At 42.6% G+C, this 67279-nt stretch overlaps 1 protein-coding gene across 1 annotated transcript; it reads left to right on the plus strand.

Moving 5' to 3' along the window:
* Positions 1 to 36457: 36457 nt before the first annotated feature.
* ST8SIA3 (ST8 alpha-N-acetyl-neuraminide alpha-2,8-sialyltransferase 3) lies at positions 36458 to 51169 on the plus strand. The gene is made up of 4 exons (XM_005296831.5): positions 36458 to 37081; positions 38466 to 38588; positions 40882 to 41439; positions 42369 to 51169. Exons 1-4 carry the CDS (start codon positions 36903 to 36905, stop codon positions 42649 to 42651), a joined length of 1143 nt encoding a protein of 380 aa, XP_005296888.1. The 5' UTR covers positions 36458 to 36902; the 3' UTR covers positions 42652 to 51169.
* The last annotated feature ends 16110 nt before the right edge of the window (positions 51170 to 67279 follow it).

A 67279-nucleotide genomic window follows, 5' to 3' on the forward strand; every position in this document is an offset into this window, starting at 1 on the left:
CCCCCTCATGTGAGCTGAAAACTCCTAACATTAAATAGACCAAAGATTTCTTTTTTGTCTTTTCCTTCCTTCTGTATAAACCGTCAGGAATGCTGGTCTCATTCCGTAACGGCGGATAGCAATCGATTTATCCGGGATCGATATATCGCGTCTCGTTAAGACACGATATATCAATCCCCGAAAGCACTCACCGTCGACTCCGGAACTCCACCAGAGTGAGCGGCGGTAGCGCAGTTGACGGGGGAGCCGCGGCCATCAATCCCGCGCCGTCTGGACCCCAGGTAATTCGATCCAAGATACTTCGACTTCAGCTACGCTATTCGCGTAGCTGAAGTTGCGTATCTTGGATCGATCCCCCCCCCAATGTAGACCAGCCCTCTTCTGCCATTGGAACTACTCCAGGCTGGCAGCGGAGTAACTAACAGCAACATTTAGTCCGTTTATGGTTATTCATTTTCATTTTTCAGTTATAATACACGAGGCATTTGTCGCTATAGCTTTTCAGGTCAAACATAAAAGCTCATTACTATACTATGCAATAGTAGGTAATGGAATTATTATTTGTATTATGGTAGTGTGTAAAAGCTCTAACCAAGATCAGGGCCCCATTGTTCTAGGAGCTGTGTATATACATAGGTTTCAGAATAGCAGCCGTGTTAGTCTGTATCCGCAAAAAGAAGAACAGGAGGACTTGTTCCATTCTATATGCATCCGAAGAAGTGGGCTGTAGTCCACGAAAGCTTATGCTCTAATAAATTTGTTAGTCTCTAAGGTGCCACAAGTCCTCCTGTTCTTCTTTTTGTATATACATAGTAAAAGACAGTCCCTACACAATTTAAATAGGCAAGATAGACAAAGGGTAAGAGGAAGGGAGTATTACAGATGGGGATCTGAACCACAGAGCAATTAAGTGACTTGCCCAAGGAAATCTGAAGCTGACCCATGTACTGATCCTTGATTGCCTGCAACCTAGTCCAGAGCATTGGCTTTTTCAATTATATATAATAATTATTAACAGCAGCATGTAGCAATACAAATGTTTTACATGTGGTCCAAGATGGACATAAGTCTGGTGGTATCTATAATGGGGACTCTGATGGGGAGAGACTTACAGCGGTTTGAGGATGCATCCAAGGTAATAAGATATGTTGATACTGGCCTGGCACAAGCCAAGTGATTCTACTCATAGACTGTAAGGCCAGAACGGACCATCATGATCATCTACAGCCCACAAATCACATCACAGCCCACAAAATCTCACTCACCCATTTCTATACTAAGCCCGTAAATTCTGGTTGAGTTACTGAAGTCCTCAAAATCTTAAATTAAATACTTCAAGTTACAGAGAATCCATCATTTACTCTAGTTCAAACCAGCTAGTGATCTGTGTCCCATGCTGCAGAGACAGACAAAAACCCCAAAGATCTTTGCCAGTCTGACCTGGGGAAAATCCCTTCCCAACCCCAAATATGGCAATCAGACCCAAAGCATGTGGGCAAGGCCCACTAGTCAGACAGCTGGGAAAGAATTCTCTGTAGTAACTCAAAGCCCACCCAATTTAGTGTCCCAACTCCGGCCATTGGAGCTATTTGCTAATAGTAGTCACAGATAGGCCATAAGTCATTGTAGGCAATCTCATCATACCATCCCCTGCATAAATTTACTAAGCTCAGTCTCGAAACAAGTCACGTTTTTGCCCCCCTGACTCCCCTTGGAGGGCTATTCCAGAAGCTCACTCCTCTGATGGTTAGGAACCATTGTCTACTCATCTCACTGCTGGAGAAAAATATTTGATCTATTCGCTATCCATATGAGAAGGCAAATGACAAGGTGACCACATCCTTAGTCCGAAGCAGACAGCTGATGCTGAAGTCACTCATGTGTAACTGAGATAGGTAACAAGCACTTCAGTATGTAGTGTCCATGTTCTTGTGTTCATGGTTCAAAAACATAATTACCTTCATATTTGTAGGAGAAATTGACCTAATCAACACAAATGACATTTGACTGACAGGGTTGGTTAGTACATCAAGAACGGGCTCTTCCCACCCACCAGTCATTAAGATCGGTTAGAAGCAGTGGCAACAAGGAGGAAAGGATTTCAACAGTGACGGTGAACCTGGCAACTACAGTACTCATGGTGGAGAAACCTTTTGGGACATCTGCACGGGCTAAGGTATACAAAGATCCCTCTTTTGCTTTTGTAGTGAAGCAACAATAACCATGTGCAAATGTGGGCCTGTGGCGGGCAGTTGAGCAAGGTAGAAAATGAAAGCAGGAGGTTGGAACAGACATCCTGGGTATCTAAATAAAATGCTTTCCCCTAAGTTCATGCTTTAGAGAAGGGAACGGATGAAATGTAAGATCAATTCTGAGCCACCAGCAACTCGGACATCCTGGAGAGTGTCATAGTGGAAGTGGAAGTTAAATTGAGAGCAGGTGGCCTTAGGAGAGAATAGAGTTTTAAAGAATCGGTATGAAGGCCAAAGGAAAAGAGCAGGGAGGTGGGTGAGAAAACTAAGAGCAGCAGAGTCAAGACTAAGGAAGAAGGTTAGATTAAGGAGGGAAGATGAGAGGTTAGAAGAGAGAAGATGAGGATAGAGAGGAGGTGACATTGACGAGACAATAAATATACAGGGTCTGATTCTTGTTTACACTAAGGCCTCTTTGCATTGCTCTGGCAGTGAAAAGGAGCCTTAAAGGGAGTGACCCCCGGGCAGTGAAAAGGAGCCTTTGTTTACCTACCCTTCAGTGTAAACGACTCCGATTCAGACAACAATTGACCAGTGCAAATGAGACTCAGGTTCAGATGGCTTAATTATGAGAACTGAGTGAAAATTGGAATTTCTGTCCCATACAAAATCCTGATATTTCCACAAAATCAAACTTTTCCAGAAACTGCGTTTTCCATCAAAACACCATGTTGGAATCAGACATTTCCAGCAATGGAAAAGGCTACCACCAGTGTGAGTGCTTGGAGAATTCTGTTTTGGTAACATTTTGCATCCACTTTGCACAGTTTGCAAAATGGGCAAGACAGTAAGGATCAGGTCTATATTTATTATTTTTATGCCATACGGGTGAAATCCTGTCCCCGTTGAAGTCAATGGGAATTTTGCCATTGACTTAAATGGGGAGTGGATTTCATCCTAGCGGTCCAAAATTGCAAATGATTCAAACTCCCACTGCCCTCCATAAGAGTTCTGCATGTAGAACAAGGGCAGGAGTGGGGTCTTTGTTTTCCAGAAAATATGGTAATCCCAGAAGAGCAGAATGAAATAGAATTATGAAAAGCACAGTAAGCTTCTTCTGTTTTATTTAAATTCCTATTTGAAGCTATTGTAAAAACTCTTGGTACGGTGGCACTTTAAAGTGATTACAGTAATGGATTTTTGCATTCTACAGCACAATAGAATTAGGGGAAGGGTTTAGTAAATGTATTAAATCTGTTAAGGGAGAAGTAGGGAAGCTGACCATGTCTTCAATTAATGGTATTTGATTTTAACTGCACTGCAAAGCTGTACCTTAATAATCCAGCCATTGTTGGTTTTGGTATATTGCATGACATGCATGTTTTAATGGTTAACCAAATAAAAGTAAAATATACAACTAGAATAATATGACAAAGGTAAATTTCTTTGTTGCAGTGCAGTGCCTCTCACACAGAATTTGTGCTATCATATATCACCATTGAATCCTGTGCTATACCTGACAACAAATATGATATTAGGTGTCATGCATTTAATTATTGGAGACATGGGCTTAATGGTATTTGTGTCGCAGGAACGAACAGTACAGATGTATCTTGACTCAAGGAAACTGAAATGCTTGCTTCAAACCAACCTCTCTTGATAATAGGTAATTTTACAAAAATGGTTAAATGAATCAGATTCAAACAAGATCTGTGTTTGTTTGTTTGTTTTGTCATCTGATCAATAGATCTGAAAGAAACAATGCCAAATATCATGAATTATTGCGCAGTGCCAATGTCGGTGATCCTAGTGTGATATAGAAAAGACCAATATACCCTTTTCCCTCTACCACTGCTTTAAACGCTCTGTGTGTGCTTGTGCGTGCAGTCTGAGAGATTAAAAATTCTGTTAATCAAAACAAAGAGCTAATCAGATGAAGTAAATTCTGTTCCTTAACTTTTCTGGGGGCACTTTAAGATGAGCATTCTGTTTGGGATTTCTTTTATAAATACAAAGGCTTGTGTGCAAAATTACTCCTTGTGCACATTTAAAGCCTGAAGTTGAGCTCGTCTGAGTAATAAGCAAACATGGAAAAATCCACTACCATGTGGGCACAAACAGAGATTAAAGAAGCGGTACATTTTATACTTGTTCTAAGCAAAATAAAAATCTTTCCTGTAAGTAATGTATTATTCATTACACAAATACCTCATTATCTGGAACTAGGATTTAAAAACACAGTTTAATTAAAAAGTAATGTAAGCAAAAAAAATCCTTAATTTAGTCTTTAAAAAAATGGGTCTCCAAGACAGTGAACATTGTGTGTCTCTTCTATCCGTCTGAGAACTGCTGAACTCTGAACAGGGAGTACTTAGAAATTTAAAGGTACAGTGCACACAAAACAAAAGGTATTGCAATGCAAAAGAACCCCTGAGCAGATATTACAAGCTTTTCATGGATTTGGCTCCCTAGCCTTACATGGATTAGAGAAGTGGAGAGCTGAGACTTGTGCTTTTCAATTACACTCTATTCTATTGTTACCTCATCCTTCCAACCAATGCCTGTCCTGTTTCTGTGTTTCATCCACCAATTGCATTCTGACTGAAATTTAGGTTGGGAGCTCTTTGGGTGGACTGTCCTCTTTGCTGTTAACTTGTACAATCCCTAGCACAATGGGGCTCTGATTCTTGTTTGTGGTTCATAGGTGCAACTGTAACAGAAGTAATAAATACCAACACACATGAGTTCTATCCAGTAGCTGTGTAAGTAGTATCTTGTTCAGGGACAGATGGTATCAAGTTTGATGCATCATGCTATGAAGTTCATATGGAGTACATAGTAAAATCTGTGCATGGAAATTGACTATGGTCATGGAGCTGGTATTTTCTAAAACAACCAAATGTATTTTTAAATAACAGTGTTAAATTTAATTATGGGTCAAAACCATGATCCAAACTCTGTATGTATCCAAGTCCCCTCTTTATAAATAAGCTAAACTAAAACTCCAGATCCAAGCATCACTGAACTTTGTGGAATTTCCAATTCAGAACCAAACTTGGCCACATTGGGGTCTATCCCTAGTTTAATCGCAGTTTTAAAGGGGCCTGATCTAAAACAGCAAAGGAGTCTAATGAGCACGTTTCCAAAGATCATTAAAAGCTGTTTTGAGAATGCTGTAAACTTAACAGGATTCTGTAAACAGAAAAATATTTCAGCTCTTATCTCTTGACATCTGAATCGGTATCAAAAAATCAGTGAGTAAGGTGAAAGATAGCGTTCTTTCCATTCATGCTTGAACTTGCACACATTCTAGACATAATGGATAACATATAAAAACAGATATAATAATTACTTAGAAACTAATGACAGTTGAGACAATGAGAAGGCTTAGTTCCAAAGTTCCTTGAACTGTGATGTTTGGTATGACTCACTGCCATTAAAACTGTAAGCATTTACTTTTGTGTCACCTTTGCACTTACTGGTACTATAAAAGTACAATAAATAATTGGTTCAAATTTACGTTTAGCAATTTGTAAAGTTTTCATGTTATTAGATGTTTTCTAGTTGGTTGAAATTTGGCCTCAGGTTTGTACATATAATTCAAAAGGTGTGGGACAATAAAAAAAGCATTTTTAAAAGCCCATAACCCCGATATACACTTACCCTGTCAAATATTTGTGCAGTACTTTGCATATGCAAAATCCCTTTGGCGTGCTCTGTTAATAAATAGCACTGATGTTTGGTTAGTTAATTATGAGATCATGGTTTCCTCAAAGCGTTTGGCAGGCTTGGCTAAAAGCAGCAGGTATCAGTAAGGACGTGACAGAGGAGGTCTCAAAGGCTAGTTATGTTTTCATAGTAGTAATTCTATTGTTGCAATTTTTTTGGCAGGAGTTCAGTGTGAATGCGGTGCATTAGCCAAAACAGGGCCTGGAGTGAGCTTAGCCAGGTCCTGCAGTGAGGATTAGGAGGAGAGCATTGAGTTTCAACACTGAGCACAGAAGGAGGGGCTCCTTGTCAGTGCCCAAAGTCTTTGCACCAGGAAAGGGAGTTGGGGGAAGAGGGGGAGATGCTGGCTCTTGAGGCTTTGTTGGGATGGGTTTCAGGCCATGGGTGGTGTGCCTAATGTTGGTTAGGTCTTTTCAGGCCAGCTGATAAACATGGAGTACCACAGTACTGTTAACCTCAAGGATTAAAAAATCATGATATTGGCTTAAAAATCTTGAGATTTTAAATAATAAATTAGAGGTTCTCTTTAATTGCCTATTGGTTTCTGAGCTCTAAGGGTACATGTGAGTCACATTTTCAAGCTTTTTTCGTGCAGCCATGAGGACAAGAAACTGACTGGTATTTTTAATATGAAACCTGAGATTATCATGCAGTCCCAGTATTCAGAAGGTGGGGCTTTAAGAAGAACACCAACTGTCACAAGACACAATAAAATTGTGAACGTTTGCAGCACCAAGTACCACTCTGGACAGGGTAGCTGACAAGGAGGAGATGTAACAGTTAACCTTTCTTACCATGAGAGGAGATGTAACAGTTAACAGTTCACAGTTAAAGTCTGTTCACTTGAAACCTTCATTCAAACCATAACCTTTTGTGTAACGTGTGATTGCTGCACTTGATGTGGCTATGACAGGTGAGCCTTGGCAAAAACCAGCAGAAGTCCCCCTGACCAGACAGCAAGTGTGAAATATCGGGGCAGGGAGTGGGGAGCCTATATAAGAAAAAGACCTAAAAATCAGGACTGTCCCTATAAAATCGGGACAGCTGGTCACCCTACCCTGAAGTCAATGGGAGCTGTGCCACTTATGTCCAGACTGAATTTGGCCCCATGAAAGAATCTACTCCGTGTCTCGTAATTGACTGTGACCAGAAACTATATGCAGCCTGCATTCCAGACGCCAAGGAACAGTGTTCTCCTGTGCAAATTGCCTTGTTTTATTTTCCATTAAAAGGGCTTTCTGGCTTTTAATAAATAATTTTTGCACACACACACACGCTACAACTAAACCAGAAGGAGATGGTCTTTAGTGGACTTTGTTGTTAATGACAATGATACAGGAAATAAACATTGATTGATTTTTCACCAGTACCTTTCTCTCCCTCCCATAACAATTACAGAGCTGTCTTTGAGTATAAAATGTAAGAGTCACGTGATAAATAAGCTTCACCTACAGGCTTGGTGACTAAACAGCATGACAGTGAGAAGCATTGTTCTACCGTTCTTATCCCAAAGGCGTGCAACCCACATACAGCACTGTGTGGTGCTGATTCCACCCACCAGGATTGCTATGGAAAAAAGGCCTCCCACCATCACAGGAGTATTGTTCTATGTGGGCCAGATCATCCACTGATTTCAGTGGAGCTATGCTGATTTACACCAGTTGGAGATCTGGCCCTATATGTTCCCAGCATGTTGTAGAAAGGGGGGTGGCTGTATAGCTCTAGCTAGGTACTTATAGCCCCTGTGTCTGAGTGCTTCACAATCGTCAATGTATTTATTGATCACCCTTGTGAGGTAGGGAAGTGTTAACCCTTTGGAGAGGTGAGAGGGGAAGGGCCAGCTTTTTAAAGGTATTTAAGCAGCTACGGATGCAGATAGACGCCTAGTGGGATAGTCATAACACCTATTGATTTTGAAAAGCTGGCCCTTACTCACTTGCCCAAGATCTCTCTCTCTCTCTCTCTCACTCTCACTCTCTCTCTCTCACACACACACACACACACTGCTGGGGAAGCTAATGATCCAGCCAGTGGACCAAATTCGGTGATGAATCCTGGTCACGTGCCACCTGAGGCACATTGTGCATATTCTAAGAAGAAGAACTTGCCAATGCCAGTGAAATAAATGTTTCCTCTGACGTTCATATCATAGGAAATAATTTCCCTGTATCTCTCTGCCTCATCAATTCTCTGTTTTGTTATGAACCTTAGCTGAAAATGTATTTCCCCTGCCCTTGCTTTTTAATTTCTTCCTCCCTATGCAATTATTTTAATTTTAACTTTGGAACTGTATTATTGAACTCCCTAAAGCTTTCTGTGAATCATTTTGTTATGTAGGCCAGGGGTCTCAAACATGCGGCCCACGGGGTTATTTTCTGTGGCCCGCAAGCTCCTCGCGGCCCCACCCCCCGCCCTCCTCCAGCGTTTACCTAAAGCGTCTCCGGCCCGACGCGCACCGGGGGCAGGGCAGGCTCCCTGCCTGCCTGCCCTGCCCCCGTGCCACTCCGGGAAGCCGACGGAACCTGGGGAAGGAGGGGCACAGGGGTGTGTGTGACTGTTGCTTCAGGCACCGCCCCCCAGCAGCTCCCATTGGCTGGACGGGGTTGGAATGGGGGCAGGGAAGGGGTGGGAAGAGGTGGGGCGGGGGCGGGGCCTCATGGAAGGGGTGGAGTGGGGGCAGGGCCGAGGGCGGCAGGGGGGAGGTGTCAGTAAATGCGGCCCTCAGGCCAATGTACTAGTCCTCATGTGGTCCTCGTGGTCATTTGAGTTTGAGACCCCTGATGTAGACCCTCTACAAAAATTAAGTTTTGCTGTATGATGATAGCTACTTAATTACTAAATCCAGGCACGGAGTTAGGAAAAGAGGGAACATTGATAGCACAGACTACAATCAGCAACCCAGTCATCAGGCATCTTTCTCCCAAAAGGATAGTCTTTAACTCTGAGTATGTGGAGCAGGGTGTTTAGCAGGACTGTAACTTAATTCATGCAAGAAGGTAACAAGGGATCTAGGTATGGTAGATAGGGAAAAGTAAAGTCTGGGTAAAATAAAGGCCTCTGATTTTCCACTGCCTTGTCTTTTCATTTACATGCAGGCAAAGTGAATGCAAAATGGTTGTAAAATGCTACCACCCCAGAATGATAGTAATTTACAGCCACTTTGCACAGGCGCAGATAATGACAGGTGGTTGGAAGCAGTGGGGAATCAGGCCCAGGAATTGTAAGAACTGCCTAACAGACATAGTTGCTTTTAGCTGCAGTTCTCTGCTATGTTTCATGAAATGTTGGTATTTATGCCCATTTTAATTTAATCACGTCCTGTCTAAATTGAGATGGATCATAAGAATTAAGATGATGTCAACCCAAGGCACAGAGAGAGGCACCATACCACCCTTATGTTCACTTCTTCCGTTAGGAATATAGCAAACTGGAATTGCATGGAATGTGAGTAACTTTTACAAGCAGCATCCCGTCATGACTAATTGTTTTTTCATACAGTACTCAGTGCCGTGAGCTGAACTCACCCTGGAGCCCCAGGTGCTTTCCAAGGAAAGGAGCAGCTCTGCACTGCCCATACTGTGGGCACACAACTGACCCTTTGTACTGACAACTGATGTAACGCAGAGCACCTCTGAAGAGCCAGTACCCAACGCTTTGTCTAATATCCTGGCACTTCTCTTTTTAGGAAAAGTTCATTGGAGGCAATTCTCAATAGGAGTCCCGATAACTATAATGAATCACCAAACGTCCAGAATTTTTGGATGGCGTCTTTGCATTATGAAACCTTTGGACTGAGGACCACACTCCACGGTTAGGTTTGGGTCTCCTGTGTGCCCCAGCTGTTCCCACCAATCTCGGGAACATGCCTCCTGTTTCTCCAAGCAGCTGGATGTGCTAAGGAAAGGCAGCTACCGTGGAACTGTACATAAGTATAACAAGATCCAATGGCTGGAAGCGGGAAGATAGGCAAATTCTGACTATAAATCAGGCATCATGTTTTAACAGTGAGGAAAATTAACCATTGGAACCACATATCTATGGCTGCAGTAGATTCTCCATCACTGGCAATTTTTAAATCAAGATTAGATATTTTTCTAAAAGATACGCTCTAGTTCAAACAGGAATTAATTCAGGGAAGTCCTATGGCGTGTGCTATACAGGAGATCAGACTTGATGATCACAGTGGTCCCTTCTGCCCTTATACTCTTTTGGTCTTTTGCACAAAAAGTTAGCTAACTTTGAATGGATAACTGTGCCTGATGTTGTATTGCAGAGGCAGTTCATCCTGAGCATAATTCCAGCATCTTCAGCACTGTTGTAATTCTCCTACAGTCAGAGAACAATATAAACAGTCACTTGTGCATGATGCAACGGCTGTATGTTCCTAAAGGCTGTACTCAACTACTGTAGAGCCTACTGGTTAAACTGTCTTCTTCCATTTTCGAAAGGGAACATGCTAAAGGACGCAGATGGTTGGGTGGTACTTTTATTTACATTTCTGTTCATTCTTTTCTATTAATGGGATTAAAGCTGAGGGGAGGTTTGTGTTGTTTTTTGGCTTTTGAAAATCATCTGATCCAAAACATTTCACATGATGTTTAAAAAACAAGCGTATTGTTCAAAAATATACACCCCAGCCATCAAGTCAACAATCTAGTTAAATAAGACAAAATTAAAATGAATTAGAGGAGGCTAAATAGCAGTAGCGCCTGGTGACAGGCCATAGTGTCTTTCCACTTGAAGTCACTAGTTTGAATCTACCTCCAGTGTGGTAGCGATCAAAGGTTGTTAACATCTGGTGGCTGTTTTATGTCCTGTGAGTTAACAGTCCAAGTCCAGTTCATAGTGAAGTAAATGTAGTTGCATTCTCTTACACCTACCCTAAATTTGAGCATTTAAGATTACATAAAGCAATGTTTTAGAAGAGATGAACAGCATTTTCCACACTCCTGTTTGCAGTTGAAACGATTTGTGTCTCTTCCTGGGTTTGAAGGTTTTCGGCATACATAGGCCCAAGAGACAGCATCTGGGTCTGGATTTCAAAACTGTCAAAGTTCGAGAGGGCTTTGTCACATATGCAGGGTCCCATATACTCCGTCATTCCACAGCCATGGAATTTTCAGCAGAATTTAGCGTTTTGCCAAGCTGCCACAGAATTCCCTGCTTGTACTGTGGAATCTGCCATTTTGCTACAGCCAAGCATCACGCATTTGGTTCCCTCTGTTCCACTGGATTCTGTCTGTGGCTTTCCCTTTCCATATTGCTTTCACATGTACATTACACAATAAGCACATCCTCCGACCCTGTTCCCCACCAAGTAGGGAGTCAGAAAGCTGGGCAAGAATATATCAGGACTGGCCTCCCCTATCTTTGAAGTTTGCCCTCAGGGGAGAATGGCTCAGCTCTTGGCTGCAAAATGAACCTTGGGCTGCAGGCTAAGCTCTATCATGCCTAGGTCTACGAAGTGTGCAGGCTGGATTAAGGCAATCAGTGTTTCATTCGCAAAGTGTGATGCTGAATACGGGTTAAGTTGAACAAGTGGAACTTTATTAAACCCTGTGAACTGCTCTATCCATGAGGCTGAGTTGCTTCCAGCCTAACTCACTGTGTTTCATGTTCCACTGGTGTCCCTAACAGTCCTTGCTGGGAAGATGGGCCTTCTGACTTCAGTTCCATTCATCATGATTCATCTTCCCTGTTTTACAACCATTTCAATATAATCATTACAAACAAATAATTGACACCCAGACCCTCACCCTCTAGCCAGAGATTGCTAGCCCATAGCTGAGTTGGAGTCGCATCTTTACCTCAGACTTGACTGGTTACATAGTCTATGAGGTCGTTTGGTCTCCTCAATGGATGACCAATCTCTGTTTCCCTGTCAGCTGTCTCCCACTCTAGCAAACTCTCTCTCTGTGTGGCATCTCCTCCCTCCCTGTGGGGTTGGCCTGCAGATGGTTCTCTGTCTCTCCATTTTGTGAGAGTCTCCGTAGGCTCTCTCTGGATGTCTAGCTGCTAGCTCATATGTGTCTCCTGTTCCTTTGGATCACGTGTCCCTCTTGCATAGTCCTATTGTACAATTTGGGTACCACTGCACCCCTCACAACTCTTCAATTTCTGGCATGTCGCTAATGGCTGGATCCTCACAGAAGGGCCTGTGTCCAGCGCCAGTAGGTCCTTGGCTGACCAGTCATATTCTAGTACCTGCCTTCTCTGATTGTTGACCATCTCTTCTCAGCAGTGTCTGATGTGAGGGATTCTGGATCTTGAAACTGGGTTTGCAGGTTCTCAGGTAGTTCACAGATTGCAGCCACCACCCAGCAGCTTGCTGGTACCAGGAGGGAGTGTGGGCTGGTGGACCCTAGCTCACCAAGGGAACCAGCCCAAAACTCCTCTTTGGAGGAAACATCCGGTGTCACTGATGGTCTTAGACTCATTATTTAAGCCAGAAGGAGACAGGAAGTTGTCTGAGCAACCAGGTGAGTCCCTGGCTTGCTGCTACATTGGACTGTGCCATCTTGCCTGACTCTGATTCCTGCCTTGTTCCTGCCCTCCTGCCTTGTTCCAGATCCCTGCTTCTGTACCCCACCCCTGGCTTCTGATTCCAGCTCTGACTTTTGGCTTGATTCTGACTCTGGCTCCAGCTCTGACCCCTGCTTCAGTTCCTGGTCCAGATTCCTGCTCTGACCACTAGGTCTGACTGCCTATGTCCCGGTCCAAGACAATTTGCTCAGACCACAACCCCTATGAATAGGCCCAGCTTGGTATAGACCCAGCAGAGCTCGCCCTACCCCAGAGCACCAGCGCTGCATGAGCAGGCGTCCCACCTCCAAATGGACAACCAAGTTGTGTGGCCTTGGATCACGCAGCTGATTGTGAGAATCAGGCACTGCAGAAGCAAATCCATCAACTTTGTGTGGAGAACAATGTGCTCTGAGCCTGACCTGCTCCATCACCCCCTGAGCCAGGACCAGCCATCCCCCTCCCAGAGTACATCAATAGGGATCATTCCAAATTTTGAGGTTCCGTGAACCAGTGCCACCTATAGGTCTTGCTTCACCCTAAAAACTTACTTGTCCAACCAGGCCAAGGATGGGGCAGCACTGGAGTGGGACTCCTCCCTGCTGAAGGCCAGCAGTCCAGTACTGACTAACTGGGATGCTCTCCAGCAGGTAATATCAACCATCTTAGGTGACCTCTGCTGAGGCTGGCTTGTGGAAAATCCAACAGGGTCAGGTGCAGCATGCTTCTGCCATCTCACATCGGACATGGAATAGAATGAGTCAGCCCAACTGTTCCAGTTCTGATGGGATGGGATCAAGCAGGATGAGATCAAGGATGAGTTGGCTAGAGTTGAGACCTGGACGGACCTGAGCGCCTTTATCTATCTTAGATAGATAAGGTGGGTGAGGTAATATTATTGGCCCAGCTTCTGTTGGTGAGAGAGACAAGCTTTCGAGCTACACAGAGCTCTTTCTCAGGTCTGAGAAAGGTACTCAGAGTATTACAGCCAAATGCAAGGTCAAACAGATAGTTTAGCATAAGTAATTAGCATGTTCTAAAGGACCATTCAAGATGAAGAGGCCCATTAACGCTCCCATAGACATAGGACAAAAAGGGGAGTTAGCAGGTTACAGATTGTTGTAATAAGCCATAAATCCAGTGTCTTTATTAAGACCATGATATTTAGCGTCTAGCAAAGTTATGGATTTAATTTATCTATCTTGTCATCCAGATCGACAATCAGCAGCATTTATGGCAGGAACAAAGAAGATGGGGGTGTTGCAGCCGTAACTCCCTTTATCAGGTCTCACTCTACAAGTGGAGCCAATGCAGGTCAACGAGGCCCACCAGCCACTCACCCCCAAGGAAAGAAAGCACTGGCGACACTGTGTGTCTACTGCAGCAAACTGGATCACGCTATCTCTGGTTGCCCCACACGGAACCCAGTCCAAAGAGACATGACACAATAAGCCAACCCAGGGCCAGTGAAGAGGACTGGCCTGAGCACCATGACAAGACAGTCCCCGAGTCTCGAGCCCTTGTCCTATCTGAAATGCATGCTGAAATCCATTGGCCAACACTGCATTTGCAAGCACTGTTTGAGCTATGTGTGCCGGAGCACTCTCTTCCAATCTGTCTACAGCAGACACGCACTGACTCGAGTGCAGTGATAACTTTATCAGCCTGGATGTGGTCTGGACCCTGCAGACTCCCCTAAGGCCCAAGCCCATTCTGGATCTAGAAGGAACCTCTCGGATGGTGGCCATGGAGACTGTGCCCTGAAGGTTACCACCCAAGGACACCAAGGCCTTGTCTACACTACAGGGGAAATTCAATCTAAGCTACACAATTTGAGTTAAGTGAACAGCGTCACTCAAATAAACATAGCTTAGATCTACTTACTGTGGGGTCCACACTACAAGATGTCGATGGGAGATACTCTCCCATTGACTCCCCCTACTCTTCTCGATCCGGTGGAGTATAGGAGTCGATGGGAGAGCAATTTGCGGTCGATTTAGTGGCTCTTCTCTAGACCCACTAAATCGACCACCAATGCATCAATCACCATTCATCGATCCCCCAGTAAGTGTAGACAAGCCCCAAGAGACACTACAATTCAGTGCCATTCACTCCTTACATTCTCTTCTGATCCTGGTTTTTCTTGGATCACCGAAGTATCTCTAATGACTAGAGGTGGGACACTAGATGGGGAGGGCTCTGAGTCACCACAGAGAATTCTTTCCCAGGTGTCTGGCTGGTGGGCCTTAACCACATGCTCAGGATCCAACCGATCACCATATTTGGGGTCAGGAAAGAGTTTTGGCAGAGACCCTGGCTTTTTCTGACTTCCTCTGCAGTGTGGGGCATGGGTCACTTGCTGGCTTGAACTAGAGTAAATGGTGGATTCTCTGTAACTTGCAATCTTTAAATCAAGATTTAAGGACTTCAGTAACTCAGCCAGGAGTGGGTGTGTGAGGTTCTTTAGGCTGCAATGTGCAAGAGGTCAGACTAGATGATCAGGATGGTCCCTTCTGGCCTTAAATTCTATTAGTCTAATCTGGAATCTGTATCCTGAGCTGCAGCCCGTAGATGGTCATGTAAGCCATTTTTATCTGAATGGGTAGAATTGCTAGTATTGGGATTAAGGCACTGGAACAGGATTTAGGAGAACTAGTTTCAATTCCTAGCTCTGCCACAGACTTTCTGTTTATCCTTGGGCAAATCATGTTAATCTCTCTGTGCCTCAGTTCCCCAGCACCAAAAGGGAGCTGATAATATTCTCTACCTCACGGGGTGTTGTGAGAAAAAAAAAAATTGTCTTTTTGGAGCCAAAAATTGATCAAGCCTTCCTGTTATCTAAAAACAAAAGAAAGAGAAAGAGAGAAGAGAGAGAGAATTCTCCTGCTGACTTGTTGCTAAGCAACCATAGTCTTTGCTGTAGCTGTCTTTCACTGGCTCCATGCACAGACTCATGCTTTCAGTTGCTGCTGATTGTCACTCCATCTATAATATGTACCAAGATATTTAGCCTCTTGTAAGTACCCACTGTTTAAAAGTGATAACATCCTCTGACTAACATTATCCAGATGCTAAATGCTTCCTTCGTCACCCGTGGCATGATTGACAATCCGGGTCTCTAAGGCTCTGCTTACATAGTGCTTTTGTGTTAAAAGAATCACAGAAGGAGCTTTTAAATACGGTATCCAGCTATTAGATCATAATTACAGTTGAGGCCTCTTCTGTTTGCATTCACTTATAGCTTTCTCCAGAAATTAACTATTGGGCTAGTATTTCTCATAATATTGCTTTTGAAAGTTAATGCCTGGATATGTTATAGTTATCTGATGTGAAGGTGGAAAGCATTTTATAGCTGTGAAGAAGGTACTGACAATCTTCCCAACAGGAATAATTCAACACCTTCCTGCCATGAAGGGCAAGGGTCTTACTGGCCGGCAGCAGATCAAAGCTCCCCGGCACAATTAGAACCTCGGTGAATTAAATTGACTGAAACTCAACCTGAGAAGGCACTGCATTTTCCCCTACCAGCATAGATCCACTGCCACAGACTAAGTAGTAAATTCTTCACAGTGAGCAGTAGTCAATTCTTCTTCCAGGCAAAGGCAGTGCAGATTCATTAGGCTTTGTACCACCTGGAACAGTTCCACTGACTGGTACTTCACAGGCAATGCCCCCTCCAGAGCACACCATTCTAAGCACCGGGGCAAATTGCAGCTCCCCCCTGTGTGAATGTGCAGGCGAGGGGGGATGTCAGCAGGAATTATCCTCCTGCTTTGTATCCTTCTGACAGGAGCTGGCCACATTTGCACTCCCAAGTCCTGCTCACTGCAGTCTCCATGCCAAAGAGGACAGGGAGCGGTGAGGAGGCGATAGCCCCATACATCCTTTCTACACCAGCCAGCGGAGTTGGTCAGCCCCACAGAGGCTACAAGATCTTTAAGGGATACAGCTGCAGACATGCTCCCCCTGCCAGCGAGGAAGTCCAAGAAGAGGCACAAGGCCTCCCAAGTGCAGTTACTCAGGCCCCTACTCGGGACTCTGGTCATAAGCTATAATAGAGCTCATTCTAACCAACCTTTTACATTTGTTTACAATATTGCCACTCCCATTTGAGTCTCCATTCTTACAGTTTAAAGTCAAGAGTAAACACAACAATATTTCAGCCTCATCAGTCCTTCATCAGTGACTCCTTAATGAGCAGTAAGACTTCGGCTGTGTCATGCTGTTCAGACATGCTGCATGCGATTAATATTGCAAAACAGCCTTCTGCATCTTGAACTATGTATTTCTTCTTTTCAGCATCATATACTTTTACATGCCGTTAATTATTTTCCATTGTTCTGCCTTTGGCAATAATCCTCTCAATTAACTGGGCCAAGATCTGCTCTTATTTACACTCCAGCATCTAAAATGAAGTCGATAGAGTTGTACAGTGTAAACAAAACAAGAATTTTATCCGCTCTATGTAAAAATAAAATGTTCCACTGCCTTAATGATTAACGAATCAATTAACACAAGATGTAATATTAAACAATCAACTAAGTGTCTCATTAAATGACTGGGAGATATTCATTTTAAGTGGCTTTTAGATGCACAGTTAAAATATGACTTGCTGGTATTAATTTAATAGCTGGTACAATACTACCTGGTAATGAATGTAATTCTGGAGGAACTAAGACCTTGGGTGAAATCCAGGTTCTATGGAATTCAATGGGAGTTTTGCCATTGACTTCAATGGGTTCAGGATGTCACCTCTTGCTTTTTTTGGTTACAGAAAGAAGAGGTCTCAATTACCTGCTTAGACCAGTTGCATCCTTTCCCCGTGTTCTCACTCCCTTTTCTAAGCTAATTTTCTCTCTCTTACTCACCCCTCCCCCAGTACAAATCAAGGTACCGTTGAGGATTAGGCCCAAATTCAGCAAACAGATTAAACACATACATTGCCAATGGAACTGCTCACATGCTCAATGTTGTGCTCAAGTGCCTTGTTGAATCAGGGCCCTAACAATGAGAGAAATAGTTTTGCTTGCATGCTGGTGGGATGGGGTACCGACACCTGTACTGGCTATGCTGAATCTGTGGCTACACATAGGATTTCAGTCTAACCCAAAACCTCTCACCAGGCCTAACTTCACTTGTGAAATGTTTCCAAAAACAGAAGTGGGGACCTTTGAGAGGGGAGGCAGCAATGCCGGAATGCATTACAGCTGGCATATCTCTATCTGTCCGGGTATCTATATTACGCCCATCACAATGGAGCCTGAGTGCCCAGCTATTCAAGATGACTAAGTCCCTGCTTTGGATTGTCACCAAGTGCTTCTTTCTTTCTCAAAAGTATCCTTGACAATAGGCTCTGAGGAAAGAGCCATTTAGTTCAGTATTCTGCAATATCATATAGAAATGAGTTTCCTTTACTTTCTTTTCGGCAAGCTGATGTGTGGTTGTCTGGAGAATTTCTTTCTCTGCATTTTGCGATTGCTTAGCATATTTGTTTTCTTCTATGTCCTTGTTTTTCCTGCTGCCCCATTCTTGCTTTGGAATCATAGTCTGAAAAGACCAGGGATGCAGCATTCTGAAACTTGTTTTTCCTTTTCCCCTTCCAGAAGCTTCTCTGTCACACACAGCTGAAGCAATCAAGCAAACTACATCAGCAGCACAAAGGAGTGAGGAGAGACAGACATGAGCCTAATTCCGTAGCTTTGGAAGGGCTTGTTTACTAGTGATTTGAACCTCTCTGACCAACAGCTTACTGCAGCTCTGTTTCCAAACTGATCTCATCCCCAGAGATTAATTTTTACACAATCATCGTAGAGTCTGTGATAATCACTCCATAAAAAAATGAGGAGATTTGTTTTTTGAATGCAAAGGATTAGGCTTAAATACAAGTAATCTGTGGGAAGCCCTGCTGCATACATGCTACTAATCTCTCCTTTACTGTTTCCTTCTTTAGCCCTTTCATCAATATTTGCTATAACAGAAGTGTCTGTCCCCAGCAATGGGACAGTCTGAAACATGGAGATACATTTTCCAAGTGCTCAATTGGTATGTTTGGATAAACGTGGCCTATTGAAAAATTTGCACTTGGAGGTCTAGGGAAGGTTGTCTGCTGTAGTGGCCTAGGTGAGCGGGAGCTTCTTCAATTAGTGCCCTAGGAGTTGGTATGTTAGGGCTCAATTGTGGCTTTTAGGCACAGGCCCATATCGAGGGCAGTGCTGCTCCACATGGCCCTGGGGGGATTCCCAGTGTTCAGGGGAAATGTACATGCTACACCTTCCTAAAAGAGTGGGTAGAGTACACCCATCTCTGCACCTAGCCAGCTCTGCTGACCAGTGCACAGGTGTCAGCACCAGGGCCCTGCCTCTTCCCCTACTTTCACCCTTTGGGGTGGTTTGTATTCCCAGGTTCACTAGGTGGGAGCAGTTCTGCTCTTGGACTTCTTGAATGCTCACTGTAAGTAGCCCCTGGAACACACTCATTCTGGATATTCAGCTCACCCTATCATAAGTGGTTCTTTTACTTCCTTTTCAGACATTTCTTCTTTATTAATCACTGGCAGTCCCACTGTTCCACACTCCTACCTCCTTTTAATGGTGTCACTTTGGCTTTATGGTATTTGAGTCCATTTTTATCACATGACATAAGATGCTGTTTACCATAGGGTTTTATACTGCTGCCCATTACCATAGTATCTGAGAACCTTTCACATCAAATCCATAACAATAGCAAAGTCCCTAGTGGACTTCACAGAGCCTCTGGCTCTTCTCCCTTTTCACAGTCAAAACTCTGCTTGGAGTAAGGTTTGTCTTTTGGATTTTTAGACATTATTAATTTACTGGGGGTTTGGTTGGGGGGCTTTGGCTTGGGGGGAATGGTAATGGCATCTTCCAATGTTGAGCATTGGAAGTTTCTCATACAATGCCCCACATGCTTTGGTGGGATCTTTATTTTAAAATCAATCAATAAAATAATTGGCTTAAATCCTGAAATCTTTACTTAGATTTGTTTTTTTTACTCATCTTTACCCAGACTGAATAAAAATGTAGGACACAACTAGTTCTCCAGACCAATGAGCAGATGTCCCTGTGCCTCTAGTGGACCAATGAGGTCCTCTGAGATCTCAGTGGATCCATGGAGTTGGATCCCTGGGTCCCCTGTGAGGACAAACTAAATCCCCTGGCAGAAGAATTCAGAGGAAACTCTATGAGAGGAACCTGATGGAACTAACCCACCCAGAAGTTGTCCTATGAGTTTTTCCATTGTAGGCAGCAATCCCCTTCCCCAAAGTGAGGGCTTCAGAATTTGTGTGATGAGAAGCAGTGGAAGTAAACTACAACATATCCAACCCTTTGACACAGTTAGTTAACTTAGATAACAATGTGGGGAAATAATGTGACCTGATATTTATATGCATTATTATTATTTTATTACAGTAATGTCTGCAAGTCCCATCCAAAGATTGTGCTATTCACTTTAAAAACAGAATAACACATGTTACTGTTTCAATATGGTTCTTCCGTGAAGCTTGTTGGACACTCTGCGGAGAGTTCTGCTGCTAGACAGTCCAAAATACATGACTAAGACCTCCCAGCTTGGTGGATTTAGCTCAGCATTCATTTTAATGTGGATTATACAGCAGCACTTGAGGAAACACCCGCTTTTTTGTTGCTCAGGTTTCCCATTGCTACTTAGTAGGGTGCAGTGAATGGTGACACATGTCATTCAGGCCATAAAAGGTAAGCAGGAAGGTTGGGCTCACTCAGAAATGAGTAGGAAGAGAACGTTAAAAAAAATGGGGAAAATAAATTGCAAATAAAGAGGGACGGGAAGGCTCAGTCCAGTGTCTGGCAGAGAAATGACCATGTCACAGAAAACAACACAGGTAAGTCTCAGCAGATTGGCTCAGGATTGAAAGGTCATGAAGGCCGAGCTCCTCTCTCATCCCTTGAAAGCAGGCTGTCTAGAAAGGGACTGGGGTGAATTGCTGATGCAGGATGAGCTACCTAAAATACACCTAAACAGCAAGGAGTCCAGTGGCACCTTAAAGACTAACAGTTTTATTTGGGCATAAATAAATCTGTTAGTCTTTAAGGTGCCACCGGACTCCTTGTTATTTTTGTGGATACAGACTAAGATGGCTACCCCCTGATACTTGGTACAATGCACCTGTCCATCAAGTGGGAAATCAATCTTCTTTTGATGCCTCTTTTATAGCTGCAATAGAGGCAGCCCCAATGTTCCCTTTAACTAATATCAGGCCTATATCAAAACCATAGATCCAAACATTCATGCACTGGTGATGTTCCCATCCAGATTTAGATGTGGATGCAAACTGCCTGGATTCTATCTCTAGAATGGGTTAAACCAAAATGCCATATGCAAACACTCCCAACTTTTGAAAGTGCTGGGCTTTACTACCTGCCCAGGTCCAAGGAGAGGGTTGCGCAGCTTGTCCCAAGGCCCACAGTTCAGTTTCCCTGTCTGAGATTAAATGACTAGAAAACCAGTACCACTGAGGTTCATTAATCTACTGGACCCAGAGGTTGTGGCTAAAAAGAGGAGAAGGAAGGAGTGGTAAGAGGGGAAAAAAGAATGGGAATGCTGGTCCCAGTCTCAGGGGACAGTGGGTCACACTGCCTGAGCTGTAGAAGGGGAAGAGTTTTGATTTGGAAAAGATTGTGGTTTGTGAGTGTTTGTCTTTCTATTTGTCTGTCTGTCTGTCTCCACTCTCACTGCTGTGTCTATTCTGCCACAGACACACTAGGATGTTAAAATATGTCCAGTGTGGACCCAGAGTAAATTACACAGGAAACTATCCTTAGTGCATTTGTTTGTAGGTCCTGAATATAGGCAGCATACAAGGTAACAGCAGAACAGGATACACACACCTCGAATACGAGGCTGGAGCTATAAAATCTCTGCTGTCCTGCAGGAAAAGAAAGATCTTTTACAAGGTGCTCAGTGTTATTCAGTGGAATTCACCCTGCAGGAGAGGTGGAATATTAAGGAACCAGGTCCATATGCAGAGCAAGGTAAAAACCATAATATGGGCTAGAAGTACAACTGTCCTGGATATTCATCTACCATCTATGGCTGTGATTTTCATTTACTTGGAACAAAAGAGTCAGAGAAGCCTTCCTCTGCAGTAGCCCCATCCCAAGAGGACTCTGTCTGACAGCACCGCAGTTCCAGGGTTTTTGCTGCCTCAGGCAAACTAGGAAATGTCTGTCCTTCACACTATTCAGTCACTCACACAATAAACACCCACTAAACATTTTGCTTCCATGGGCAGTTGTCTACAGAGTAAAGCCATCCTTGCTGCCTGGTACCCAGCTGATCAATCCCACAGTAGTTCAAAATAAACATGAGAAGTTGGGTGTTAGGATGCTGAGGTGGAGAGTACCAGCTTGGTGTTAATTTGTCTAAAAGTGCCACTAGCAATTTGGTAATGTCCCCTTGAGCATTTTTCTCTCTCCCTGTTACAATGATTTTATTTCTCTGTATAATTCTCACCTACCAAATCTTCAGAACCCTTGTAAAGCCCTATTTAATTAACCTTTGTCTCGCATTCATATCAAATGTGAATGATAATTGCATGCACAGTGCTCTTTTTGTTACTAGCACATCAGAATTGTTCATTTCTTTTTACATCCTGTCCTGCTAAGACGATAGGTTGCATCCACTCTGTCTGTGGAATGGCAAACATTAACAATTTGTGGGACTTCCCTTAACTGGGATGCTTGTGTGGAGCTTAATGATTATTCGGCTATTATGCACTGTTAGAAGAGTACAAATAAGAAAAGCCATGGAAATTATTATACATAATAAAGTCACAAAAAGGTAAGTGTCCTTCATTTCACTGAAATACATTTTGGAATGGACCTTTCCTAATAAATGTATCTGTAGGGATGTTCTGAGCCTGATGCTAGGGATATAGGAGACAGCAAGGATGCACTTAAGAATAAATTCTGTATTCTGTTCTGTAGTCAAGCAACACCTGAAGTAGAGCACTTCCACTGTGGTGGAGGAGACACATTGCCAGGAGCCCACGCAGAAGGTGACCAGCTCAGTGGAGCCTCTTTCCACATTGCCATAGAGGAGGTGGTGTGGGTGGACCAGGCTGGGTCAGGGAAAGAGAAAAAGTGGATCTGGTGAGTCTGGAACAATGTGGATCATTCGATTATTCTCCCCTGTGGAGAGTGGAGTGGAGATTTCTGCTGCCCTGAGGCTCCAGAGTGCTCCCACTTCTGCTTCATGATTTCCACCCAGGCCTTACAGAGTTTCTCAGTATCAAGACCCTTTGCTTGGGCTTCACAAGTCTGTCAGAGGTGTCAGTGTGTATATATAGGCTGGACAGAATTTTATTTTTATTTTTTTGTAAGTTTGACAAATAACACAGATGTTTATTTTTAAGCTTTTTATTTTTATCTCTGTAAATTTTCACAGTTGCAGGAAAATAGGGAGGATAAGACAATAGGGAGGTCAGCAGAAAATAGAGGGGAAGAGACAATAATTATTTAATTGCAGTAGATGTTGAAATTCAAAAAATTAAAGCTTTATAACTTATTTTAATATGGCCCAATTTTCCAGTGAAGACAAAAGCCCTATGGAGAACTTAACTTTTTCTCTACATGATATGGGGTAGAATTTTCCAAAGCACCTAAGAGAGTGAGGCACTGTAAATACATACACCTGCTTTGCAATGCCTCCTACTGGTCTTGGGCAGCTCAGCAGCATCTGTTCTCTGTTTCCCTTTCCGTTAAAACACGAATTGTCAACATCACATGTCAAAATATGCAAAGTCAATATCCTTACATCAAACTCTAAGTTCTCAAGCAGCATTCTTTTTACTTTGCCCATCTGCAAATTTCCATTATTATTGATGGAAATATTTTTATCAGTGTGTGTGTATGGTGAAATTCACATTTATCAGTAAAAATCTAATCCTTCCAAGCCTATTGATAGGCCTTCTTTTAAAAGCATTTCAGTGTCTAGACAGCAAAATGAGTGGCACTTTTCTGGTCCAAGTTATCTATCTTCTCTCATAGCAGCTGGCTCATTTGGAGCACCCAGGTTCCTTGAGATACGAGCCAAATTCCACATGGCAGAATAATCATGTAGGGCCATAATCTGGGTCTCATTGAAATCTCTCGGTGATTTCAGTGGAGACAGAGTTTGGCCTTTCAGATCACATTTCATTATTCTTATTTTTTCATTTATATCAGGCCAGATCCACAGGTTTTAACTCAGTTTTTACTCAGCTCTTACCCATGTAAGACTCACATTGACTTTCACAAGACTGAAGGACTTCAAGATTTGGTCCATTATTAATAGAAGACAATTATTAGAGCAGCAGGTGCTTCTTTATTTACCTCTTCCCCAAGGGAATGTGCTTTCACTGAACATGGAGAAGTTGCAAACTAGTGGTCAAAGCAAAATAAGGCAGGAGAATGAATGCTTCTGATAATAAATTCATAGAGCTTCACACCCCAATAGACACACAAGTGTTGGCTTTTAAAGAGATTTTAAAACTATTTTCAGTGCAGTCAATCAGATCAAGACCCCCCCTTACAGTTTGGGGGCCCTAAACATAAGCTTCAAAGGAGGGGAAAAAACAGGGAATCTAGCACTGAAAAGGTTCATTTTAGTAGGGCAGATCTTCAAAGCACAACTTTCCTGTCGGGTTAAAAAGACTATGTCCCATTTTTATGAATAGGTCAAAAAGTGGGGACCTTTCTTAAGTGCACACTCAACCCAGTGAGTGTTTCTTCTGTGTAACTTCAAAGTAAATCAATGCTACTGCTTTCTTTTATGTAGCACACCTTCCTTTTCTTCTCTGTTGATACATTCTTGCCTCTCCTTCTATTGGATGGTTTGAAACCTTGCCCCTGTCTCTGGTTACATTTGAAGCCTTTTATTCAACTAGTTTTTCTAGCATCAGTAAAAGGGAATGTAAACATTCTCTTATAAAGATCTTTTGGGTGCTGTTTTCTTACTGGCTTGTACATTTATTAGAAATAGTATATAATCAGCTGCTGCATGGTTCTTATGTAGGTCCACAGCTTTGATTATTATATTTTTATCATTTATTTGTATTACCGTAGCCCCTAGAAGCCCTAGTCATGGACCAGGATCCCATTGTGCTAGGCACAGTTTTATTTGTCTAGGATGCTGTAGGTCCTATAGTCTCTGGCTTTCACTGAAGATCTGTTTTTTTGTATCCAGTTTTATAGCTAGATTCATGAAGATCCAAAGAGATCAAGTGATTTTTCCCAAGGGCACAAAACAAGAACTCCTTCAACAGGTGAACCCTTTGCTGTGACCTCTGGATCAAATGTCTTCTCTGTATGTTGTGAGTCTTCACTCCTATACAATACACTCGAACGTTCTTGCTGGCAGCACTCTAGCATTCCAGGACACTTTTAAGTAGGAACTAACTCTGGCCCTGGATGGAGAAGGCCTTTGTCCATGTACTTCCACTCCATCTCACAGCCATTTAGTGCATTTAAAATGTCCTTGCCCTTTGAGATAACCTCTCACCTCGGGGAGTGTCTGAAGTCTCAGGAAAATTCATGTACTATTCTATCTGACTGCCGATTCAGGAGTCAAGAGCTAACGATAATAATGTAGCTCCTCTGGGATCTGCTACCAGTCATTTCCCCAGCACCCATCATTCCAGCTCAGTTACTTCACACTGGATACGCTGCTAATGCAACTTAACAATTGTAATAGGTGCAGATCCCTTTCCCACTAAAGGCAATAGCAAAACTCCTACTGACTTCAGCAGTGCAGGACTGAGCTCTTAGTAATGCCTGTAGCTTAAATTCCATTTTTCATTAAAATAAATTGCACTGGCAGCTCAGTGACTGCATAGGTCATGTCAGATCTGGAAGGCTGCAGGTGGCCAAAATATTGTCAGCCTCTGTGTACTCTGCTGTCTAGTTAATGAACAGTGAAGTAAGCCATGTCTGGATTTTGTTTTTCTGGAGTGATTTTGAATTTTTCTTTATTTAAAATTGTTTTGTAGGGATATACTACCCAATCTTTTAAGGGCCCTTGCCTTACAGACTGTTGAAATACAATTTGGAACTCATATTTCAGTGTTAAATAATATAGATTGTGTTGTTCTGAAAGGTCTTCTAGACAGAAAGCAAATGCCTGTATAATTCTTTTTCTGCATTTGACACTGATCATGTAAATGAATCTACAAAACCATCCAGCCCATCAGCTGATCCTGCTTTCAGCCTGAAGAGAATCATTGTTATTTATATAGAAGCATCTGTTTACATGATGCTGTACAACAGGGGCAAATCCTGTCCTCAATATATGGCTTGAGAAGTCAGAGCATGCACTGGGAAGACGCATGGAGGATTGGGCCAAGCAATGCTCCTTCCAGGCTTCTCTGTGGCTATTGTTGCAACCTCAGGACTGGAGTCTCAGGGAAGGTGCCTCCTGTCTGCCAAAGGAAGACCATCTGGTGAAGCCATCCTGGATCCATCAGCTCTAGATCTGGGTCCTTCACTGGCCTGCCCTCAAACCCAAGTGTGTATAAGAAGTCTCATGGAGCACAGAGGGAATACAGATCCCATTCACAGGCTGCTGAAAGCCCAGTCCTCTTCCCATATATCCACAGTATTCCATGCCTATAATGGGAAAGGGCAGGATCTGGTGTGCCAGACATAAAGAGACCCCTGCTCTGAGGAGCTCACATCCTAAGGGTGCTGCAGGTACAAAGAACAAAGAAAATAGAGTGCTGGTGGGAGGACAAGTTTAGTCTCCAAGAATGTAACAGCTCAGTTCTCCACCCAACCAACTGGCTCCCCAAAGAAAAACAAGTCAAAGCCAAGGTCTCAGATCTAATCTTTAAGGCCCTCCATGGCATTGGCCTAACCAATCTAACAGAATGCCTCTGTTTCCCTAAAGGAGAAACCATATTCAATATCATATTAGTGGAAACATGTAGTTTACACATTTTCTAACATGACACATTTTTTCCAGTGTAGACGTGGCCTCCTGCTGTCTTGAAGCCAGTTAAGTTTTTTGCCCCCACTTTCCTCTTGGAAGGCTGTTCCAGAACTTCACTCCTCTGCTGGTTAGAAACCTTTGCCTAGTTTTGAGCCTAAACTTATTGATAGCAAGTTTATATCCATTTGTTCTTCTGTCCACACTGGCACTTAAATAACTCCTCTCCCACCCTGGTATTTATCCCTCTGATGTATTTATAGAGAGCAATCATATCTCCCCTCAGCCTTCTTTTGGTTAGGCTGAACAAGACAAGCACTTTGAGTGTCCTCTCAGAAGGTAGGTTTTTCATTTCTCGGATCATCTTAGTAGCCCTTCTCTGCACCTGTTCCAGTTTGAAATCATATTTCTTAAACATGGGAGACCAGAACTGCACACAGTATTCCAGATGAGGTCTCACCAATGCCTTCTATAATGGTATTAATACTTCCGTGGCTCGACTGGAAACACCCCACCTGATGCATTAGCTTTTTTCATAGCTACATCATATTGACGGCTCATAGTTATCCCGTGATTAATCAATACACCCAGGTCTTTCTCCTCCTCTGTCACTTCCAACTGATAAGTCCTTAGATTATAGCAAAAATTCTTATTATTAGTCCCTAAATGCATGACCTTGCATTTTACATTATTAAATTTCATCCCATTTCTATTTCTCCAGTTTACTAGGTCACCCAGATCTTCTTGTATGATATTCCAGTCCTCCCAACTTTGTGTAATCCAAAAATTTTATTAGCACACTGTGACTTTTTGTGCCAAAGTCAGTAATAAAAATGTTAAATAAGTTTGGTCCCAAGACCGATCCCTGAGGAACTCCTCTAGTAACCTTCTCTCAGCCTGGTAATTAACCTTTCAGCATGACCCGTTGTAGTCGCCCCTTTAACCAGTTCCTTATCCACCTTTCAATCCTCATATTAATCCCCATTTTCTACAGTTTAACTAACTATTTCTTATGTGGAACTGTATCAAATGCCTTATTGAAATCCATGTAGATTAGATTTACTGCATTTCCTTTGTCTAAAAACTCAGTTATTTTCGCAAAGAAGGAAATCAGGTTAGTCTGGCATGATTTGCCTTTTGTAAGCCCATGTTGTATTTTATCCCAATTGTCATTCACCTCTATGTCCTTAACTATGTTCTCTTTCAAAAATATGTTCCAAGACTTTGCATACAATTGAGGTCAAACCAGCAGGCCTGTAATTTCCTGGATCACTTTTTTCCCTTTCTTAAAAATAGGAACTATTTTAGCAATTCTCCTGTCATAGGGTATAATCCCCTAGTTTACAGATTCATTAAAAAAAATTTCTATTGGGCTTTCAGTTTCATGTGCCAGTTCCTTTAATATTCTTGGATGGAGATTATCCAGGCCCCCTGGTTATCCCTCAAAAACAATTTTAAATAAATAAAAAATCAAAATCACTCCAGTTTTAATCACACTGTTAGCAATAGAATACCAATTTAAATTTATTATAAATATTTTTGGATGTTTTTCTATATTTTCAAATATATGGATTTCAATTACAACACAGAATACAAAGTGTACAGTGGTCACTTTATATTATTTTTTATTATAAATATTTGCACTGTAAAAAAGATAAACAAGAGATATAGTACTTTTTCAATTCACCTCATACAAGTACTGTAGTGCAATCTCTTTATTGTGAAAGTGAAATTTACAAATGTAGATTATTTTTGTTACATAATCCACTCAAACAAAATAATGTAAAACAAGTCCACTCAGTCCTACTTCTTGTTCAGCCAATTGCTAAGACAAACAAGTTTGTTTACATTTACTGGAGAAAATGCTACCTGCTTCTTATTTACAGTGTCACCTGAAAGTGAGAACAGGTGTTTGCATGGCACTTTTGTAGCCAGCATTGCAAGGAATTTACATGCCAGATATGCTAAACATTCATATGCCTCTTCATGCTTCGCCCAGCACTCCAGAGGACATGCTTCCATACTGATGATGCTTCTTAAAAAAAAATGCATTAATTTAATTTGGGACTGAACTCCTGGATAGAATTGTATGTCTCCTGCTCTGTGGTTTTACTCACATTCTGCCATATATTTTGTGTTATGGCAGTCTCGCATATATTGTTCGACTTAAGAACACTTTCACTGCAGATTTGACAAAAAGCAAAGACGGTACCAATGTGAGATTTTTAAAGATAGCTACAGCACTCAACCCAAGTTTAAGAATCTGAAGTGCCTTCCAAAAACTGAGAGGTAAGAGGTGTGGAGCATGCTTTCAGAAGTCTTCAAAGAGCAGCACTCTGATGCAGAAGCTACAGAACCCAAACCACCAAAAAAGAAAATCAGCCTTCTGTTGGTGGCTTCTGACTCAGACAATTAAAATGAATGTGTGTCAGTCCCGACTGCTTTGGATCGTTATCGAGCAGAACCTGTCATCAGCATGGCAGAATACGGGTAAAACCACAGAGCAGGAGACATTTAATTCTCCCCCAAGGACTTCAGTCACAAATTTTAAAATACTGTTTCTTTTGTTTATCTTTTTTACAGTGCAAATATTTATAATAAATAATAATATAAAGTGAGCACTGTACCCTTTGTATTCTGTGTTGTAATTGAAATCAATATATTTGAAAATGTAGAAAAACATCAAAAATATTTATAATAAATTTAAATTGGTAATCTATTATTGTTTAACAGTGTGATTAAAACTGTGATTAATAGTGATATTTTTTATCTCATGATTAATCATGATTATTTTTTTTTAATTGTTTGACAGCCCTAATAAATATGCAGGTTGTACCACTTCCAAATTTAATATTTCAAGGCCAGATTAAGGAAATCAAGGCCTTAGGCATACCACAACACAGAGATATGTATCATGCTCTCTGAAGACTCTGATCACTGCATCACGTACACTCAAGTGACATTTTCAAGCTTTCCTTCACAACAGTGAGGATTCAAGACTTAAATGAAAACTGTGATTCAGATGTAGCCATCTGACTCCAGGATTTCGGAGCCCTAGCTGAAGACCTAAAGTGCTTATGCCTTAAACCCATCCTGCATTCTGTTGTTATTCTAACGTTCTTGCTTTATTCAGACTGAATTCAATCAGAAGCAGCATTCTATCTTTTCATAACTACATTTCCCAAAGAAATTATGTATTCTGAGGGTCTGATCCAAAATGGCCAGGAGCTTTGACTAACAAGAGCTAGGAATACACTCAGAACCATTCCCTTAAATGATGGCTGTAGAATTATGAATGGAATAGATTTCACAGGGAAGACAGGCACCTCCTGGAGAGTTTCAAATGTAGTCAAGACAATAGTTCCTACTAAATTCCTATAGGTATTACTACCATATTTCTGCTGAGCATAGGCAAATTAGAGCAGACATTTATCAATGCACAGTGTTAACAGCAAAGAATTTTTAGCCACCATGGACACCAAGGTTTTCATGGCTACTACAAAGGATGAAGGGATTCTCTGTAATGTTAAATCACGAATAGCTTTTTTTTAAATGCACTTTGCAAAACACTTAGCAAATAATGAAATTTCCAAGTTTATCACCCCAGTCCCTTGTTCGAAGCTGCATGGAATAAAAAGACAAATAATTGAAGAGAAATTTTCACAGATTCTAGCAAAGGAAGCTTCTTGTACCTGGGCCTCCCCACTTCTTCCATTTAGAAGCCCTAAGGCAAACCAAGATTCTCTGTCAATTACAGAAAAATCAATGAAGATACTGTTCAGGACTCCCTTTCACCATTCAGTGCAGATGATATCCTTCACTTTCTAGCACTGATTCATTTACTTTCAACCTCTCTGGGGGCTACTGACATATTGCTATCTTTGAAGAATCTGAAGGAAAAACTGCCTTTGTTTCCTACTGCAACTTGTTCGAATGCACAGCGCGGTATCCTGAAACTAGTCTGTGGCTTTGTAAAGTCTGGGGTGTTTCATAAAAGTGAAATAAAAATTAAAGTGGTGTTTGGTATAATTCGATATCCAACCTTTTAAATATTTGTAGCCAAGAACCTTTAAACTGCCATCTCCTTAGATCTCACTTGTTAAAAAGGATTGAATCTGGTTAGGATTTCAATGGGAGACTTCCAGTGATAATCTAAGTGGTTCCAAGAACTCATACTGGTGCGTCAGAAACTGACTCTTTTCCCTGACTGTCAATTGGACCCTCACTCTGTCAATACACAAAGTTCAAGGGTAAGGGTAGTGATGCTGAAGTTGCTGCTTTTAGGATGAAACAAAACCAATCTTCTTCTGGAGATGATCAAAGATCCCATAGCTCTTTTTGCAAAACTAGTTCTGTTAGTCCCATTATCCTGCTCAAATCCCAGTTAAAATGATTGAATTCTGCCTATGTACAATTCCCCACCATAGGTGCAATTGGATACAGTCCCATTGCTCAGTCCCACGGTTCATGTAGATACGCTATACAGAAATATTGTGTAGATAGTTGTAGGCTGCATTATCTTCATTACCTTAGTCCTTGAAAAGAACGGTTCTCGGTGTTTCAACAGTCCTGCAATCTCCAGATATTTTGGCAACAGTGTGATGTCAGTCTGGATGTACTAACTATACAGTTTGGCATTCAGATAACATCACAAGTCACTTACAATAAATCCTACTCTGTATCTTGGTTTACCAATTGTTACAAAATCTTCTTTGCCTATGTACCACAGACCACTCAGAATGCACTGACATTGATTTCACTGCTGCTGCTAACACATTGAATTAACATGTGCTTCCCTCCTGAACTATTGTTTGTACATAAATTGGAAATGCCCAACATATTTGCTTTATTTAATCATTTGCAGTGGCATCACGTTGTTCACATACATAGAAGATGATGATTAAAACAACTGATGAAAAAATTATGCTTTCCATGAGCCAACATGAGGCAGTGAATGCAGAAGAAACTATAGATACAGCAGCATACATGTGCATAATTCAATAAAAGCCTCTTTGGTTGAACCACAAATACTATGTAAAGACTTTTCATGTTTTCTACTTGACTTGTGATAACCACATCTGATTCACTCATAACTTTCACTGGAACTCCAAGAATTAAATATTTAAAATGCATTGTAATATCATGTTAAAACTCTTTTCAGGAGTCATTTGTGGAAGGAATAGGCATTACTTGGGCACATCTACACAAACACTTTGCGGCAAGCTGGGGTGTCACTCTACCCCACACTAGCCTGCCATTCTCCGAGTGTCCTTGTGGACCCTGCTACTACACACTAAATGTTCCCTAGTTTGCTTTGATCTACCCTGCTTTAAACATGGAGATAGATTTACACTCCAGCTTGCCGCAAATTAAATGTTTGTGTAGAAAAGACTATGAGCAATATTCTATTCTCACTCTTTAACTTCTGTTAATGAGAGTGGGAGTTCTGTACAAAAATCAAGGGATGGTCCTATATTTTCTGTATGAGGCCCAAAAGCAGTGCTAGAGATATGCTAAGACAGATAAATACTGTTACTTTTATGGGGTCCTAAGGCCCAGGAGACACTTGGCCTTGTGGGGGTACAAAAGTCCCAGAATACTTCAACAGTCAACTTGTGGAACTCCTTACCTGAGGAGGTTGTGAAGGCTAGGACTATAACAGCATTTAAAAGAGAACTGGATAAATTCATGGTGGTTAAGTCCATTAATGGCTATTAGCCAGGATGGGTAAGGAATGGTGTCCCTAGCCTCTGTTTGTCAGAGGGTGGAGATGGATGGCAGGAGAGAGATCACTTGATCATTGCCTGTTAGTCCACTCCCTCTGGGGCACCTGGCATTGGCCACTGTCGGTAAACAGGATACTGGGCTAGATGGTCTGACCCGGTCTGAGCGTTCTTATGTTCTTATCTGTTTGTCAAGATATTTATATGGCCCTCATTACCATAATATCTGAATGTGTAAGCTTGCTTTGCACTGGGATCGCCTAGTCTTGGAAGACTGATTTGGCATGCAAAGGATGGGGGACATTACCCATTCCATGGCAGAGAATAGGAGAGTTGACCAGAGGACAAAGAAATCATAAATAGGTCTACCCCTTACTTCCCAAGCAGCCCTACTTCCTAATTTTATTAGCCTTTCTGGCCTCCACTAAAGCCACATAGATAGCCAGGAGTTACTATATCCTGCAGGGCTCAGGTCTTTACACTGATGCCTGAAGGACCAGTCTCTTTCTGTGCCATAGGGCCTGCCCCCATGCCAGGACGCTCACTGGCCCCAGCCACCTGCTGGGCTCCAGCAGGAGCTGAGCTGCCCTCAGCTTGGGGGAGAGGAGGCAGCATGGGTGGGGCCAGTCTTGGCTAAGGGAAGGCTTAGCCTCCCTTGGCCTATTATACTCCCTGCCCATGGCTATAGGGACCCTAACTTAATTGAACGGGATGAGAATAACTTTATAAACATGACATTGGATGATCCACTGGAACGGTTGCCTTTGAGGCCTGCTCTTCTGGTATTGGGCAAGCACCTGGCACATACAAAAATCTGTGTTGAAATCACATTGAGCCAACCCCAGTCAACGGATTCTCCCTTAGATCAGGAAGGATGTTCCTCTTTAACTCATTCTCGTGGTAGGTGATTTTTCATATTGCAGCACCTAGACCAGGGGTGGCCAACCTGTGGCTCTGGAGTCACATGCGGCTCTTCAGAAGTTAATATGTGGCTCCTTGTATAGGCACCAACTCCGGGGCTGGAGCTACAGGCGCCAACTTTCGAATGTGCCAGGGGGTGCTCACTGCTCAACCCCTGGCTCTGCCACAGGCCCTGCCCTCATTCTACACCTTTGTACCCACTCCCCTGAGCCTGCAGAGCCCTCACTCCTCTCCCCTCCCTCCCAGAGCCTCCTGCATGCCACAAAACAGCTGATGGGGAGGTGCGTAGAGGGAAGGGGAGACACTGATCGGCGGGGCTGCCAGTGCATGGGAGGCGCTGGGAGCGGGTGGGAGAGCTGATGGGAGGCTGCTGATGTATTACTGTGGCTCTTTGGCAATGTACATTAGTAAATTCTGGCTCCTTCTCAGGCTCAGGTTGGCCAATCCTGACCTAGACACACAGACGTGGCTTAGGAGGGCGTTTCCATAAGAATATAAGAACGGCCCTACTGGGTCAGACCAAGGGTCCATCTAGCCCAGTATCCTGTCTTACAACAGGTGCCAGGTGCCCCAGAGGGAATGAACAGAACAGGTAATCATCAAGTGATCCATCCCATCGCTCATTCCCAGCTTCTGGCAAACAGAGGCTAGGGACACCATTCCTGCCCATCCTGGCTAATAGCATTGATGGCCCTATCCTCCATGAATTTATCTAGTTCTTTTTTGAACCCTGTTATAGTTTTAGCCTTCACAACATCCTCTGGCAAGGAGTTCCACAGGTTGACTGTGCGTTGTGTGAAGAAATACTTCCTTTTATTTGTCTTAAACCTGCTGCCTATTAATTTTATTTGGTGATCCCTAGTTCTTGTGTTATGAGAAGTAGTAAACAACAGTTCCTTATCTACTTTCTCTATACCAGTCATGATTTTATAGACCTCAATCATATCTCCCCTTAGCCATCTCTTTTCCAAGCTGAAAAGTCCCAGTCTTATTAATCATACGGAAGCCATTCCATACCCCTAATCATTTTTGTTGCCCTTTTCTGAACCTTTTCCAATTCCAATATATCTTTTTTGAGATGGGGCGACCACATCTGCACACAGTATTCAAGATATGGGCGTACCATGGATTTATGTAGAGGCATCATGATATTTTTTGTCCTATTATCTATCTCTTTCTTAATTATTCCCAGCATTGTGTTTGCTTTTTTGACTGTCGCTGCTCATTGAGTGGATGTCTTCAGAGAACTATCCACAATGACTCCAAGATCTCTTTCTTGAGTGGTAACAGCTAATTTAGACCCCATCATTTTATATGTATAGTTGGGATTATGCTTTCCAATGTGCATTACTTTGCATTTATCAACATTAAATTTCATCTGCCATTTTATTGCTTAGTCACGCAGTTTTGAGAGATCCTTTTGTAGCTCTTCGCAGTCTGCCTGGGTCTTAACTATCTTTAGTAATTTTGTATCATCTGAAAATTTTGCCACCTCACTGTTTACCCCTTTTTCCAGATCATTTATGAATATGTTGAATAGGACTGGTCCCGGTACAGACCCCTGGGGGACACCACTATTTACCTCTCTCCACTCTGAAAACTGACCATTTATACCTACCCTTTGTTTCCTAACTTTTAATCAGTTACCAATCCATGAGAGAACCTTCCCTCTTATTCTGTGGCAGCTTACTTTGCGTAAGAGCCTTTGGCTTGTCAAAGGCTTTCTGAAAATCTAAGTACACTATATCCACTGGATCCCGTTGGTCCACATGCTTGTTGACACCCTCAGAGAATTCTAGTAGATTGGTGAGGCATGATTTCCCTTTACTAAAACCATGTTGACTCTTCCTCAACAAATTATGTTCATCTATGTGTCTGACAATATTGTGCTTTATTCTTCACTTCTTGCTCCCCCCCCCCTTTTTTAGCAGTGAAACTGGGCTAGCAACCACCTCCAGCAAATGAGATCTTTAAAGGGTCTCCCTAATACTGCATTTGTATAATCTGTGTAAGTATCTGTAGACTCATTGTTTAAAGACCAGCCTCTAATAAGGCACATTAATTCTGCTGGCATTTTGGGGCTCTATTCTGAGAATTCTAGTGGTCCTAATTCACACACATAGGCCATTTACTTCAGTGTGACTACCTGCTAAAGGATTTGCAGAATTGGACCCTTGCATGATTGCTTAAGACAATTTTAATGCATTTTTGTGTGTGCAAACCTTTTTATTTAAAGGTTAATCATGAAAAATGTATATCTTGTGTTTATGAGACTTTACTTGCTCTTTGGATGACTGAGTCTGTAATGTATATAGTACAGGATTTAGACACACTGTAGATGGGCAAGCATTTTACAAAGACCCTTTAGAAGTATTGGGCAATTTAAAAACAGATGTTGTTGACTTCAAAGGCTATTTCAAAATGTAGCACTTGGTTACTTTTTCATAGATTTATAGATTCATACATTCTAGGACTGGAAGGGACCTCTCATGGCAGGACCAAATACTGTCTAGACCATCCCATTCTTTAACACGTACTATAAGTCCTAATCATTTTTAATTAAATGTAATTAAACTGCTTCATAAACAAATCACTGAGCAAATTTCATCTGAAACCTAAGCACATTTGAGTGTTGTAAGGGGAGAAAAAGTTGGCATGAATGGGAATTTTGACTCCTTCGCTTCCCTTTGCTCCACCAGCCTTCCTTATAACGCTTGCCCCGCTGTGCCGGAGCTCCTAGAAGCACATTATACTTTTTAAAAACTGAACCCCACAAGCCTTTCTTGCGGGGGACTCTCAGGGGAAGTTCTGAATGCGGGGCTTCTCCGACCGCGAAGGGGTCTGGAGTGGGGGGGGGGTTCTGGCGTGGGGGGCGGGGCGGGTTCGGGCGGTGTATGGGGGGCTCGGGCGTGGGGAGGGTTCTGGCGTGGGGAACGGGAGGTGCTCTGGTAGGGGGAACAGGGGGTTCTGGCGCTGTGAGGTGGGCTCGGGCGTGGGGAACGGGAGGGCTCTGTTGGGGGGAAACGGGTGGGTTCGGGCGGTGTATGGGGGGCTCGGGCGTGGGGAGGGTTCTGGCGTGGGGAACGGGGGGGCTCTGGCGGTGTGAGCGGGGCTCGGGGGTGGGGAACGGGGTTCGGGCGGTGTGAGGGGGGCTCGGCGTGGGGAGGGTTCGGGTGATGTGAGGGGGGCTCGGGCGTTGAATGGGGGGAGTCTGGTGGGGAAAACGGGGGGGGTTCGAGCGGTGTGAGCGGGGCTCGGGCGTGGGGAGGGTTCTGGCGTGGGGGACGGGGGGCTCGGGCGTTGAATGGGGGGGCTCTGGTGGGGAAAACGGGGGGGGGGGCTCAGGCGGTGTGAGGGGGGGTTCTGGCGGAAGGCGCGGGGCCTGCAGCTATCTGCATCCCTCCCCACCCATCTGAATGCAGCCCCACCAGGCAGCGTGTGGCCACCGTGGCTCCTACGTTCATTAGCGCCGCGCCCCACAGGCTGTTTGGCAGATTAAGGTTCATTAATGGCCGCCGGTGCCCGCACTGCCCGGTAGCGCTCTACCCCCAGCCCCGCCAGCGGGAACGGGCCTGGCCTGAGGGGCAGCGGCGTCCCGGCGCAGCCGGCTGCCATTTCAGCGCCGCCTGCAGCTCCGAACCCTCCATTTTATTTGTAATTCTGCCTCGTGCCCGCTCGCAGCTCCCGTGGCTCCGGATTGTCTCTCGGAGTTGCCTCCCCCGCCCTCCCCCCGCGACACACACAGCGCCATCGCAGCTCGCTCGCTGTAACGCCAATGGGCCGGTTTCTCTAGCTTCTCCCCCACCCCATCCCCCCACCCCACCCCACCCCTTGCAACTCCATTGCTTTCCCAGGCATGAGAAATTGCAAAATGGTCCGGGTGGCTAGTGTGCTGGGGCTGGTGATGCTCAGCGTGGCTCTGCTGATCTTATCCCTCATCAGCTACGTGTCCCTGAAAAAGGACAATATCTTCACCACTCCCAGATATGCCAGCTCGGGGGTGCCCAGAATGTACATGTTCCATGCTGGATTCAGGTAAGTGCCTGCTGTTTCTCGCTCCGTTTTAAGGCGGATGGATGCACACGGGGAGGGGTGGGGGGGGGGGGGAGAGTCCTGCATCTTGGCTCTCCCCGTTCGCCCAGGCACCCTTTGATCGTTGCTTTTAAAATGAAATAACACCCTGCGAGTCAATCGATGTGATCGCTCTGCTCTGGGCTTTCCCACCAGTGGCCAAAACCAGAGGGCCCCTTGGTCTGTGTGGTGGGGAGGATGCTGCTGACTGACCTGGGGGAAAGACTCATGTTAGTTGATGATCATGGTGGCTCCACGCCCGGTTCATATATATTCCAGGGGGCGAGCTAATGGCGCAGGCGCCCTGGTCCCCTGGATTGAGGTGGGGAAAGGCTGGGAGTCTCCCCCCCCCCCGACGTCTTCCCTTGCAACCCTCCCCCCTTTGCAATTCCCCCCACCAGGGAGATTCCAGCCCCGGGTCCAGCGCAAAGCCACTCCCGGCAGAGGGCTCCAGGCTCAGGGCACAAGATGCTCTCTGGACCCCCAGCACCCAGAGCGGTTCCCAGCTCTCCTTCCTCCCCAGCCTGCTGTTCTTCAGCTGGAGAGAGAAAAAAAGTGGCTCAGATCCCCATCTTGCATGGCGCTTTGGATTCTGCTTTGCACTTGATGGGGGTACCGAGGAGAGCACGCTGCAGCATCCCCCGGAAATCCGAGGGGTTGAGCCTGACGAGAGGCGAACGGGTCTGGGTCATATCAGTGGGGCTGGAACTCCTTGTAAAAACGCTCTGTGCTGGCTGATGCAGTCCGTGTGCAAAGCCCGTTACATCTTCTTAGGAACACATGAAGAGATTCCCTTCCCTACCCTACAGTGCTGAGCTTTCTGAATAAGGGCAGACTACAAGCCCAATCCCCCAGAGAAATGCGGGACACTCTGGTGGAGAGGGAAGGAGAGTTGTTAAACTGCTGGAGTTTCTGAGGCTTGGGGGAGTGGGGGAGAGAGAGAAAAGAGACAGGAAAGCAGGATGAAATGAACAGGCAGAACCCTCTTATCATAATAACCCAGGCCCAGGGAGCGGGGCTAGCTGCTGGAGACTGCCTGCTGGTCGATCGCTGTCCGTGGTGCTGATTTACGCTCTGAACCTGCCCATCTGTTTGACTTCAATTCCAGCACAGTAATATTTTTGACGGCCATTTTATGAATTCTGCAGTGCACAGAAATGTGTAAAGTCTCTTTCGTTCAGATTGATTTAAACAGGGAGACCAGACTATGACGGGGGAAATGGAGATTTTGCTCAGTTAGTTCCCTGCCCATTAAATCATCCGCACTAAAACAGACCGAATCTTTAAACTCAGCCCTGAACAATTTGTTAATTCCGTGTGTGTACCTGCGTGCGTGCTCATTTTTCAGGTCCCAGTTTGCACTGAAGTTTCTGGACCCTTCGTTTGTACCGATTACAAATTCTTTGACACACGAGCTGCAGGAAAAGCCTTCCAAATGGACGTTTAATAGAACAGCATTCTTACATCAAAGGTGAGAGAGAATCAAACCAAGGGACTGTTTTCTTAGGCATGGGGCTCTAGTCTAGCCCCATGTAGTGCAATTATCCCTCTCCCTATGTACCTGTGGTTGGTGTATATTTAGAAAATATAATCAGGCAATTATAAATACTGAACTCTGAGTAACTTGCCAGAACTCTTGAGACACAGAGTGAGTCCGAACATTTCCCAACAAGGTGAAGTGTTTAAAAAAATATACAAAATAAAATACATCACTGTCCTAGGGTAATTTATTATTTCATTAAAGAACAGAAGCTGTTTTACAGCAATGGAATATTACTATTATACTAATAGGATGTAACCAGGTTTATCAAAATGATAATTAATTTGCTATTATTTCAAGAGAATTAAAAAAAATTAAGAATCAATCTATAATTTATCAAATATTATATTTATTAAAATACAAAAAAATGTTTCAGTGGAACTTCTCAGCCAATTAGCAACCAGTAATTCCGTAAAAATGCAGACTAGCTCTTTCTTTATAACCATAGCTGTTTCTGGTTGTCTAAAACATGGAGAACACGATGGAAACATTTCTGATCCAATTAAAATTAATTCTTTCCATAATGATTTTCACCTCAACTTCACCAAATTCCATTTAACAAGATGACAACATGGCAATGGAAATTATTCCTCAGTTCCCTTCATTTCCTCAAAACTCAACATTTGCAAGAATTTAATATTAGGTGAAATGCCTTTTAGTCTATCATTGATGCTCTTCTTCAACTTGTGATACTAATGCTGGTAAATGGTGGGTCAGTCTTCTTTCTTTCTTTCTTTCTTTCTTTCTTTCTTTCTCTACTTATATATGTGTTTAGCCATTGATCTTGATCATGGAAATTTCTGCTTAGAGATTGATGCCACAATCTGGGCCAATAACATAAGAATACAAATTTTGCCTGAAAATTGCCCAGTGTTTTTAAAGGCTAGATTGTGGCTTGGATTACACAACCAGGCAGAGGAGTAAGAACTTTCTTAACACCCCTATGCAGCCCACCTGGTAATGGGTTTTGGCACAAAGGAGAGAGCTGAGCAATGTGTCCACTAATTGTTTCCTTGGAATGGGTAGGAGAAGTGGTGAACTTTGGCTCCACTCCCTCTACTCTTTGGTCTCTAGCCAACACAGCAGATGAGGCAGTGTGGGGCTGTGGAAAATAATTTGTGGCTGGTATAGCCCAACACTAAATTACAACTCTTCAGGGGCCAGAGAGGAGCAGAGAGGAAATTGTGGTTCTTCCCTGGGGAGTTCCAGTAATGACATCACAATGTGCCACCACTATGGCCTGTGCTCTTGCAGCACAGTCTACCCTTAAATAAATAGCTCAGCTGCACCTCTATGTTGATGTTAGTTAATGCCTCAAGATCTGCCTTGCATTTGTCTGTTAGCAATAGACCATAATTAGGGTACCCACTGGGATTCCATTAATGCTTAGACATTTGAGGATGGCGAGCTGGAAGAGAGGTTGTTTGTTTTTCATAAACATGAGCAAATAAAGCAGTAATGGTTCATTTTCTAGTTTTATCCACTACAGGCGAAATTCCAGAGTGTTTTTAGGATTCATAATACCCCTTTTAAAAATTCCAGTTTGCTTGTCCAAATGAGATATTACGGTATTATGTTTACGTAAGGGGAGACAGTTGAATGTCATTTGTTTTGTGACTCAAAGCTTCTTAATGAGGTACAAGAAGCACTCGTATTAAAAATTTAGCTACATTACTGTTAATACAATTGAATATTCTTGACTGCTTCATTTTGTTTTAAGTACATCTTGGCATATGAGAGCTATCCAGTCTCACCAAAGCACTGCTGTTCACTACCATGGGTGAAATTTACTCCTATACAGAGGATCAGTACAAGGCCCAGGCATTGCCCTCAAGTTGGGGTTTAAATAGGATTTAGTCTTTTTGCTGAGGCTCTGCACAGCAGTGAATTTCATCCCATGTAAACAGTACACAGTTACAATCGTATGCCTCAAACTTAAGAATTAATCAAGTATTATAATGTCGGTATTATTCTGGGCCAGATCCTCAACTGATGCAAATCAGCGTCCTCCATTAAAGTCAGTGGAGTTATGAAGGTTTGAGGATCTGGTCTCACAACTCTTGTCAGTTGAAAGCTGTTGCATTGCAACCCTCAGCTGGAATAACTTTACTCCAGTTGTTTTAAATAAAACCAATCATGACATAAGAAAGAAAACCTCTATTTTGTATAAAGGAGAGAAATATAAAGAAATGTTTTATTTTGTTTTTTTTGTATTTTATTTTAGGCAAGGAATTCTCCAGCATGTTGATGTAATAAAAAATTTTTCTTTGACCAAGAATAGTGTTCGGATTGGACAGCTGATGCATTATGATTATTCCAGCCATAAGTATGTTTTCTCTATTAGCAATAACTTCAGATCACTGCTTCCAGATGTCTCACCTGTCTTGAATAAGCATTATAACATTTGTGCTGTTGTTGGAAATAGTGGAATCCTTACAGGGAGTCAGTGTGGACAAGAAATAGATAAGTCTGATTTTGTTTTTCGTTGCAACTTTGCTCCAACTGAGGCTTTCCAAAAAGATGTTGGAAGGAAAACCAACCTTACAACCTTCAATCCCAGCATCCTGGAAAAGTATTACAACAATCTTTTGACCATTCAGGATCGCAATAACTTTTTTCTAAGTTTAAAAAAGCTTGATGGGGCCATTCTTTGGATCCCAGCTTTTTTCTTCCACACTTCAGCAACTGTTACAAGAACATTGGTTGACTTCTTTGTTGAGCATAGAGGGCAATTAAAGGTCCAGCTGGCTTGGCCAGGAAATATAATGCAGCATGTCAACAGGTTTGTATTTTTCATGTATTTCACTCATTGAAACATATATCACTAATCAACTACTTTATTGATTTTTCATTCACAATTCACCTGATGTACAATGTCTAAAGGTTATGACCTAATTCTGCTCCCATTGAAGGCAATTGAAGTTTTGCCATTGACTTCAATGAGAAGCACAATTGCTCCCTTAAGGTGAAATTCCCACCCGTGCAAAAGAGTAGCACAAGGTCAATGTGGCATTTAATTCAGCATAAGTGGGATGTAAGTGGTTGCATGGGTTTTGTGCTGTCCCACTGCACAAGGGTGAATCACACAATGAATATAGCACTAGAGCACTATCAACTTTTGCTGTAGGTATTATAAGCCAGCCTATAGCCAAATTCATCATATAAACAAGGTGACTTGACATAAGCAGGGTTGCAGTTCAGAGTAGTTTAAATTCTAGGCACTCTTGTTCAGGTTGAAGACTGTAAATGCAATGCAATAATATTGGCATAAGTAGTGCATAGCCTTGTAATGGCTGTCTGCACAAGGGTTAATTTAACCCTAAGACCATGATCCTGCAGTTGCCTCCACATAGGCAAACAGAAGCCCATGTGTAGCCCAGATGGTGTCAGTGGGGTTCTGCAAAAGTGAAGGGATCTTTCTGCAGACAGGGACTGCTTTGCAGGATTGGGGACTAACAAACCGATGTCCTAATGGACACCATTGCAGAGAGGCACAAAAAAGTCTGTGATAAACTTGTGCAAGGATAGCGTTTTCAGTAACAGTATGTTATACTCATGCTGTTTTAATAAGGCCTAACCTGAATAGTAACCCTAATATTATTCATATGATCACTTATGAATATTGACATTCTCCACCCACCATCTTGTTTTTTTATAAATCGTCATATACAGAATTTGTACCTGAATCAGCCTCTGCTTATTATTTCACAGGTACTGGAAAAATAAACATTTGTCACCCAAGCGACTGAGCACAGGTATTCTTATGTATACCCTTGCTTCTGCAATATGTGAAGAGATCCACTTGTATGGGTTTTGGCCATTTGGATTTGATCCTAACACCAGGGAAGACCTCCCATACCATTACTACGATAAAAAAGGAACAAAGTTCACTACCAAGTGGCAGGAGTCCCACCAGCTGCCTGCAGAATTCCAGCTGCTCTACAAAATGCATGGTGAAGGACTAACTAAACTGACTTTGTCACATTGTGCCTAAGAACTTAAAACTTGAAGTGCCAAATGATTGTTTAAAAAGTGCCCAAAACTGAATTAAACATTCTTTAAAATATAATTCTAAAAAAAAAGAAAAAAACCTAAAATATTTTCCATAATATAAAGATGCTTTTTAATAGCCCTTATCACAGCTCATCAAAAAGTTTCAGCATATTTAGCAATGCAGAAGTGTTTATCAAAATGTACTGACACTATTCATGGACCAGAAAAGTTTAAACTCTTTAAGATAGATATTTTGCATTTATAGATATGCTACTAAATACATGTTTTAAAATATTTTCATATATATATTTTAACATTACACTAAATGCCTCTAACCTACAAATTTTAATGTTCCCTGCAGATTAGAATTAGAACCGTTAGTTTAAAATATTTTGCTTATCTTACAGCTATTACTATTAGTAGTGAAACATACACATGTTGCCATGGCTAATTGGAGAAAGCTAATTAACATTTCCATTTACTATCAAGTTATAGTTCTTTAGAATGGACTCTGATTTTCACAGCTTGCATATGATCTGTGGTCTTGTATTTTACATTTTCCTAGGAATAGTATTAAAGTGATGGGCCTTGTCATAACTAGATACATAAATTGTTCTTAGGTTACTTCAGTGTTTTAATTCAGTTTGAGACAAATCCTAGAGACGGACCCATTTAAATCTATGGGAATGTTGTCATTAACATCAGTGTAACAGAATTTGGCTGTTTGATTTTAAAATTAATGTATCAAGATTAATAATACAATTTTTTTAAATTCTATTCTGTGATGAGGAGGCCCTTCCTAATCCTATCCAAACATCCCCAAAGGGGGCTGACAGTGATTTGAGGAATATAGATCCTTTGGAGGAGGAGCACAGTTTGTAATAGTCTCTTTGACCTAGGCTCCTCTATTCCTAAACTCCCCTTCATCAGTGTTATTGCTGCACTCCCAGTCTTCACAAGCCTAACCCACATATTCTAAAGCCACTGCAAGAAATGGGTTTTCTACTCCATAGCCCATTGCACTACCAACCAAAGCCCTAGTCCTGCAATGAGCTCTGTGCGGCCTCTGGAGTCCACCCATGCAGATCTCATTACAGGATCAGGGTTCAAGATAGAAATTAGATTTTCACATATATTGTTTCTTTTTCCTTGTAGTTCTACTGTACCTCAAGCATAGTTATTCTATGTGTTCGGGTGATACGTTGTGTTATGTTCCAAAAGTGGCATCCATACTGGAAATACTATACCCCATCCTGTTGCTTCCTCTCCATGTCCCCCTAAAAAAGATGTGCAGAAACCAGGGTAACCATTACATTGCTCCTGAACAAGTGTATATAGTTATGTCTAAAAAAAAAAGTGTAATGATGAAACATAATTCAACAAAAATCTTTGATAGTTTTTTTTATTTGGGAGCAGTGAGGATAAGATCAATGCCGACAATGGGAACAGATTAAAATTACTGGCTAAAATTTTCAAATTTAGGTGCCAAAAGTTAATCACCTAATTCCATATTTAGGTAATTAAACATTCACTGAGGTCCATGGGAGATGCAGGTTTCTAAACCACTTTAAAAATCAGGCAACTTATGTAGGGACCTAACTTTTGGGGCCTAACTTTGAAAACATTGGCCATTATGTCTCAGGCCAATTGATTCTAATATTTTTAAATTAAAACCATTATGCTTCAAAATATTCTAACAATTTTATATTATTTTGTATGGCTTCAAGTGAAGAATAACTAAGTCCTGGAGGTATCTGTGATAATGATGTAAAACACCACACATGCTGCTATCTTAATTTTTCAAAGATTCATCTACAAAGTAAAAATAGAATTTAAGAATGGAAAACTCCAGGGTAATATAAATAATGTTCTAATCAGTGAGGAATGGTCTCCCTCCTCCATGGAATCCACTGAAACCTCTGCACCTTGGCTTGAGATGGCCATGCCGGGACTGGAGAAGGATGGAAATGGGGACCACTGCTTTATTTGGCATAATCCCCTCAGCATCCATGGTGAAATGCTGACCCTAATGAACTCAGTGGGAGTTTTGCCTTTGATTTCAATAGGAATTTCTCCCTGAGTTCTTTTCTGAGTGAAAATCTGCCTGAGAGTTAGGGTGAAATTCTGGCCCTAATCAGGTTAATGGGAGTGTTAGCTCCATTTCTAAGCTTTCACCTCTCTCAGGATTCCCATGTGAGGGGAGCACGGAGCCACCTTGCAACAACTTTAAAAAACTCTGAATCCCAATGCCTCTGGTGGAAAAGCAAATGCTATCCAGCTGACTTTGCATCATCAAACTCAGCCTGTGCTATGCATTGTTCTTAAAGTGGTATTTCCACCAGTGAAGGACGCCAGCCCCATTCACTGAATGGAGATCCTGAAACAGCAAGAGTTTTAAAACCATTTTCAAAATTCTTCTTTGATTCCTGGAGAGGACATAAATCACCAACAATTTGCTGGGTTTGTTTTGTAAATAGAAACTTAAAACTGAAAGTGTTCAGGAGAAGGTTAGCCTATATCCAAACTCACAGAGTATAGAGTATTCCATCATAGTGTTAATGGATGACTTCACACTCTCCTGTTTAGAAATCGCATTATTGCTAAAGTTTCTTGCCCAGTTGTGGAAGCCTGCATCTGCTTTCCTGATATCTTTGTCTGTCCTGCTCGCTATTCTTAAGAATTCATACACTAGAGTTTTACTTATTACAGGTGTTGTTATTAAGTGGCCTCATAATGGTGAGGTGCCAATGTATCATGGCTCCATATGATTAATTATTGCTATTTTATTTATTATTTGCATTGCAATAGCATGTGGGGTCCCCAATCAGGGATTAGTTCTCCATTGTGCTAGCCAATGTTCCAACACAGGACAAAAAGACAGTCCCTGCCCCCCAAAGAGCTTACAAACTACGATATACCCAGGTTAAGGAGCTAGGGCCCAGCCCTGCAAACCTCTACCTTCTGACTAGTCCTAGTGAAGTCAGATGAGTAAAGGTCTTCAGGATTGGACCCATCCCTTGTAACTCCTAATCTGCCATGTTACACTGTGGGTGTGATTGCTATGGTATAACCCAGTCACTGTCCAATATTAAACAGTGTTAAACAAGGTTTGGGGTTTGGTATACAGAAACCTCAGCCTGCTTAGTACCGTGGCAACCACATTATTAAATATCCCTTTTAACCTTTTACTAAAGATACAGCAAAGAGAGAAAAACAGTTAAAGGATGCAAAATGTAAAGTATTAAGTAAGGTTTTCATGTTAACAACATCCCTTGTTCTCTTTCCCTTTAGCTGAAGAGAATTTTTAGAAGGAAGAAAAATCTTTGTTTGATAGTCATTAGACGGTACCAAAAATGGTAATAACTGTCCTTTTGGGAAAAAATTGATGAAGATAGTTGAGATGGGCTGGAGCTGTTGTTCCTGATACTATTGTTAAAGTTTGATCCTATTTCATCCCAGATGGTGTTTGGGATTCAGCTGGAGCCAAGCAGAGGTGGTGTTGTGTTCTGTGTTCTCTCTCTCTGGCATGGTCTGGTCAGGACATCTCTCAAGATCAGGATGATGAAGACCCAGGGGTCCAGGAGATGGTGGGGTGGCAGCCTTGATGGTGAAGCTTGCTCCAGTAGAAATTTTTCTCCCCAAAGTCTTTTTCTTTTAAGGACCCCAAAAAGAAATAGTGGGTGGAATAGCACATCCCCTCATTATTTCATCCACCAATTAGGCCTACTTCTGGCACAACAATTTTGGTTCACTAATTTCTGGTTCCACACTTTTCTTGCTTACAAGCAGGATCTTAACACAGTCCTTGAGTTGTATCAGTAGGCCTTTTTGTATGGACTAATTCAGTCTTTCTCCATTTCGTACCTTTTCCCATCAACATTTGTTGCTATTGTGACATCTTATGAACGTACACTGACTTTTTACAATGGAACTCACAATTCAGGTAAATTTGTAAGCCCAGTTATCGCAGCTTGGGGTGCAGAAGGGGTAAGAGAGGAGCAACAGCCCAAGAATTAAGTTCTGAACAATTGTCTTTTTCTGGGTGCCTGTGTCTAAGGGTACGTCTATACCCAGCCGCTAGTTCGGCGGCTGGCAATCGAACTTCTGGGTTCGACTTATCGCGTCTTGTCTGGACGCGATAAGTCGAACCCGGAAGTGCTCACCGTCGACTGCGGTACTCCAGCTAGACGAGAGGAGTACCGCGGAGTCGACGGGGGAGCCTGCCTGCCGCGTGTGGACCGAGGTAAGATCGAACTAAGGTACTTCGAACTTCAGCTACGTTATTCACGAAACTGAAGTTGCGTACCTTAGTTCGATTTGGGGGGTTAGTGTAGACCAAGCCTAAGGAAGGTGAAAACATTATTTACATATTTTTCAAAAAGGAAGAATGAGAATTATGAAGGGTAGGGTTCTGCACTAATTATTAACTAGGAACGTCAAATAATCTTTTCCAATGTACCTTACTATTGGATTGTACAGTATGTGTGTGTTCACCATGGAAGCTAAGTCCATTCTTAATTCACTGCTATGTATAATAGAATATTCTTAGTTTAACTTAATATACACACACAGCCACCAATACACACCTAATTCTATAAACATTGTATCATATTTTGTACTGTGTGGAACTCAGTCACTGGAGAACAGGAAATATTGCAGGAGGGTTCATAGTTGGTAGCTGGCATTTTAATTTAAGTGATGAATTATTAATTTAAACAGTGGGAAACTATAATTTTAATCTAATTAAGTAAATATGAACAATTAGCATCATATTTGTTTTAATGCTGAGGCCAATATGTTGTATATATTTTTCAGTTGCTGGCTCTCAACAATAAGAAATTATATTGGCCAACAATGTTTGGCTACTGTACATTGTTTACATAACATAGTTATGTGCAAGTTAGGTACATAGTTATGTACAAGTTTAGATTACTAATGAATTTAATTAGAAGTAATCACAAGCAAATATGCACTCGTCTAAATGAATGTCTAAATGAATGTTCTTTCCATTCAGTCACATAGAGCATCTTCAAGAGACATTTTCACAAAGGGGAACAATCTATTTAGGGCCAGATTCCAACACCTTTTTTCTAGTTTAAGATCACCTTACTGCATGGGTTATTCCACTGTCTTCTTTCCATTGACTTCAATGGGAATACTCATGGAGTACGGTATAACTGAATCTGAATAAGAGTATCAGAATCTTTTAAAATGCAGTGGATCTTCTTATAATAAAGTCATCATTTTTTCACAATGCAGCATAACTCCAAGCAGAAATTCTCTAGATCCAAAACTTCTTCTGGTACATTTCAGTGTATTGAAATAATTTCAGCCCTAAACCACTTCACTATGGGGTCCCATGCTATCAGAGTTCACTGTGAATTCCACTGTTTAGCATAGTGGCAACATTTGGATATGAATCTCTATTTTGGGTTGGTGTCCTGATCTGGAGTTTTGTTCCGCACTGCTCTACCATTTCCTGTTCAGAAAGTGGATTTATTTCTCCAATAGAGCTAGTCAGAAAAACTTCAATGGAACCATTTTCCATTGGAAAAAGAGGTTCCTTTGAAATCAAAATGCTTCATGAAATTGTGTAGGAAAAAAAAGGAATAAAGTTTCTAAAATGTTAAAATGTCCCATTTTGACATTTTCAGAACAAAATGTTTTGGTGTTTGTTTCAATTTTATATTTTGTATTATATATTACATATATATTATAATATAATATAAAGTAAAAAGCCAAAATTGAAACAAAAGATTTCATTCAGCCCCAATTCTTTTTTTTCTGAAATTTTCTTTTGCACAGAATTCTGAAATGTTCAGTTTTCTTTCTTTATCAGAACAAATTTTGAAAACTCAAAATCCTTTGCAAAGTGGAAATTCCAATCTCCACACAGCTGTAATCTCCAGCTTTTTTTCCTTATAATTTTGCTTGCTATTATTTTCATCTGAGGGCTGGATGCTGTTTCTGTGCCTGCTCTTTTGCACCCACAAAATGAATTGCAAGTGCAAAAATTATGGGAACAAACGGCTCTGTAAAAGGGAGGCCACTCTTCTGAAACTATATGCCTAATTGTTGAAGGAAGTAGACTATGGAATTGTGCCACTTATACCAGGGCTGAATTTGTTTAGTTTAAACAAATGTTGCCTCCCTTACAGCTTGTTTCTCACTCCCCACTCTCCCTTGCAGTGAAGTTATGCAGTGGAACTAGACTCCAAGTTCTGCTCTCTCCACAGGAAAAGAACTCCCAAGAGCAGACTATCGGGGTGAGATCCACTCTGGGCACTTGACAGGAGAATTTTGCCCTTGAAAACAGACTGTGGTTTGATAAGCACTACTGTGATGCTATAGCAGGGAGAAAGAGGCACTAGGTGCTAAGTGAGAAACACAAATATCTTTAAATATCAGAAACAGGAATTCAGAAAATTATTGACAAAGGGCCATATCATACCATTGATTTTTACGCATAACTCCCCATTGTTTTTTCAGAACCCCATTGAACATTTCAGAGCCATCGATTTCAGCGGGGAGTTCTGCTTCAAAATCAATGACACAATAAGGCCCAAAGAAAATTGCTTTTTGGTATCAATATTCTTTGTTCAAGTTTGCTGCAATGTGGAAACCATGCTTTAAAACAATGTGTTACTTGTATCCTTCTGTTTTTCTAGATGGTATTTCAAATCTGCTTTTGTTTAGAGACAAAAATAACTGGATTTATTTTACAAATTAAAAGGAACACTATTTTGGGGGCCAATACTCTTCTCATTGGAGTGAATGGAAAGACTCCCATATGATTCATTCAGGGCAGGATCAAGCCCCTCTCCTTGTCCTAAATCTCCAATTTCAAATTAGTTTGGAAAAATTCACATTAAGAGCCTGATCCAGAAGTATCTGTGCTGGTAAACTCCCTTTGACAACAGCAGGTGTTTTGCCTGTGTCAGGACTGCAGGATTGAGATCAGTGTCCTTTTCCTATTGTGTCTCACTCATGGCCCATGTAACCCTTTTCAAGGGGGTGAACCTGAAAAGAGTCAAAGGTCCTATTTGACACCTCAGTGTTCACAAGCCAAAGTCATTGAAGGTCCAGATTCTGCCACTTTTACAGTGAGTAGTTAGCACCTGACTCCATGACTACTCCCTGTGGCAGACTCTGGTTGTGTTTTATGGAGAGATCAAAGCCAAGACAAACAAATGAATGGGGTTGAACTGGGAAGGCACAGGCCAGGAGCACCCAATAAGTGTGCTGACTCACCACATCTCCCAAGCAGACTGACAGGGAGACCCCACATAAATTAAAGCAACTTGTCCAGCTGCTTTCCTCCAGCCGATCAGATTCTTTGAGTGTCAAGTGATAAAAATTGCACCCCACCCCAGGTGTTGAGGAGAGTAAATCATGCCTACATTTGTTATCTTGTTGGCTACACTCTTCCTGCCTTTCTCTTGCAATCTGAATTCCTTCTTGTCTATATCAATCTAAATGGATTTCTGATGGCGAAGGATAAATATGCAGTAATACAAGTGAATGTCTCGCTAGAAAGGCATAGATATAGGACATTGTATGCCGATGTGTGTCATTTTCAAAACTTTTTTTTTTAAATATTGAATCATAGTTACTGGTTCCAAGGAGAAGGGCATGAACTGTTCAAAACCAATACAGCCCTGTCTCATGAGGGTAGAATGCCTACCATGGGACAGGTTGCAAATGGAGACAAGGTAGGATAGGGTTATAAGGTCTCTAGGTGAGCACAATGTTGGGATGGATGCTGTTCTGGGGCAGTATTGACTGTGGTGCCGCAGAGGGCTTTCCACGCACGATATCCATTAGGGTGAATTTTATCTATAAATAGAGGACCTAAGCTCTTTTGAGCTAAAGTTTTAAGATCTTAGCTCTGATCACCTCAGGACTTGTTGATGTTCGTGATACTGTTGCACAGTCCATAAAGGCCTATCCTGCTTCCAATAAAGTCAGTGACTGAATTTATGTGAGCAACTGCATGCCTATTTCCTTTCTCAGTGGGTATAAGCCATCCACCTATAAAGAAGACCTGTGAAGGTATGAGGATATGCAAGTGTAAACTCACAAAGAAATGTGAGAGTGTAACACAGGAGCAGTGCTAATCTAGATGCTAGCTTGTATATTGGGGATTGGGCAGGAGAGCAGTAAAACATAAAACAAAACTGTACATAAAAATTGGAGATGTATGTGTACTACTTCTGTTACTTTATATATCTTTATTTAACATTTTAGTACCTATCATTTTTTCAGTGAATATTACATGTACGTAGGGCACACGAAAAAAGTCATTCTGGCTATCACTTTGTTTATTTAACAGTTGAGTATACCAAAAAGTGAGGATTGTGAAATATAACTAACTGTGAATGGAGGCTGCAAAAAGAAATGATTTTGAAAGCAGGTTTTCTGTAAATGAATGTGTCTTTATTCTAATGACCATGCAGTTCAATGCTTGATGGAGTTGTTTTCACTAAAAAACATAAAAATTATAATAAAAAAATTAAAAACAGATCTGCCATAATTGTAACAAAGCATTTATTAGTTAATGGCCATATTAGAAGTATTATTTATTTTTAAAATAGTATTAATGTCCATTATGGGCCAGGATATAATCTCAGGTGAATGGCGTGCAAAGCTGCACATGTTGCAAAATGTGTTGCATGCAAAAGCTGGTATTTGATCTTGCTCCCACTGAAGTCACTATTGGCTTCAGTGGGATCAGGATCAGGTCCCAGGGCATTACTTAATATGTACTCGATGTGGCCACACATCTGAGATTTGAATGTGGCCTGCACAGTGTAATGTACATGTAAATATGTTGTCATATTTGTGAACAAGGAACCTGTTTCCTTTTGTAGAGGAATCCTGCATATTTATTGTGACTGTAGTTTGTGTGCGTGTGTGTGTGGGGGGGGGGAACGCAATGATTCATTTTGAATCTTTTCACAATGTTATTGTTCGGTGTGAATGTGCCTGCAACATTGACTCACGTGCCAAAACACAATATTGAATGCATTGTTTTTAAATAAAATATTTTATTGTGCATTGGAAATCTGTGAAACTCAGCAGTGTGTATTTCTTCCTTCCTATATTTTTTTAACTGTTTGTAGTTTGTAGTCCTGCTTTTGACTACTTGAGCTGTGTCAGATGCTAACACTGTATTGAATTCCTTAACATAATTTTAATCAAAAAGCATTTTATATTTTGCAGGATACAAGATAGGCACAGAAGTATCTGAGAACAAATTATACAATAGTATGTCTTCTTTGGGTCTGATTTTAACATCTAAAGGCTACACACACAAAAATTCAATTCTTACTGGGCAACTCAAGAGACTGATAATGGGATATGTAGCCTTTCACTTCAAGGTCATTGATGTGTATTCATCTCAAGAGGAAAGTGACCAAACACCTATACGTGTTCAGTGGCCTAAGCACAATAGAGTTGATTTCCTCAGTCCAGTACATTGTAGACAAGTGTCCACAAGACTATAAAAAATGGTATATTTTTAAACAGTTTTATCTGAGAGACCAAGGACTGAGTTGATAAGCATCCCTAAGAACCATTGGTTTAAATAGGAGTTGAGGATGCTCAGAAGTTTTGAGGGTTGTTATTATCATTTGTATTCCAGTAGCACCTACAGGCTCACCTGAGATCAGACCCCATTGTGCTAGGTGCTGTTCAAACACACTGTAAAGGACAGGTGCCATCCCAATAGTCTAACTGAACAAATACTATGGCTTGTCCAAGAACACACACAGGAAGTCTGTGGCAGAGACAGGAATTGAACTGTGCTTTCATGAATCCCAGTTTACTGCCTTAACTCCAAGGCCATCCTTCTTTTGAGGGCTTGAGCTCCTATGACAATAGCGGATGAACTAACCTCTTAGCCCTGGAGGTTGCCTCTCCAAGTCAGAAATTGAGGTAAATTGTTGGGCTAATGTGGAACACTTGCTGCACCAACTCTGTTTGATAAACAGTCTTCAGGCTTGTCAGGTCTATTCTTCTCTGTTATTCTAGCTGGAGTTTTATGCCATGCCCAAGACTGTTATATCTGAGTGCATCATCACACCAACATACTTCCCAAGAACTAAATTCACGCAGAAATAATGATTTAAAAAATTACCACCAGTAGCTCTGATGACTGCAAACTCAGTGATCTTTTTCACACACTTACTGCCTCAAGCTGATTAGCACAAATTAAATGTCATGCTAATGACCCCGATCAGCTAATACACTATCTCAATATCAATGATTATTTTCTAATTGAAATTAAAATATATTCAGATTATTTGCATGAATAAAGCTAAACTATTTTTCCCAGTTTACAATATTTGGATAGAAATATTTTTCTAAATTACAGAGCACAACAGAGATGACAAAAGCCAACATTTACAAAAGTGCCCACTAATTTTGGGTGTCTCCATTTGTGGGCACCCAACTTGAAATGTGTTTATTTGCAAAGATGCTGAATGCTCCCATTGACTTCAGCAGGTTGCAGGTTTTGAATCTCAGATTGTCTCAAATTGGGCACCTATGATTAGTGAAGACTTTAGTAATTTGGGGCAAATTTTTTATTCAAATGTCAGGAGATGGAATTTTATTTGTTTCTTTTTTCCATTTATGCAGTGTAGTTATCGATCCACCGCAAAGTCTACATACAACAGTATTTTAAACACTTTACATCAGCTAAATCAATGTTAACCAACACCAAAATCTCCCCCACTGCACTCAGAACTAATTAACTCTCTGAAATATTTGGTTGGATTAATGCCTGTGTGAACTAAATAATTCAGCATTTATAAAGTGGCAGTAATCAGATTGGCTGAGAAAGATCCCAGCCCATACAATTGACTTCTAATGAATGCACATGTTCTAACTGTATTGTTTTCTGTATACAAAGAGCAAAATATACTATTTCAATCTAAGGAAAGTCTCTTGGAAAGAGCAGAGTGTGCGTTTTCTCCGCAGCTTAAAAGAAAATGGCTTCTCAGCTCATAGGATCTGACCCACTAGTAGCTTGTGACAGCGATCCACTGGTTTACAACCCACAGGTTGAGTGGAAAAACAGCATTCAAAGACCCTTGAACACTGAGACCTGGTGGCAGCAAGTAAATTAAGAGGAGGGAAGGAATACCTCTTCTCCTTATTGCTGTATTCCTGCCTTGTTCTCAGTCCACCTCCAATCCACTCCCACTGGAGCTCCACAGCTTTGTGTGGTGCCGCCCCCAGAGCTGAGTTCTGTGTTGGCAGCACAGTGAGAAGGGGAGAAGTGACTACCCCTTCCAACATCAGCACTCCTCCCCAACAATCCCACCTGTCCCTACCAGACACAACCCCAATTTCTACATTTGGCACAGACACCCAGCACCAGCCCCATAACCAGCAGCCCTGAACTCAGTATCACCCATAATTCCAATGGCCCCCTCATTGTCCACCCCAAACATTACCAGAGTCTCCACCCAAAGCCATTGGCATTACCATACCCTGTGCTTAAAGTGATCTAAAAAAGGTCAGTCATGCAGACAAAGAGTTTAGGCAGAGCAGTTTTGCTGAGAGAGTGCTTAAAGTGTTCCATTATCATGATGACTTTAATTTTTAACTCAGTCTGCACCCCTTTATGGACCTCCCACACACACACATGCACGTACTTTAGGCACTGACACAGTCCCATGAGCCTTTGTACCTGCAAAGGAATGTGGGATTTGTATGTATTCCCGCAAGCAAGTGTGGGAGGATTTTAGATCCCAAATGAAAAAAGCTTGGGACTTGGAGTAAGAAGCTTCTGGTTTTTAGTAGACCAGGCCAGGGGTCCATCTAGTCCAACATCACATTTCTGAGAGAAGCCAGTACCAGTTGCTTCACAGGACGAGCCACTTAATGGACAATTATTGAATAAATTTCCATGGGGAAGTCTGTTAACCCTGGCAGTCAGCGGTTGGTTGAATCATAAGGGTTTTTTCATATCCCTTATTTTTTTATTCTGCTTAATGTAACTGTGGATATTCTCATTATCTAAATAAATGTTTTATCCCTTTCTGAATCCTATTAAGCTCTTGGCTTCACTGATACCCAGTGCCAGTGAGTTCCACGGGCTAATTATGACATTTTAAAAAAAATAATTTCCTTATTTAGCCTTTTTCCAATTATTGTCTTTCATTCAATTGGCTGTCCTCTTGTTCTTGTGTTCTGAAAAATAGGACTGTCCAATTTCCCTTCTCTATATCATTTATTATTTTACATATTTCTCTCATCTACCTTCTAATTAATTTATTTAATAAACTAAGCAGTCCTGCACTTACCAGTCTCTCCTTATATGAATCCTTAATCTAACCATTTTTGTTGCCCCTCTCTGAACTCCTTCTGTTTCTCTAGGTATATTTTGAGGTGAGTTGACCAGAAATGAACATAGTGCTCCAGGTGATGGCCTACCATCTTTTTAGCTAATGACATTCTTGTATTCTCTGTATAATGTCTTATCCCAGTGGTGGGCAACCAAAAAAGAGGATCTCCAGACTAGTAGGTACCTTTGAAAATGTAGGCTTAAATAGCTGTAAAGCATATTTAGATACTCATATGAAAACTTCCATATGAGTACAAACATTATAATTTATTATTAACATTATTTATTGTTTTATTTTATTTATTTATTGATCCACTAACCATCACCGAAGCCTAATCTACTGGCAAAGCAACTTACATGTTTAGGGGTTTTTACATGTATATATTTGCACAGAAAAATAACAAAAATAAAAATGACATGAAGTAGTAGTTTTGGGACCGGTCAGAATCTGTGGTTTTTGGTAAGAAGCTGTCTGGACTGGATGGTTTATAAGAATTCTTTGTAAAATCATAGAAATTAGAGAAATGGGCTGTTAGATAATCTAGTTCATCCCCTGCCAGTTCCAGAGTTGTTGTACTATATATTTTCTACTGCTTTATTTAGTCTGATTAATAAAAATATGTTTTATTACATCATTAAAAACAAACCTTGAAAATGAATTTATGCATAATGAAAATTAATGTCAGCTCATAAGGTTCTAACATACCATGATATACATGCAAATTTCTATGTTGTTAATATACAGAATATGGTGTAAAACCAAAATATAGAGGACCATATTTTCAAGACACTGGAATCCATTTTTGCAGGAGCAAATATTGGATCAAATTTTGACCTGACACATATTTGCCCACGCAATTTAGGTCAAGTAGATGCCTAAGCCCCTGAATTGTCTGTGCAGTCATGTGGCTTGCCTAGCAGGTGAAAATACACCTCTACCCCAATATAATGCTGTCCTCAGGAGCCAAAAAATCTTACCGCGTTATATCAAACTTGCTTTGATCCGCCAGAATGTGCAGCCCCGCCCCCCGGAGCACTGCTTTACCGCGTTATATCTGAATTTGTGCTATATCAGGTCGTGTTATATCGGGGTAGAGGTGTAATTGCATCTGTAGCTTTGCTTTCTCAGAAGTGGAGTCATAGTCCAGATTGAGAACAAAACATTAATTGCTCATAAAAGATCTGATACATGCCGTGATATTCTAAGGGTATGTCTACACTATGAGAGTAGTTCGATTTTACTTAAAGCGAATTTGTGGAACCAATATTACAAAGTCGAACGTGTGTATCCATACTAAGGACAGTAATTTGACTTTGTGAGTCCATACTAATGGGGCAAGCGTCGACATTGGAAGCGGTGCACTGTGGGCAGCTATCCCACAGTTCCCGCAGTCCCCTCTGCCCATTGGAATTCTGGGTCAAGCCCCCAATGCCTGCTGGGGCCAAAAATGTGTCGAGGGTGGTTTTGGGTAACTGTCGGCATTCAACTCTCACTCCCGCCCTCCCTCCGTGAAAGTGCCGGCGGGCAATCAGTTCGCGCACTTTTCTGGTGATTGACAGCGCGGACGCCACAGCACTGCGAGCATGGAACCCGCTGCGATCATCACTGCAGTTATGGCCATTGTCAACACCTTGGACCTTATCATCCACCTTTTTCAGAGGCAGATGCTGAGAAATCGGACGAGGAGGCTACGGCAGCGCGGTGAGGACATTAAGTCTGAGAGGGGCACGGACATCATGGTGGCAATGGGTCATGTTGATGCTGTGGAATGGTGATTCTGGGCCCAGGAAACAAGCACGGACTGGTGGGACCGCATAGTGCTGCAGGTCTGGGATGAATCACAGTGGCTGCAAAACTTTCGGATGCATAAGGGAACTTTTCTGGAACTTTGTGAGTTGCTGTCCCCTGCCCTGCAGTGCAAGGACACCTGGATGCGAGCAGCCCTGACTGTCCAGAAGCGAGTGGCCATAGCCCTCTGGAAGCTTGCAACGCCAGAGAGCTACCGGTCAGTCGCAAATCACTTTGGAGTGGGCAAATCTACTGTGGGGGTTGCTGTGATGCAAGTAGCCAATGCAATCGTTGAGCTACTCCTCTCAAAGGTAGTGACCCTGGGAAATGTGCAGGTGATCATAGACGACTTCGCTGCGATGGGATTCCCAAACTGCGGTGGGGCTATAGATGGAACTCACATCCCTATCCTGGGACCGGCCCACCAGGCCAGCCAGTACATTAACAGAAAGGGCTACTTTTCAATGGTGCTGCAAGCACTGGTGGACCATAGGGGACGTTTTACCAACATCAACGTCGGATGGCCGGGCAAGGTTCATGATGCTCGCATTTTCAGGAACTCTGGTCTGTTTAGACGGCTGCAGGAAGGTATTTACTTCCCGGACCACAAAATAACTGTTGGGGATGTGGAGATGTCTATAGTCATCCTCGGGGACCCAGCCTACCCGTTAATGCCCTGACTCATGAAGCCCTATACAGGCGCCCTGGACAGTGAAAAAGAACTCTTCAACTACCGGCTGAGCAAGTGCAGAATGGTGGTGGAGTGTGCTTTTGGACGTCTCAAGGGGAGATGGAGAAGCTTACTGACTCGCTATGATCTCAGCGAACCCAATATCCCCATTGTTATTGCAGCTTGCTGTGTGCTCCACAATCTCTGTGAGAGCAAGGGGGAGACGTTTATGGTGGGGTGGGAGGTTGAGGCAAATCGCCTGGCTGCTGATTGCACCCAGCCAGACAGCCGGGCGATTAGAAGAGCCCAGCGGGACGCGCTGTGCATCCGGGAAGCTTTGAAAGCTAGGTTCCAGAGTGAGCAGGGTAACCTGTGACTATCAAGTTTGTTTAAACAGAAGCTGAACCTGCCCCCATTTCTTTACCCAGTTCATGTTGACTATCCTCTCCAGTTACCAACCCCCTTCCCCTCCTTCCAACACACCTTTAACAATAAAATAAATGAACTTTGTTCATTAACACTGTTTTCTTTATTAAGGGTTTCGTGGTAAAGTGTTGAAACTGGGATGCAGACTGTGGTGGGGAGTGGGTGTAGTGATGGAAAGGACGCTTCTAAACTCGAGGAATGACAGGCTCCTGCTCCTACAGCAGTCCGCAGTGGTGGACTGGTTGTTTCAACGGAGCCTGCCACCCTTCCTTTTCGGGACTCTGTGTGTGGGGGCTATGTGACTTTGTGGCGGGGGAGGGCAGTTACAGATCCCCTGCTGCGTGGCTCTGTCATCCAGGCTAAGGACCGCTACATAAGATCTGTAACCGCCCTCCCCCACCACAAACTCACATAGCCCCCCCACACAGAACAGGAAAACCACCTCCCAGACTGACCAGGGTGCCTAGTGACTGCAATGTTTGTGTGACCTTCTGCTGAACCTGCCCCCATGTCTGTACCCTGGTAAAGGTGACTGTCCTCTCCAATTACCAACCCTCTTCCCCCCCTTCAAACACACTCTCCTTTAGAAGAACATGACAGAAACAGTAATTAACAGAAACATATTTTTTATTAACAACTACACAGTTAGGGGATGAAACTGGGATGGGGGCTTGGGTGAGGTGCTTTTGGAGTGAAGGAAAGGACTTATCAAATCTTTGGGAATGAAAGCCTTCTGTTACTTGAGCAGTCTGCAGGGGTGGAGTGACTGTTTTCACGGCCCCTGCCGCCCCTCCTTCTTGGGACTTTGGGTGAGGGGGGTATGGGAGTTTGTGGCAGGGGAGGGCGGTTAGAGATAGACTGCAGCGGGGCTCTGTCCTCCTGCCTCCGGTCCTGCAGAACATCTACAAGGCGCCAGAGCGTGTCCGTTTGCTCCCTCATTAGTCCAAGCAGCGTTTGAGTCGCCTGCTGGTCTTCCTGCCGCCACCTGTCCTCCCATTCGCTGTGTGATCGCTGGTATTGCGACTTGTTCTCCCTCCACTGGGTCTGCTGTGCTGCCTCGGCTCGGGAGCAGCCCATAAGTTCTGAGAACATCTCGTCCCATGTCCTTCTCTTTCGTCGCCTGATCTGTGCCAGCCTCTGGGAGGGGGATGCCGGGGTAGCTCGGGAGACACTCGCAGCTGTGGGATGGGAAAAAGGGAGTGAATTCCTCAGAAAGATACAGTTTTGCAAACAATTAATATAGTCTTTCTCTGTGAACAAGACCATGCACAGCACCTATCACATGTGCACTCAGTACAAGGTCGAATTTTCTGCCTTCCCATTGAGTGCCTGGGGTCTTGCTGTACAGATCACACAAGTAGGGCCGGACAACGGAATTCAGCTAGCAGGCAGACATGGTAAGCCGTAGACTTTTGGCTGCTTAAAGCTTAATTTATAGCAGTGCCCTCCTTTCACGTTCCAAGCAATGCTCCTAGCGTTGGCCAGTTCCTGCTGCCGGCAATCCGGCCAGCATGAACTCTGCCCCTGTCCCACCCCCCTCGCGGCTGTCCCTGGGAAAGATCCCTGCATGCTGCCCCTGTCATGCCTCCACCGCGTGGCTGTAAACGGCCGGTTACAGTTATGTAAAGGAACGGGCAATCAGTCCCAATACTAACATTCCCCTAATTCAAAGCAGGTCACCATGAGTGATATCACTCTGATGAGAATTTCAGAGACAGAGAAAGACCACATGTTGCGTGAATGCCATCAAGCACCAGGGCCGTATGCCGCCATGCTTTGCGAGGCAATGATCCCGGAGTACTTGCTGCTAGCCTGGCGCGGAAAAGTTTCCTACCATGGAGGACGCAATAAGGCCGCTCTCCCCAGGAACCTGATGCAAAGGCTTTCACAATACCTCCAGGAGACCTTTGTGGAGATGTCCCAAGAAGATTTCTGCTCTATCCCCGGACATATTGACAGAATTTTCCAGTAGCTGCACTGGCAAAGACTAAAAAGTAAAGCGCCTAGGGCAAACTAATCATGAAAAACCGGACATGTTGACAAACTTTTTCAGTAGCTGCACTGGCAAGGACTAGAAACTAAAGCGCCTGGGGCAAACTAATCATGAAAAACCCATTGTTAAGATATCATTCCTATTCTGTTCAAAATAAATGTTTAAAACACTTACCAACTGATGTTTCCCCTGATTCATGGTCTGGGTTACTGCCTTGGGAGGGTTGGTAGGGGATCTCCGTGAGAGTGATGAAGAGATCCTGGCTGTCGGGGAAATCAGCGTTGAAAGCGCTGTCGACTGTCTCATCCTCTTATCTCCTTCCTCATCTTCCCCGTCCGCGAACATCTCCGAGGAAGCGGCCGTCGACAATACCCCATCGTCAGAGTCCACGGACAGTGGTGGGGTAGTGATGGCGGCCACACCTAGAATGGAATGCAGTGCCTCGTAGAAACAGCATGTCTGGGGCTGGGATCCGGAGCATCCATTTGACTCTTTGGTCTTCTGGTACCCTTGTCTCAGCTCCTTGATTTTCACGCGGCACTGCGTTGCATCCCGGCTGTATCCTCTCTCCGTCATGGCTTTTGAGATCTTCGCATTCCGTTTTTTCGATCGCAGCTCCGAAAGCACGGACTCATCGCCCCACACAGCAATCAGATCCAAGACTTCCCGATCAGTCCATGCTGGGGCCCTCTTTCTATTCTGCGATTGCATGGTCACCTCTGCTGGAGAGCTCTGCATCGTTGCCAGTGCTGCTGAGCTCGCCACGATATCCAAACAGGAAATGAGATTCAAACTGGCCAGACAGGAAAAGGAATTCAAATTTTCCCGGGGCTTTTCCTGTGTGGCTGGTCAGAGCATCCGAGCTCGGACTGCTGTCCAGAGCGTCAACAGAGTGGTGCACTGTGGGATAGCTCCCGGAGCTATTAGCGTCAAATTCCATCCACACCTACCCTAATTCGACATGGCCATGTCGAATTTAGCGCTACTCCCCTTGTCGGGGAGGAGTACAGAAATCGATTTAAAGAGACCTCTATGTCAAAATAAATAGCTTCGTTGTGTGGACGGGTGCAGTTAACGCTGCTAAATTCAACATAACCTCCTAGTGTAGACCAGGCCTAAGTCTCTACCACTGTATGTATCAACAGCTGAAATAGCCAATTTGGTTTGGTGCACAAATAATGATATGTACTACTCACTTCTTTGTGTATGACCAGATAAATACATTATTATGGTTGGAATGCTTTAGTGCATTCGCCTTTATTCTACAGAGTGCTGTGGGGGGAGGTATAGCTCAGTGGTTTGAGCATTGGCCTGTTAAACCCAGGGTTGTGAGTTCAATCCTTGAGGGGGCCATCAGCCATCAGTTCTTGGTCCTGCTAGTGAAGGCAGGGGGCTGAACTTGATGATCTTTCAGGGTCCCTTCCAGATATAGGATATCTCTATATATTATTATTTAAATCCTAGTTCTGGTCACAGCTGGTTGTAGTCTTCTGAATGCTACACTGACTTTTTTTTAAAGACAGTGAGTAGATGCTCAGTTTCCTGTGCTTGTGTGCATGTTTTTCATTTTACTTGCATAACCTTCTTACCCAGAACTTGCTGGGCATGGCTAAAAGGAACATTTCTGGGCCCTCAGGACATTTCAAGATTCTAAAGAGCATCCTCAGTTGGTGTAAATTGTCAAAGCTCCATTGAAGTCAATGGAGAATCTGCCCCCAGGCTCCTTACATCCACCAGTTGTTATTTAACACATACACACATGTTTGTTTACTGCTACATGCTCCCTGATTATCCTGGGTCCCAGGAACTCTCCTTGTCTCCCATTCGCACCCTAGCATCCTTGATCCGCAGACAAAATTTTCATTGCTGCTTGTTTTAGAACAGTGTTATTTGGCAAGAGGCTTTTTGCAAACTGTGGGCTCGATTCAGATCTTACTTACACTGATGGAAATCAGGATCAGTCATCAACTGAAGTCAATGGAGTTACCACAAGTGTCAAACAGGTGTAAGTGCGGACAGACTCAGGCCCTCTGACCTTGTTTGCTGAAGTTCTATTCCATTGAGGATTACTGCTCTCTGAATACCTGCCAGAATGCAAACCCATCTGAAAGACATACTTGTCTGAGCTGGCTTTTTCCTGATTTGTTCTGATGTGTAAATTGCCTTTGAGATGCTTGCATGAAATACACTGTAAAAATGCAAGTGAGTTATTGAATGATTAGACGTGTATTTTATGTCTGTGCGCATTAGGGACTCTGTCTATCAATATTTTTTTTAACCACACATGTCCCACTAAAACTAACGGCACTTGGTCCCAATAGATCTCCATGTTCAGATTCAGAATAGAGCCAATAGCTTGTGCGATCAGGTATTAACATTTGAAAAGTGGTTTAGGCTCCATCAGGATGTACTGTGGTATAATGTGAGAACTATTATCTAGCTAAGGTACTCATAGATCCCACATTACTGTAGCATCAAAGCCCATTGCACTCTTTAACGTATTTATCCTCACAACACCCCTACGAGGCAGGGGGGCATGATTGTCCCTACCCTACAAATGAGGCAGAGAGATGAAGTGATTTGACCAAGGTTTCACGGGAAATCTGTGACAAGGCAGAGTATTGAACTCACATCTTTCAAGCTTCAGATCAGTACTCAAACCACTTGGCCAACGTCCCTCTTTATCATACTGTTACTTTCCAGATTCTAATATAGATACAATTTTCTAAATCCTATTCTGCCTCACAGCCAAATCCTGGAACAAATAAATCACTTATTGCCCAGTACTGTTTTGCCGGTTGTTCTTATTACAAAATTGACTATCCTGTGTGGCCATAAAAAGGTTGGGAGAGTCATTGTTGCTCCCTTCTTCTGAGTGAAACTCACTCCAGTGCAGTGAGCCCACACAAGGTCAAATGCTTTACTAATGCCTCCATTATGGCCCAGTCCAGCTCTTACCTAACCAGTGAAAAGACTCCCATTGATTACAATAGAAGCTAGATCAGGTCCTGATGCCTTGACACAGAAGGGAAAGAAATTGCAAATGTTATGTAAACATATTAAAAGAAAATACTCAGAAAAGTTTGTTTAAAGGAGGCAAAAAAGACTTGTCTGTGTCTGTCACGTGCTAGTTTGTGGTTGCTGTTTTAGGAGTCAATAGTCCCCTTGGTGCCTGTGCAAAATCCCACATTTATGCTAACAGGACATAGCCATGTGTTGCGTGGAGATAATTTGTTCCCTGGATAAAAGGAGAATCCAGGGATCTATACAGCTTTTCTTCCTCTACAGTTTGGGGAAGAGAGTAGATTTTGTAGTGCTGAAGGGCCAGTCCCGTATTCTTTGGACATCAAAAGCTTCCACTGAAGGCAACGTGAGCTTCGGTTGTATGAGGGAACTGCAGGACTGAGCTTCTGATGTTCAGTACGGCCATTCTTATGTTCTTATGTTCTTAAAAGGGAAGCAAATTAAACATGAAAAAACCCAGTGGAGAAGTAGCTGAAATGGTAATGAAGGGAGAATATATAGGCGTAATAGAGTCCAATCAGGTCAGACCCCAATGGTACATCAAATCCTGTAGGCTGCCTCAGGCACTGTCCAATACCTGATGTTTCAGAGGAAGAAAAGAAAAAGAAATTATATTGTACCTAGCAATTGGGCATGGGGGAACGGGGAATCCTTCTCACACAGAGAGGATGGGGGAAGGGATGAAGAGAGAAATAGGAAACAAAGAAATACAACACACACACATACTCAAGAGAAAGAAGAAAAGCCCCTGGCAAATGCAGCCATGTGTCAAGGAAAACATCTCTTCCCACTAGGCAGCGAAAGCTTGTTACAGTCTAAGCCTTAAGCTAGTTGCCCTGGGTTTCCAGCATCATCTCCTTCCAGTCAGCCCCTGTGCTCACTGTCAGTGACACCAAAGACACCACCAATTTGTTCAGTGATTCTATTGAATAGAGACTGAAGAGTTACCGTTGTTCACTGACAGAAATTTATAATGATGAAATAAAGCCTTGGTCAGTCAGAACCCAGATTTGGTAGAGAAGCAGATGGCACTTTTTTGAATGAAACTGTGTGCCAGGTTTCACAAATGTGCACTTATCACCCCTGAGAGGGGTACGCATAAAAATCTGGTCCTCTAGTCTGATGGATCAACTGGTCCTTAATGGCTTGCTTGCACTGGGAAATGTAACATGTGTTAACTAATGCAATGTAAAGCACTATTTATCACTCAGCATAGACAAGGACTATCACATTTAAAAACATGACACCTGGTCAAGCCAGCTTCGGCTGCCATACAGGGCTTGTGCATCCGTTACTGTCACTTAAGCAGATCCCAGTATTCAGACTTCCAGGAGTTACTCTTGCACCAACAGTCATTAGGGTAAAATAATTAAATCAATGCTCAGCCAACCTGTGGAACTCATTGCCAGGCCAAAAGTATAACCGAATTCAAGAAAGAATTAGACAACTTCATAGAGGATAGGTCCATCATTAGCCAAGATGTTCAGGGATACCATCTTGCACTAGGTGTCCCTAAGCCTCTGATTGCAAGAAGCTGGGACTGAACAATAGGCAATGGATCACTCAGTAATTTCCCTGGTCTATTCATTCCCTCTGAAACATCTGGCACTGGCCACTGTCAGAAGTCAGGATACTGGGCTAGATGGAACATTGGTCTGACCCAGTATGGCCATTCTTATGTTCTACATCAGTCCTTTGAAGAGAGTACAATGTCCACTTCTCTTTGTACCCAGCCAGATCTGCTGGCCAGTGAGGGGGAAGTCAAAGGAGGAAGGGCCATGGAGAGGTTCTTTGATGGTCTCTTATTGAGAGGCTTGCAACCATCTTTGGAGAGGTAAGTACGGCTGATGGTGCTGGTTCTGTTGTGTCCTATGATTCCTTAATAAAAAGATTACTGTTGTTCCTGGCACTTGCACTGTGGGGCCACAAGACAGAAGGAAACTTTATCTGCTCTCTCTGTTCCCTTTGTGCTCCCATGCAGGGGCTGAACACAATCTTGCCTTTAATACTTCAAACAATGCTTTGAGGATATAGGCCCAGATGCTCAAGTGTGCCAGAACCTTACTCCACATACTGAATGGGATGATCAAAGGTGGAGTTAAGTCATTTTTGCACTCCCTTGAGTCCTGAAAACTGATTGATTCCTCAGTACAAGTTAGAGCAGCCCTGAGGCTGCTCTAACTTGAACCATCTTGTAATGGCCCTGGAGGCTATTATGCCTGCACAAATTGTCAGAGCACATCATGTGCCATTTCCACATATGAAACAAACCTTACACCAGGAAAGGTGAATCCCCAGATGCCCTGTTAAGGCAGCTTACTCAGGCGCAAAGGGGCCAGAGCAGAGGCTGAGGATCTGTCCCATAAAGAGCTATATACCGATTTTGTTGCTTGGTATTTTATTAATTATAATTTTATTTTCTGTACATTATTTTATTTGTATATTTTTAAATTTTATTACCAGCCACATTTGATGTAAATTTGGCGAGTTGCCTGTATTAGACATCAGCATAGACCACACAATGTAATTGCAAAATGTAATAATCATAATAGCTGACTCAGCTAAAAAAAATCAAAAAATCAAATTCCATGTTTATAGCCTGAATTTTGAAAATATCATTTTGTCAACAAGCTCATTTTCTCCTTTTTCCTAGTGTTAATCTGAAGAGAGCATAATTGAGGGCTCAGTCTGCTCCCATCGAAGGCAGTGCAGTGAAATTCAGTAGAAGCAGGACCAGACCTAAAATCTTCAGATCTCTTGGTATTTTCAGCAATATATATTTGAGACTGTTGCATTTGCCATTCTCCTAATGAAATTGTAACAGTTCGAAATGGTGTTTGTTTAGTGCATACTGCTCAAATCAAGAATACATTTCGGGGCCCTTTATTAAGGCTCTAAAGGAAAATAAAGGTATAAGTAATGTAGCCAGCAGTCACTGAACAGAATACTTGTAACCTTCATGATTACATTTGAAGCCCCCAGTCCTGCAATAGATAGCATTTGATTGGACTATAGTGCTAGGGCTCCATGTGGGTGCAGCAGCCCAGCCTGCTCTGTAAATGGCAGGATTGAGGCCTTATTATACAACGCTCTTTGTAAAGAAAATCTTACAGCCCTAAAAGAAAAAGGAATGCTGAAAGTCAGCTGAAAATGAGCTGAATAATAACAATAATTAATATTCAAGGCTTATATAGTGCTTTTCATCAGCAGCTCTCAAAAAGCTTTACAGAGATGGTTGGTATCATTACCCCATTGTACAGGTGGGAAAACAGAGGCTGTGAGAGGCAAAGTGTTTTGCTCGCAGTCACCTAGATGACCAATGGCAGAGAGGGAATAGAATCCTAGTCTCCTGAATCCCAGTCCAGTGCCCTATTCACTAGGCAACACTTCCTCCCAGCAAACCCAAGGGGAAACAGATTTGAAATGATGACACTTGTTCTGTATTTTACCACCAAGTGGCAGCGAATTCTACTGTGGAGGGGTTTGAATGAGCAATAGATCAGCTGTTTTACAGTTCCAGTTATACAGCCTTCAGAATCACTCATGCTAGACAATAGCACTCTGATATTATTGTCATATGAATGCTGTCAAACTGGGTGAGGTTGCATACTCATTCAAGGATCGAGGCTGCAGGGTGCTGAGTACTCTACCACCAGTCCATCAAAGCATTTAAGTACTTACATAAATTTAGGCGTATGCTTAAATCCCATTAAAGTCAATAGGACTTTGACATCATAGAATCGTAGGACTGGAAGGGAACTTGAGAGGTCTTCTCATCCAGTCTCCTGCACTCAAGGCAGGACATGTGTGCTTAAAGTTAAGCATATGCTTAAGTGCTTTGCTGAATCAGGGCCTTAAGCAGGTGCTGAACTCCAAGCATGAGTTTCTCTGGTCCTACTGAAAAGAATACACGTCCTTTTTCTTGCCATGGTTGTCCCTTGTTCGTGGTTTAAAGTACCTGATATGGTGAAAGCTTTATCTCCCATCCTGCTTAGGAGAGTTGGTACATTGCATACTTCAGTGGCTAATGATATTCTAAATGTTCAGTGTAGGACTGCTCCACATTGGCAGCAAAATGGCTCTGGGGTCTTGTTATAGCTGCCATTGTTGTGATTTTTAGAAAAATAATTAAATCCATAATGTTCACTGAGAGGCCAGACGGACTAAAGCCTCTGAAAACAATCTTTCCTAACTCGTGGGGTCTGTTCAAAGGCACCCAAATGAATGGTGCACTAACAAGCCTCCCCCCCCCCCCCCAGGCCAAGGGACAAACCCCGTTTCCCAAAATCTAGCCCACTGATTTCAATGACCCTATGGAGTAAGGTACTTAATATGATGAGGGGGAACAGAATCTGGCCTTTATATGGAGTTA

The sequence above is a fragment of the Chrysemys picta genome, chromosome 6, assembly GCF_011386835.1.
Source record: "Chrysemys picta bellii isolate R12L10 chromosome 6, ASM1138683v2, whole genome shotgun sequence".
NCBI lineage: Eukaryota > Metazoa > Chordata > Testudines > Emydidae > Chrysemys > Chrysemys picta.

Bases quoted from the DNA above. Each gene is read 5' to 3' on its own strand.
- ST8SIA3 (XM_005296831.5), top strand. From the start codon at position 36,903: ATGAGAAATTGCAAAATGGTCCGGGTGGCTAGTGTGCTGGGGCTGGTG. The intron at 37,082-38,465 runs GTAAGTGCCTGC...CTCATTTTTCAG, and splicing joins ATGTTCCATGCTGGATTCAG to GTCCCAGTTTGCACTGAAGT. The intron at 38,589-40,881 runs GTGAGAGAGAAT...ATTTTATTTTAG, and splicing joins ACAGCATTCTTACATCAAAG to GCAAGGAATTCTCCAGCATG.